Source organism: Malurus melanocephalus, unplaced genomic scaffold (assembly GCF_030028575.1).
Source record: "Malurus melanocephalus ecotype Western Australia unplaced genomic scaffold, MMel_1.1 scaffold_115, whole genome shotgun sequence".
Classification (NCBI taxonomy): domain Eukaryota; kingdom Metazoa; phylum Chordata; class Aves; order Passeriformes; family Maluridae; genus Malurus; species Malurus melanocephalus.
The window spans coordinates 1,511,368-1,583,456 of record NW_026623347.1 but is presented as its reverse complement, the minus strand read 5'-3'; the positions used below and the strand labels follow the sequence as shown (position 1 = coordinate 1,583,456).

The 72,089-nt window shown below is 43.4% G+C and overlaps 2 protein-coding genes across 2 annotated transcripts in view; both read right to left on the bottom strand.

The window, feature by feature from the left end:
• Nucleotides 1–9,242, bottom strand: part of GNA12 (G protein subunit alpha 12) — a 37,391-nt gene extending 28,149 nt beyond the window's left edge. Inside the window, exon 1 of the mRNA XM_057369833.1 lies at nucleotides 8,666–9,242. Coding sequence (XP_057225816.1) covers nucleotides 8,666–8,986 — 321 coding nt within the window. The 5' untranslated portion in view covers nucleotides 8,987–9,242. The remainder of the gene's footprint in view (nucleotides 1–8,665) is intronic.
• A 16,683-nt stretch (nucleotides 9,243–25,925) lies between these two features.
• On the bottom strand, nucleotides 25,926–71,216 carry CARD11 (caspase recruitment domain family member 11). The gene is made up of 24 exons (XM_057369832.1): nucleotides 70,989–71,216; nucleotides 50,758–50,970; nucleotides 50,009–50,146; nucleotides 49,051–49,376; nucleotides 48,174–48,353; nucleotides 46,256–46,408; nucleotides 46,037–46,162; nucleotides 45,363–45,560; nucleotides 44,688–44,867; nucleotides 43,604–43,658; nucleotides 42,356–42,465; nucleotides 41,086–41,189; nucleotides 38,430–38,482; nucleotides 37,796–37,928; nucleotides 37,145–37,346; nucleotides 36,589–36,715; nucleotides 35,290–35,530; nucleotides 34,796–34,892; nucleotides 33,666–33,761; nucleotides 32,616–32,748; nucleotides 31,902–32,081; nucleotides 30,621–30,745; nucleotides 29,674–29,789; nucleotides 25,926–29,113 (listed from the first exon to the last, which is right to left on the bottom strand). The coding sequence occupies exons 1-24, from the start codon at nucleotides 70,999–71,001 to the stop codon at nucleotides 28,909–28,911; spliced, it is 3,504 nt and encodes a 1,167-aa protein (XP_057225815.1). The 5' UTR covers nucleotides 71,002–71,216; the 3' UTR covers nucleotides 25,926–28,908.
• Between the last annotated feature and the right edge of the window lie 873 nt (nucleotides 71,217–72,089).

The following is a 72,089-nucleotide window of genomic DNA, read 5'->3' as shown; positions in this document are numbered from 1 at the left end:
GCTATTCTCGCATCTCAGACTTACTGGTAACATTGTATTTTGCAACCTCACTGACACTTAATAATCCTTGCCTCATTAATCTGCAGAGCAAGTTGCCATAGGAAAGGTTTCCTCTTACTGGAAACACAAGCAAGACACTTTTCCCACCCCTCTCCTGACAGTTTTTCTGCTACTGTAGAAAATGTCAAGTCTCTCATTCATAAGGCTGAACATCATCAATTACCATTCTGTTTTCCAACTTGGAAAATGGAAAAAAAAATGAAGCAACAATTTTAGATGTGAAATAAACTTCTGTACATTTCAACTGATTTAAAGCTTCTGTGCTGCAGTTAAAGCAGGACCCACAATAAGCATAGATGAAAACAATTAAAATTCACAGATAAGGATAGTCTCAGGCATTAAAAAATAGCAAACTAGTAGCATAATGGAAGCACCAGCTTCCAGCTGGAAAAAATAGGAAATTCTCTATTCTATTCCCTTCCTAATMATYCAAGTCACTGCATAAATCCCTGGCMTGCACAAAACCTGAATGGAATCWGGGTAGAAGAGGTRTAACAAGAGTGTGATGTGATCCACCTCATGAAGTACCATATCTTACACAGAAGAAAACACTAAATCTAGAAATCCACAGATTTGAAAAAAAGGGATAACTATGTCATAGTATACAAGGAATCTACAGAAATTACAAACCACTCACAGAAAGGGAATAGACAAARACTATTCTTCTCCTTCCCCTTGCTGGACAAATATGAGTTATCAAAAAGCAGTTTAAACTAGAAATCTACACACGCCCGGTCAGACAAACACATTTACACAGGATGTTAGCCAAAAGCATAAATGGTCTCAAAAAGCCATGAAGACAAATAGACAGAAGGAAAGTCCAAAAAGGACTATTCAATTACATTGCAGATGCAAATCCTGGCTCAAGAAGTTTCCAACACCAAATATTGCCAATAACTGGAAGAACACACTGAAGTATCCCACTCCCTTGTGCTCGTACCCAGTTTTGGTTGTGGGTTGTTTTTTCATGTCCCAGACAAAGCCTGAGCTCCTCAGCCTGACACAGCACAGCTGTTCCAAGTATGTTTGCTACTCACTAGCAGTAGGAACATTTTATGAGCATTTACACAATTGCTCATTACTAGGATTGGCTCACATAATTTTTTTCTCCTTTACTTTGAAAACATCCTAGCTTTGAAAAAGATCCAGGTTMTCTTGTATTTTTAAGTAATAATTAAATAATTTTGTGGGAATTATTAGAAAAGTTATCAAGGGCTAACATCACTTGACTCCAGTGATGTTTGCCAATACAGGAGAAGTGCTGCAGTATTTAAAGAGTAGAATGATTTAAGCAAATCTTACATCTGTAGTTACACTGCTACACAAAACACAACATTCACTCTTGAAATTATTCACATACTCCAGTACCTGAAGGATTCATTATCGATAAAACCTCACACCTTTCATCAGATGGACCAACTCAGAGGCCAAGTGAATGTCCCTCAGTTAAGCACCAAGCACACAATGGGCACAACAGGTTTGGGGGGCACTTGCTCAGACAAGGCCAGCTTCATCCACGCACAGAGGAGCAGTCAAGTGACCAAAAAATCTGATTATTCCAGTCAGTGGCTAGAGAGAACTTGCAAACCTACCCAGAGTTTGTATACAAATAGAAGAGTCTCCTACTGTGCATTTTCTCAAAATAATTTTAAGGAACTRCTACTGGGTATGAGATCACAGACACCRGAGTAACTGTTACACAGGAAATACTACGGCAGCTRTTTTTTATGTTTTTACCATTAACACACTGCTCAACCTCATTGCAACCCCAAAAATCTCCATTATCTATGTATCACTTATGTATCTTACTGTCCTGAGAGAAGTGCTGATCATTTCTGAATCCTTACTGGGGGACTCCAGGTCACAGCTAACAGGCAAYGCTGTCTTCTCCCATGGCTGCAAACCAACAGGAACACCACAGGCACAGGGAGAACCAAACGTGTTTCCTACTGTGTGTTTTTCCTCACTGTTGTTGACAAGGAACTGGCAAAAGTCTGGGGATCACATCTCACAGAGACCAATATAAATCTGARCTAATGCCAACAGGAGTGCTCCCACCTCGGCCAACAGATATTCCTTGGGAGTCAGAGGAACAGTACAAGGTGATAACAGCCACAGGTCCAGTTGTCAGTTTTTGCACAATAAAGTTGTCAGTTTTAGCAAATATAATCATATGTTCTGTTTGTAAATTGCTGTCTGGACCACTGCAGGGAAGGTGACCTACTACAAACAGAGTGATAGCTCGACAATCAGATTTTTACAGCACACTATCATAAAAGCATTAACAGAGTTTTTCTTTGATCTGTGTCCTTGGAGCATTACAGCCAAGCAGTAGCCGAAAGCTCAATGTCATTAAGGATGAAGTTTGACATTATAGAACAGTCAAATGAGGTATCATCAAAAGGGGCATCTTTCCTGGCAGTGGAGTTCTACCGTCTCCTCTTTGATAGGTTTGCCATTTGCCTGAGCCCATAATCCAGTGARCAAACACCATGAAAAACCTGGCCATTTATATAAAAAACAATTTCCACTGCCTATATKAGTTTGCTGTGAGGCGAGACAGACACAAGGGTAGGGGTGGGAGCAGCACCAGTTGGCCCAGTTAGACAACAAAAAAGCTCCCCAGTTCTGCATGTCCTTTCACCACTCACATCTTCCAGTACCACCCAGGTGAGAGMAGGGTAAACAGAAAAGATGACCTACCTTCCAGTCCAGCATACAAATAAAAAAATGGGAACAAAGGGGAAGTGTCATTTACCTAGTCCACAGGAACACAAATATTAAAAAACATTTGGATTAGCCACCGAGTCTCTGGATTGGGAGCAGCAGGGATGTCTGCTTGTCTGGAAAGTCTGAAAAGAGTCCTTGTCTTTGACTGAACCCAGCAAAATGACGATAAATGCAGCAGAAGGAAAACACTCACTGCAAACTTTACTTGTAACTCGGCACAGAGTAGAGAGAGATGATGACCTCAGAGATGACGACTGGTGCAGGACCTCACAAAAAGTCCCCAGTTAATGCTTTCAGACTTGTATTACCAGCTTTCTCCTTGCCTTGAGACCATCATGCCAATGTCAGTTCATGGCTTGTTCATGCTTTCAAGGAGAGCACAAGTAACATCTGCAGTTCCAAAGGTATCCCTGCCATCCTCATGGATTCAGTACCCAGAACGTGTGCTCAGACAGAAGGGTAGACAGGGAGRGGCCTTCAGTGTCAGGCTAAGACCAGCTCCTGACCTTCACCAGGCTGAAAAAYCCCAGGCAAGCACTGGAAACTCATTTGAAAACTCTGCAGCCTCCAATTCCTTCCAGCTTTTTCCTTGTTGRAATTTGCAYTGGAMYTGCTTTTTCAGGCRATGTATACYAGTTTGCTCAAAGTTTGCCTGTAAMCRTTGTTAATAGCAYRAKTTGCTAWTTWTTTTGCCAATACTGTTTCCAAGTTAATTATAAAAATACATGTATAGTCAACGAAGTAAATATAATGGAAGCTCCCAAATTTAGTCACTCAAGTGACTAAACTTTAGTCTGGAAGACATCAAAGTATGTGTGCACAGTCTCCAGGGACTAAGTCATGTTCTGCAATACTAATGACTACATCMCAAGAGCATTGTGAGCTCCATTTTGGAACAACTATGAATATTTATCACTTACTACTGACCATTACTCCTCTTCTGCTATCTGCCATGATGAAGAGAGATTGCTGTCTCCTAGCCCAACAAAGAGATACTCCAAACGCAAAGGGGCCACCAGAGGTGATGGAACTTACATTTAAGAGATAGAAAATACAGCAACTGGAAGTTAGTGAGAGAGCCATTGATTAAATGAGCTTGGAACAAGAAGATCAGTAAGACTCATCAGGGTTTTTTCTTTCCTGCATAATTTAGTAAATATTATTTTTCTTACCAAATAAGCTCAGAGCAAATATAATCAGAATTAAAAAGCTGTTCTAGTACAGAAATTGTACAGTAAATTTAAAGGAAAAGGTCCTAATTAACCACAGTTCCTATAGTCTCCCTATCATTCCTCTCAAGAGAATCTGTTCCAGGAGAAAGAAGACTGACACTGGCCCCAAGGCCAACTACTGAAACAGCAGGATCCCAGCTCTGAARTAGCAGATGGAGTGTCACCATCATCACCTCCTAATGGGTTTCCAAATTCATTTGCATGAAAACCCAGGGAAGTGGGGAGTCAAKACAATTTAAAGAGTAACTGGGGTTCACAAGATGCATTCCCCATTTGTTTGTAGGCTACTGGAAGAAATGCTTACATTATATACAAGTAGTAACTTGGTCACTTGCAAGTGTAGCTCCCAAACAAATAGAGGAATATTCTTTTTGCATGTCCCAGAGTTTGTATCTGTACCCAGCTGAAACTCGAAAGTTGCAAAAGAGTTTTCTTTGCTTGTGTGCTGATGACAGGAGGTACAACCACCTTACTTCAGCCACCATAAACCCAACTTCAGTATATTCAAGGTACACACAGTCCCTGCAGCAACAGTCCAGGTTTAGCATTAATTGCAGAAGTCTAAAGTTCTTAAAGCTGCTTTCAGCACAAATCACTTACTTTGCYTTAGTGCCACTCATATTCTTGCTGTCAAGGAGAAATGCTCTCAGGTATTCCCAYTTGTATTGCAGCTGCACTCAAAAGTCCCAAAGGACTGTTCCTCAAAGATTTTGCATGTTCAGAATCTTTCCTTGTTTTTTCCCCACTCAGAGCTCACAAATGAAATTACACATAATTTCCTGTGTAGTCCTTCCCTCTGCAATTCCAGGCTTTTCAGTTCCTTAGTCAATCATTACAGGTCAGGCCACAGACAACAAGAAAACACTCATGGACGTATTGAAACCTTGAACTAACATTACCAAAAGAGCTCAACAGACTATACTTCAGTCTTTTGAAAGCTGAACTTTTTCTCTCTTCAGATTGAAATCTCCTAAACAAGCTGGTGCAAGTAGATTGCTTTAATTATTTTCCTATGCAACTAAACCAGGTTTTTTTAAGCAGCATGATATTCACATACTCGAAACAAAAAAACATTTAGACAAGGAACATCAGAGCTGTGACTCGTTGAGTGGCTGAACTCTTTAACTTTTATCAAAGGAAGCAAGTAGAGTAGAAAGGCCAACCCATCTGTTTTGGATGGAAGGTATCAAAAGATTCCTGTAGCTACAGTTGAAAAGCATCAGAATACTCATGTAATATCACCAGATATTGCTTAGATTTGAAACATTAGGTACATGAAAGTTTTCCAAGTTTTTCTGCATAACCAAGASTCACCTTAAAATTCATGTCCCAGCAGCCAGACAGCCCCATCCTATGCACTTTCTTTTTCCAGGTGGGTGTGCTGAAGGCCTGAAGCCTGTGTACTCATACCAGAACATTAACACTACTGCTTTTCACTTCCATCATCAAAAAGTTCCAAAAAGTTACTTTGAAACTTAGCCTCGATTAACAAGCAAAACCYGAGTTAACCGATGACTATTTACCTTAAACCAAAGCAAAACTCCTGTATTTGAATACCATCCCACAAATGCCAGAAAAAGCTAGCAAGGCCCTGAACCATCACCTGTACTAAATGGAAAAGTAAATTCTGTATCATAGGTTTGTTTTGCTTCAGCATTTTGTTTCTAACTAGGGTTTCCCCAAAATGGGAGAGGAGAACCAGAAAGAACAGGGTAAGCAAAGAACTCAGCATTAAGAAGATATCAGTAAAGCTAGAAGGTGAAAACACAAAATAGAATGGAAGCTGACACTAATGTCAATTCACACTTAGCACTGTTATTTTCAAAGGGGTTTCATGTTGTGTTCTCTGAATCAGTTTCTTCATTCTCCATAAGCTGCACAGTTGCCTAAACACTACTTCAATAAGCATTTTAGAAATATCCAGCACAGTTAAGAGAGTAGGAATGTTCCTCCTTCAGAGAGAAGTTTAGTCATGGCTGGAAAATGAAAATTGACCATTTAATCCCAGAGATTTACACTGCATTTCTAACTCAGATCTCAGTGCTGCAGAAGCTTAGCAGGACCATTGTTTGACCATGCTGAGAACTGTGTGGAAAAAGGGGCTAAGGTTGCTGCAGCTGTACTTCACAATGTCACACAGATTTATATGCTATTTGATAGCATCATTTCCACTTCACATTGTCCACATACAGTACTATAAAAATTCATCTGAGATCTTTTATTGTCAGTTAATGAAGCCAAGATCGCCATATGTTTAAGTCTTAGTGGGTAATCACTGAATTTCCTGAAAAAGTGAAAAGAACCTGTAGTCTAAACACTCCATTATAGAAAGAGCAAGAATCATGTGCACATGACAATTTACATTGTCAAAGAAGCTAAATAAGTTTACTTTAAACGCTGGATGTTTATCCACGGAACAAAGTTTAAGGCAAGAGAGTATGACACAATTACCCTAAAACAAATGCACTGACAACACCACTCTGTTTTGAAAGCTGTTATTCTGTCTTGGTATTTGATTTMTTCCTGATGATTATGGCAGAATATCAAGGTGTTATCAGGTTTCTCTCTGATGAGCAAAAATGCAAACAAAACATCTACTGCCTTCCCATCAGAAAACTCTTCTAGTTCCCTTTGTTTGCTCTTCCTCCTTCTGCCTACTTTTTCCATAATGACCTTTCCCAGGCCATTCTCCAAAAAGCTTAGAGGGGAGTGTAAACTGTATTCTTATATGCAAGAGCCACCTGTGCCATCTCAAGAAGTAAGGGAAGGAAGAATCTGACACATACCTAAAGGAGAACTCCAACCTAACCTTAACACTCCCACATCACCACCTGCAAGGCCAAAAGAGCGATCGATCTGCTGAACCATATTAACTCCCTTTAAAGCTACTTCCAAATTTTGTTTCGAGGATTAGAATACTTAAAGAGTTCAACAGACATAGTCCAAGAAGTGCTATTAACTGTCAAAACACCTGACTGCTTCCTCAGGGACCTGGATTGTACTCTGMATTCTGCAAATCTGCCCAGAGCCATCCAGCAAACAAGTGTTTCAAGTGTGKAACTCTGCCTCTCCTACTACAAGAAGGAGACACTTACTTTCATTTCCAAAGCAACTAAGTTCTACTGCTGAAAGCTCTACACCTTCTGCATACATAAAATATTACATCATTTTACCATAACTGCTTAGACTACCCAAAGAAGAAGATTCTCAGATTTTTCCATTTTCACAAACTGCTTCCCTAAAAGCCTCTGCTACTACTTGAAATTAGTTGCAGTAAAAAATAAATCACTGGCAGGATCACAATAAGCATTAAGACCTAAAATAAGACTTCTTATTTCTAGATTAAAAGAAATCATAACACTCTCTTTGCTCACATAACTACAATCTGAGAGAAGCTTCTGAATTTCAGCTTTCTTGCAGTTAAAAGGGCTCCAGCCTGAAAATGGACAACAAAAAGGAAAAGAAAATTAGACAACAATTTTCCTGTTCATTAACAGAAGTGAAAGCCCTTTATGGAATAGCAGCATTCTTAAAAACAAGAGTCATTGTATGCGTGCACTTATTAAGTGCACATAAAGCTTCTATTTAAACACAAATCTGGAAACTCAAAAAGTAACTCGTTATCTTTAACTTGCACAGTTCCCTTTCCTTTAACTTCCAAAAAAATCTCACAGAGCCTCACAAATCCATGCCCACAAAAGAACTGAGATGGTCCTACAGAAAAATATAGTCAGGAAAGCAGTATTTCTTTTCGGGAAAGATAATGAAGATGAACAGGGGTATAATCCTGAGCAAGCTTCTTATGCATCTTCAGATATTTTCTGAAATGTGATCACTTCCACCTGCACGGAGCATCAAAGCTTGTATCCCTGAAAGAAACAGTATTTGTAAAGGCTGATTTTCCCTCATTAGGGAAATATTGGTTTATAGACCAAAGGCTCTACCAGCAGCCTTTATATCCTCCAGTCAATAGAGRAACACACTGCCAGCACTATACAGCCTGCACACACACTAAACAAAAACTTTTCTGCAAAGGCACCAACCCAAWGTTGCTTCCATTTCAGCTCTAAGTTTGGTAACACCCCACACTGCCCAACTCTGCGGGCCTCTACTCTCCCATTTCTAAAGTTGYACCAAGTAACAACCACTTGCAGCCACAACATTTGTACGAGGACCCTTTCCTTCTCCTATCTCGACACACAGACTCGGGACACTCTGCAAAGACAGAGAAATTCTTCCTCATTTCTTCAAATTTTGAAGTTTCTCCAATTCCGACTTCGAGGATGCTCTCATAATGTTTTTTCCAGAAGGCAGGCCACACCTATATCCTCTTTCCTCTGAGTTTCCACAAAGCTTTTCTCAATCCCCTTTGCAGGGAAATTCCCTTTGAGCGTTTTTCACGGAACCCTTCAGCCGAGTCACGCTGGAACCCACATCTCCCGGCCTCCCGCACACAAAGGTCCCGGCCATCCCAAACACCTGCCCCGAAACCCCCTCCCGAAGGGAATGAGCACCGAGAGCCGCGGCGGGGCAAGCGGGGGCCGCAGCCGCCACCCCGGCCGAGCTCTCACATCCTTTTCCGACRGCGACTCCGGGCACAGCCCAAGCTCCCGGCGCTCCATCCCCCCTCTGCCGCCCCTCACCTTGAGGATGTTCTCGTAGATGGTGGCCCGGAACTCYAGCAGCGCCTTCTGGTCGAACTCGCGGCCGTGGATGATCCGCATCTGTTTGAGGAAGGTGGACTTGCCGCTCTCGCCGGCGCCCAGCAGCAGGATCTTGACGAGGCGGCGCACGGCGCGCCGCTCCCGGGCCAGCATCGCGTCGATCTCCCGGCTGCGCCGCCGCGCCTCCCGCTCCGCATCGCGGCTCCGCTCCTTGCCGTCCCTCCGCGGCTGCTCCCCGGCGCGGCCCGCGGCCTCGGCCGGCAGCAGGCAGCGGCTCAGGGTGCGCACCACGCCGGACATGGCGGCGGCGGCCCGGCCGGAGCGCTCACAACGCCGCCGCCGAGACCCCGAGCTCCGCCAGCATCGGGCGGAGGCCGCCGAGACGCTGCGACCGGGAGGAGGAGCAGCCGCAGCCGGGGGCTACGGGCCGGGACCGCCCATTCCCCGCTCCGGCTCGGCGGAGGGAGGGAGCGGCCGGCCGGGGGAGGGGTGGAGGCGGCGGGGCGCGGCCCGCAGGCCCTGCCCGGGGAGGAGACGCGGCCGCCCCGCACCGCTCCGAGGGCGCTGCGCGGGGTCGGGGGCGGCGGGAGGCACCCGGAGCTCTCGGCGCGGGGTCGCGGCGGTGCCGCGGCGGGCGGGGGGCGCGCGGCCCCGACCCCTCACACAGCGAGCGCCGCCGCCCGCGCGGGGAGGAGCCTGCGCCGCTYTTATTGGCCGGCGGCGCTGTCGCTCAACGCTTCCGTCCTCCAATTGGAGAAACCTGTGCGAGGGGCGGGGCCAAGCGGGAGACGCGGCTCTGGGCAAGGCGGGGCGGGCACTGCCGGGAGGGGGCGGGTACAGGGTCGCGAGCACCAATCAGCGGCGAGAGGGCGTGGCCTCGCCGTGGGGGCGGGGCCTAAGGGGCTGAGAGTGACGGCGGGAGCACCGCCCAGGGCGTGACGTCACTCCGTAACACGGGCACGGTGTGACGTCACAGCGCGTCACGGGTGCGTGAGGGGGAGCTGCGATGGCGGGGTTCGTGAGGGGGAGCTGCGATGGCGGGGTTCGTGAGGGGGACCTGCGATGGCGGGGTCCGGGCGGGCCCTTCGGGGTGCCGGGGGCGGTGCTGGTAACGTGTGGGGCAAAACCCAGCGCGGTTCGTCCTCAGCAGAGCAATCCAGCAGCCACGTCATTACCGTGACGTTAATAAACGTGTCATCGTGACGTCATTAGCCAACACATCATCAGGTCCATGCAACCACGGTAGATCCTTACTCAGCCAGATTAAACTGCGCAGGGGTTTGTCTCCGTAGGCCTGGCTGCCCTCAGGAGCCTCTCCTGTGACCCAGGGTGCGCCCGCTCCTGTGGGACACTTCATTCCTGACTAACACCGGTGTAATTCCTTGCAAAAATTCCTCCTGCAGCARTCCAGTGCCGGGCTGATGGCGAGGCACGGATTAAAGTATCAAAGTACACGTTGGAAAGAAAATCCCCCCCGGTCTTGTGATTAGGTACTGGAGGGAAAAAAACATTTTGGAAAGCAGCTGGTGTGTGATCACCGAGCAGTGGCTGGGATCCCAGACCTTCTGGCTGCAGAATGAAATCGTAAAAGACAGGCACATGTCCTCAGTTCGCTGAGATTATTTGTCCTTTCTGCATTATTTCTGTCTGTACTTCCGATTATTTATGTCACAAACATCTACTCCAGTTTAAGTCTGAGATAATTTATCCTCCCCAGGCCTGTTCCAAACACCAGGGCAAGTGACACAAGTATGGAGAACTGAGGAAAACTACTAAAATGACTGGGATTTCATARARTTTAAGRATCCCAGAATGGTTTGAGTTGGAAAGGACCTTAAAGCTCATCTCATTCCACCCCTGCCATGGGCAGRGACAKCTTTCWCTATCCCAGATTGCTCCARTCCTYGTCTAATCTGACSTTKGACACTTCCAGGGWTGGGGCAGCCACAGCTTCTCTGGGCAACCTGTGCCAGAGGCTCACCAYCCTCACARGAAGAATTTCTTCTTAATATCTAATTTMAATCTACCTCTCTTCCATTTAGGGCCATTCCCCTTTGTCCTGTTACCACAAGCCCTTGCCAAAAGTTCCTCTCCAGCCTTCTCGTAGGCATTGACACATCTCAAAAGGTCAGGAAGTCAAAGATTTAAAACAAAAACAATGAAAGAAAACCTTTTGTGGAAGTGAGAATCCTGTGTGACTATTAATCCCACTGAAATGCTGTTGTCAACACTTCCCCAAAGAGCAATTGTTTTTCTCCCGGGCAAGAAGAGACATTTCCAAACTTTTAGGTATTGGAGATTACAGGATGACAGCACTCTTAGTCCTGACCTATTCACTACAGAACCTTTCTTGAACAGTTTCCCTTCTACACTTTTATCCTGCAGCTGCAGTTTGAGCTCAGGAGCGGCTCGTTGCACCTCTCAAATGTTGCTGTAGTTCAGGAGTTTCCCGCTGGATGTCACGATTGCCCTGCCAGAACCCGGTCACACCGGTGGRATGGAGACAAACAACTCGAGCCCGAACCCCCGTTCTCTGATTTTCACAACAGCTGAGCACTCAGGGCTCCCGCTGGAATCCACAGATGTTAAACTGCCTGGAAACAGTGCCCTATGGAACTGCGGAGTGTCCAGACTGGGGTTTTGGCAGAGAGTTCAATAACGATGAAGTCCAGCCTCAGTGATGGTCCTGCAGAGGGTTTGTGACGAGTRTAAGCAGCCCCTAAWGAGAGACAGGTTTGWGCTCWGTCTCAGAGCCTTCCCTKGCYCCTTTTCCTCATTACCTGCCCAGCWCCATGCTTTGAGATTTYYGGTTCATCTCYYTTCTTTAGGCTTAGGCTGAAATGAAAACAAATTGTATTGGTACAGAATAAAATAAAGCAATATCAATTGCTTCTTTTTTTCCCTTATTTTTTTTACTTTCTTAGTTTTCCTCTTTTCCATGGGTTTTTCCCCTATTTCTACTGTTTTCCYCTTCCCTATCTCTGTTTCTTGCTGTAACTCCCGTTCTGATTGTACAGCAGCTTCTCTTTCTCCTTCCTTCATCTCCCATAGAGAGAGGGAAAAAACTAAAAGATGGAAGAGAAAGAGCTGGAGGATACAAAGAAAGAGCCAATGAGGTCAATTATTTCCATTTCCCATGTTGGCTACAAAGCAGCTGAATTGTGAGCAGAAAGATGGGGAGCTCTCAGGGGAAAGGCTGGGGAATAAAACTCTGGGGCTCTGGCCCTGAGAACATTTGCAGATTCATGCTGGCAAGGTGTATGGCAGCTGGAGAAGGTGGTGGGCTGCTTGTGAAGATCTGATTRCCCATGGCAGTGACAGGAGGAGGCCCAGGGGGAAGGAGATGCTGCCCCCTGAGCTGAGGGTGCAGCTGATGGACCCTGTAAGTGTTAAAAAGCTGTGTGCCCATTCTTGGGACATGGCTGCTGTTTTCCTGAGCACCACCAGACACTGYCACTGCCAGGAAGAGTGTTTTGCTCAGTGAAATTGGGAAGCAAATAAACCACAAGGAGGATTTGCCCCMACTGCAGTAGTAGCACTTTGCAGCAATACCAGGGCTGCTGCAAATAAAATCAAAACCTCAGAGTTTACGCAGAAAACTGAAGACCTTAACAGAACAACAAGGAAAGGTGTGCAGAGATGGAATCACCCAAGGTTATAAATCACCCACCTCGTGCTGGGTGAGCAAACTGAGGCAGAATATTGAACTGTTGTTACCACAGGGCAGGTGCACTCCTGGCTTAGCCTGGGTGATTTGAAGATGTCTGGGCCCTTGAATTGCTCATTGTGCATTCAGGCAGCAAAGCTTGTAGATCTGAAGAGCATTTATGATCTCAACTCCTTTTGCTGCCTCTCTGTTGAGACTGTGACTCTCTTTGCCTGAGGAGGTGCTGGAGTTTATGTGCACTTCAAGCCTTACCTAAGCTGGTAGTTTTGTCGTGTTAAAAGTGCCATGTTCTGCTTATTGCATTCTCGAGGTTTTATATGGCTTTTTCAATGGCCTTCTCTCTGCACACTCCCCATGGCAGAATGAAAAAGTGGAGAGAGGCAAAGGGAATAACATTCTCCTGCAGAGGAATGAACAACAGCAGTTCAAACAGTTCAACCATTTTCTAGTAACATCATTAGGTATATGGGAGCCTTCTGGTACTAAAGTATTCGTATTTTGCTGGAGGTATTGAACCCTTGGCTGGTTGTTATCTTCAAGACTTTATGATCCCTATTCTATTCTCTTTCTGAGAGATCCCAATTTTTTGAAGTGCTCGCAGTTTTAACACTTGTGAAGCCTAAGAAAACTGAAGTACTTKGGCACTTCTCAAGAAAAAATCCACTTGTTAGTGAATTTGTATCTCAGTATTGCCTTGTCTGTTTTAATGCCTCTGGAAGGGCTGAGAGAACTGGGTTTGTTCAGCCTTGAGGAAAGGTTGAGRGRAGACMTTRTCWCCASARTWCCAGTATTTATAGGGTGGCTACAAACAAGRTGGAGRCTCCCTTTTTACWAGGAGTCATATRTAATAAAGACAAGGGGAACASGAAAAASTTATTCCTGTCCTGACTGGACACAAGAGGAAAATTTTTCACTATRAGAACAACCTGTCACTGGAATTATCTCCTCAGAGAAGTGGTGGATTYCCCAACACTTTTAAGGTTCAGCTGGGCAGGGTACTGGGACATCTTGTCTAGACCAGTCTTTTGCCAAGAAAAAGACAAGAAAATCCTTRAGGTCCTTTCCAACCTGGGAAGGGATTCTATAATTTCAGTGTATTCTGACTTTTAATTATAGTTTCTTTCCCCTTTGATAGCTCTGTGAATACAGAGGTTGTAGAACCCTTTGGTTCAAACTGTGGGTTCTCTTGCAGTGGCCCAGCCCTGATGCCACCAAACATTAAAAATGCCAAATTATGTTAAAGCAATTACTCCTGCTTCTCTTACTAAATTGGCAGCCACTATTTTTTCTTTTCCATGTGGTATTTTCAACTTCTGTCCCACAGAAGACACATTACTCATGTACATAAAATATGTGAGTTGTGACACTTCATGGAGTTAATTTTCACTATTTTCAGACTGCTTGACAGCAGCCYGTTCTCCTTCATTACACACCAGCCAGCGAGTGGATTAGTTTACTTTCAAAACACAAAACCTCATATTAATTCACAAACAATTAATTATTGAGAGAAGACAAGCATATTTTGAACCCAKCCTGTGACTTTTCTACTTATTTCATGCAATGAGGCATGATCTGTGTAATTCCAGGCATGTCCTGTCAAGCATCCTGCAGCTCTTAACGAAGACTGTATTTCAGGAAAAATCCTTTCCTRTGAGGTTCTGGCACAGGTTGCCCAGAAAAGCTGTGGATTCCCCAAATGTGGAAGTGTTCAAGGCCAGGTTGGACAAGGCTTGGAGCAACCTGGGATAGTGGAAGGTGTCCCCTGTCCATGGCAGGGAGTTGGAACCTGATGGTCTCTCCCTTCCAACCCAAACTGTGATTTTGTGGGGTTCTGTGAAGTTACTGTGATTACACCCCAGGATGATGTACTGTGATTCTGAGAGTGAAGAAAGATCAAAAATYGATGTTCTGCTCCAAGGTGTTCCTTCAGGGGACACAGAACTTGGGGGCTGTGGCACCTGAGCAGAGCTGTGTCAACAGCCCTYGTTTCTGAATCCTAAATCTGGGGACACATTCCTGCAGCAAAAGGGACAGCACAGGCTCATGCTGGCCTGAATGTTCTTGGTGTAAAGAAAAGCCTGGCATTGCAGAAACGACCTAAAAGCAGACCTAAGACCTGAAAGCATTTGGATCTCTGATTTTGAGTATAAAATGTTCCCACAACCAGTAGCTTTGTCAATTTAGGTACATTTTGTTTAGTCATCTATGTCAYAAAAAGTCATTGGAAAACAAAATGAGTGACATTAAGAGGGGAAAAAAAGGGCACRAATCTATAAATTGCACAAACAAAGCCAAAGCCCTGGAGGGAGAACCTCACACATTTGCTGCCAAGCTGTGTCCATTTTTTCTGCATTGTTTTTAAAATGACTTTTCATCTGGTGATGCAGAGCCAAATATCTCCACGGGTACCACGTATCTCTCAAACTCGTCAGAAATTAGCAAGCCTTAATAAAATTTATGCATGGCTTGCTATTGCAGTTCCACATCTAAAGGGAAAACAGATGTTCTCTTTAGTTATTCTCTTCATGTCCGAAGGAAAGCTGTTGGTTACAGTTTGTTTTTAAAAAAGCTGGTGCTGAAAAGATTACAAATGATGCCATTTTTGCAACCTTACTCCAAGGCTCTCTGTGAACCTGAATTGCTGAGGTGACACTTGCAGATGCCTGTCACCCACTTACCAGCCTCATATTTCTTCACACCTCCACTTTAGGATGAAYAAATGGAACAGAGTTCCCAGTATTTGCTGAGATCACTAACGTTGCTGGGCCAGGCTCTGAGTGCCTTGGCTGAATCCACCGTGAAGTTCCTCTGCCTGGGTTGGTTTCAAAGGTGAGGCAGAATGGATGGATGGTGCATCTGAAAAATGTCATTAGAGCTGTCACTGAATGGGTCTCTCAAGACTTCAGCACCAAGAAGGGAAGCCTTGATTCTTCACCTCCCTCACCTCCCTTTGCTGAGCACATGCATTCTGCCCACAGCATTCCTCATGTTGCAGATGGGCATTCTTTTTCCTTCCATTTTTACACAAATATTGTCAAGATGTGCAAAAAATGTTGGCACTCACAGTGAGTGTTTGCCATGTGAAAGAGTTTGCCCCTGCAAACATGGATGCATGCACTCAGTTGTATCTGAAATTTGTGTTTTACTTTGCAGATGTGTGTCAAACACGGAGCCTTTCAAAATGCTAATATTTGTTTGTTTACACAATGTATTTATTCATTGCTCCCAGAACAGAGGATCCCATGCCTTCTTTATTCCTCTGCATCTACCAAGTGGACATTGATATAAAAAGCTGCTCCCTATCCACAAAAAAATATCCCGAAAGAACAGTAAATGGAGTAAATTATAGACATTGGTTTAATACCYTTTCTAAGTGTTTCTTCAAACAATCCTTTTTAGCCTGTGAATATTCATGGTCTTACAGATAATATGAAAGATAAACACTCACACCCACCTMAATGTGACTGCCAGCTAATTTAGGAATTATTATGCTCCCAAAAATGGAGAAGGAATAGGCTCTGTCACTTAAAGAAACGATAGCAAATGATGCAAAACCCAGGTGGCAGAAATGCAGAGAAGAGCTGGCAGGAGCTAACCAGATGAGTGATCAGCATTTTATTCAGAGAGTGTTTCAGCGTCCACCCAGAGGAGATTAAGTATCCTGTCCTCTCAGTGCAGAGAAGGAGAAATAAATCAGGTTTTACCACAAGTAGGGTGGCAGGGAGTTAATTAGGAATGGAAAAAATATATTTCAGTTTGAAAAGGAATAAAAAATGGACAAACGAAAGAACTAAAATACATTGAAAACATGTTGGAACCCACCTGGGAAGCTGCCTGAGAATCCTGCCCGGGATCTGCAGCCACAGGGGACTGACACAACAGGTGATGCTGACAGCTCTCTGAGAGCTGCAGTCCAGCAGCCAAATGCTGCTGCTCTCAGTTGTTATATGAAAGCAGACATTTCCCATAGCCTGTCTCATGTCAGAATCTTTCCAACCACGAAGCATAGAAAAAAGGCAAGGTTGCATAAAGAAATAAAGGTTTTCCTCTTAATGTAGTTTTTAAAAAACACAACCCTTGTTAAAGTCAACAGGAATTTGCTCCGCACTTTTCTAATTTGCCTCCCAGGATTTGTGCAAAACTAGAAGATGACAGATTTTGCTATTAAAACAAGCAGAACAACACCAGAAAATTAGCAGAAGCCACAAGCAGCACAACAGTGGTGAAACCACCTTATTGCCCCGCGTTCAGTGATTTCCATTAATGATTTAACAGCAAAGGTCAATTAAATGAGCAGTAGACACTGCTATCCGCTGGCTGTGGCTCTGCTCTGTTGTTGGAGCACACGGAGAGGGATATCCTAAAGCAGGAGAAGCTTCCAAAGGCAATGCACCATTTCCTCATGGTCTGATCTGAGGTTCCATGTGCCTGGGGCGTGTTCCTCTGCTCCTGACAAGGATCAGTTCCAAAGCAAGAGCTGCCAGCCCCTTTCTGTCAGCTGAAGGACAGTGCTTCTAGGAGGGGTAAAGGGTCCTGTATCCCTCTGGGAGTAAATCCTGGGTACCTGGGGGTTTGGGGGTGTGTTTCCTTGCAGGAGGCAAAGTCCTGGCAGGCAGCTGATGGGTGACACACACTTCTGTGCCCCGTGCCATTCCAGAGCCCTTCTTGCCAAAAATGCCGTGGGCTGCAGATCACTGCTCAAGAGGAAAGGCTGCGATGTGAATGAATGCATGAACRTGGCTTCTGGCTGAAATATTTAATCAATGTGGAAGTGACTTTGTGCCACCAGTGAATATCAACATTCCTCATTTTGGGTAAAAGCTGGGAGCCACATTCCAACAATATATTCAGCAAGCATCAATATATTCAGATTGCAGCTGCTGATGCAGGAGCACAGGCTGTGGTCAATCACCATCCCAGTAATTTAGGAGAGTGCAGAAGAAGGAGTGCTGGCTTTTGAGTGTCTCCATGTTTGTTATTTATACACCATGTCATCTGGAGCTGGTTGTTCTCTTGTAGCTTTGGGCTGACAGTTCCCTGATTCCAAAGGCAATTCAGCCCCTGACATAAAGCAGAGGAACAATGCAGAGTTCCTGTAAAACAACAGTGCTTCCCCCGCTGCTGTCAGAATGCAGGGATTAGATGCAGAATAATGCAGTCCCTGATCAAACCTGCAGCTGTAATTCAACCTCTGGACAGTGCTGATGCCATAAATTTGGGAAGAAAGTGCAGCTCAAGCGATTTGTGAACAAGAGCTGGTGAGTCCAATTGAATTACAGTTGTGGGAGCAGCYGGGATCCCCCTGCACCGAATCACTACTAATGAGAGCCAGAGAGTGATTACTTATAACTTTAATGAAATTGAATTTTAATTTATAACCTTGGCTAGAAGAAGGAAGAAACATACATGGAATATTTGGGGGTGACTGGGCAAAAGTAGAAAGAGAAACCCAAAATATATGGATGGACAATGCATTCTTCTGGAAGAGAGAAGATAAAATTTTATCTTCAAAAATAAATTAATGTTTAAGGAAACAGTTGTGATACAGTGGGGACTGAAGAAAGCTATTCTATATCACAGTTCTGATGATGAAAGACCTCAGAAAGAAAATGCTCAAGTGTGTTTTCTTGAAACYATTTATCTCAGAAGAAGGGGAACTGTTTAGCTCATTCTCGAGCCATCATTGCCCATTGTTTTGGCATGAAATCAGCAGAATGGCAACCACAAGCACCACTGGCATATTATAATCAAATAATCCCATAGAACCCTTTCTGAACAAGTCTTCCAGTTTCAGCATTGAGTGGTTATTCGCTACTGGAAGGAAAAGCATAATTAACATTAAATACTGCTTTCAATAGAATTCTTTTTCTTGCTGTTTCTCATGTTGGAGGTATCACTCTGCTATTTTCATGCCCTTTTTAATATTGCACCCTTTCTGCTGGTGCTGCAGTAAGGCCTAGGAAGGTTAAAAAAAGTGGTTTATGAAGTTTGTCTCAGATATGGAAATGTGAGGAGAGAGAGAGGAAAAACAGAGARYTRGARTGRGGAACACAAAATGAAACACAAAGGGAGCACGTGTGGCTCGCAACACAGACCACAMAAGTTTTGCAACTCAAAATATGAATCTGCAATTCGAGGGCGATTAGGAAGGTGTGGGATGTGTTGGGGAAGGTCTGAGGCATGGGGCTCACAGCCAGGGTCACACCAATCATGCAGAGTATGGAGAGGTGCTGAAAAATGCTCAGACTTTTGACTTTACATTTATTTTACAGAAGGTAAATCAATATCTCTTCACCCCAGTGCACTTGTGTCATATGGCTTTCTGTTACAAGATGACCAGGGCTCAGACATGTCTCTTCTGAACTGAAAACAGCTTAATCCAARGGGATATTTTTTCTGCAAAAATATCTAAAGCGCTGTATTACCTCATGGGGTGATGGGATCTAACACAGTATTTTATGGCAGCTTGACCATCAGCAATAGAAATTATTAATACTCTAATAGTAAAACATGCAAATTGAGTGGTATTTGTATACGAAACTATTTTGTTAAAAGGGGCAGTATTAAAAGGAGATTTGCTGGGCAAGAGGAGATTTTCAAAGAGATGGGGGCAGTTCTGCTGGGAAAAATGTTCTAAGAAGAGTGGCTAATWCTGAAGGGTCATTTCCTTCTTCAAAAAATTATTTCCCACCAAAGTGCATTGTGGTGCTCACTCATTTACCCAGACTCACATGCCACAACTGATTTTGGGAGCCAAAGCTGTTTCCTGCCACCACTGGAGGGAGACCTCATTCCTTCAAAGAGCTGTAAAACTTCTGCTGCCAGATTGCACTTCACTCAGGCAGAGTGAAAAATAATCTGGAGAAATACAGCTGCTGAATTTGATCCAGGCTGGACACGGTAAATCACAGGTTCTAATAACAATAATAATGCAGCACAAATGAAACAGTGCCAGATTAACAGAGATACTTAATGTTTCCACTCTGATCCAGTGAGTCTGCTCCAGGTGTCTGAACCCAGTCCTGGTTAAATCCAACACCAGTGTCTGCACTATCCCCTCCCTCCTTCCTCGCCCCTTCCCCTCACTCAGGCTATGCTTGCAGAAGCCATTTGTGATGTTAAATTCTGATATTTCCTTTATCTCACTGTGACTTTAAGTGTGACCAAAAAATGTTTCTGTCAATGGCATTATTTTCATTTTCACTTAACCCCACTGGCCTAGTAGCCTATTTTACAATCATTCAATTACCCCCACTGCTGCTGAAAACATAAAAACAGGGAGAATAATAATTATTTGATGCAGCTCAAGGTCATCAACAGCAGGAGGATAGAGARCCATCAGGCAAAGTCCAAGTCACTCAGGCAGTGTTGGCCCAGTGACAAATGTATGGATGTACTTSAGAGAGGGGCCAGGACATCTCAGCTCTRAAAYCTCAAMRCTKCTGCTGGTGGAACAAAAGAARCWGTTCTGCTAGAAAAAAAAAARWRARARARARWWAAAAARAAGGAGCAATTRTCCCCAAARTCATGGGACATGTTCCCAAAAAGGATGACATTGCACATACCTGTATAGACTCACTGTGACACAGATGTGTGTTTGCACATGTACACATTCACCAGTCTGCTTGAGCTACAAAACAGCACCTCAGCARGATAAAACATGTGATAAGAAAGAAATTCCTGTCTGAAGGACTCTCACATTTCCAGTAACAGTGAAGAGCCCACGGAAACTTTCRGCTCAGCTGACTGTGGTTTGTGTTTTGAACTTTATTAATGACACGTGCTACCACCTGAGAGCTGCCTCCTCACTCCTCAACCAGGCTAATTCTAAAATTAGTGTTGAAAACAAAGCTTTTGTTATATATTCTCATCACCTCCCCACGCAACTGCATCTCACACCTACAGTTGCAGCCAACCATGAGTTTCCTGTCGTACTACTCACTGAATGGGGCAATTTCAGAGTAAATATAGTTCAAACACTTATAAATCTCTAGAGTGAAATCCCTGCCGTGCTGAAAATAAGAGCTTCACCACAGATTTTGRTAGTTTTTCAGTCAGTTTTTAAGTTGCTTTCGGTTCTCAGTGAGCCCTGTTAATGGTGAGGGGACGATTAATGTGATCTTACAGCGTGTGCCACCCTGTGTCTTTCTGCTGACCCACACGTCAGCTTCCATAAAGCACCACGTCCCTCCTGACAGAAATCATCTGCTCTGCCCTCATGGCTTAGATGTGCTGGCTGGAGACTGCAAGATCAAGCTTGTGAACAGTGACCTAAGACATCAGAGAATAGATAGGAAGGAGCAGGAGAAAAAACCCATCATCACCATCAGCTCTGTTAATTTTACAGCAAGACAAAACCTCCCCCTGGCACAACCTGCTCGTCCTTGCCTAAGCACAGGTGCCTGTACCTTCCAGCTGCTTCAGCTCCAGCAGTGGATCTGAGCATTTATAAGRTGTCATCTTGGAAAGCTGATCCGTGCTCAGTATCCACGATTCTCATGGATTTCCYTAGGACTCCACCTGCAGGACTTCACACAGTGGTGGAGTCTCATTATCACAAAATCTCCATATGCTGTTTTACAGCAGAGAAGGTCATGGCTTAGTTGCTGGAAGAACCCACTGTTCTGACTATCACCACAGAAATAGAAAGAGCTAAAGAGAAGAGAAATTCAAATCCCTACCCCTACTGCACAGCGCAGTTCAATCTTCCCGAGGCATACAAAGTAAATAGTAGTAATAAAATGTGATAGGAAAATCAATTGGAACAAATGAAGCACTGTCTGTGCTGTATTCCAGCTCCTCCGTCCCATTGTTACCGCTTTGATTAATAAACAGCAATCTGATAATGAGCAAATCACCTCAGCACCAGGAGATGGGGAAGCAAATGCTGCAGACAGGCTGCCATGACAAAGCTGAATGTTCCCAGTGGAAGGGAATGTTTGGAAGGTGCTGGGCTGGTTCAGGATGCTGGCTCAGACACACCACGGCCAGCACAGGGCAGGGGAGAGGAGAGGAGAGGAGAGGAGCTGCTGGAAGCCACAGGATTTGATGTTATATTTATAAATGTGCACTTAGGCATCAATTTTTCACTTTCATTTAATAGAAGTTTACCSCACCTCCTTACYCTAGGGTGCAAAAACGAARGCAACAGCCCAAAATTGGCTYTTAAAACAGTGTTTTAACAATACRGTAATGTTGGTATAAAGAACTCCAACTAGGTCAGAGTCGATACCCAGCTTAGTTTCTTTCTGGTGCATATTTAGATGGAACTGAAAGCTAATGSAATTGTGTCCCTTTCTGCCAGGAGTAAATCAGTTTAATTATRAGTTATTCTTTATTTCTTACTGTGTTCATTTCTTTCCTGCTCTTTCCAAATGTTCCCATGACCGTGGTTAGAGACTGCCTGGTGCAGCCCTTCCTGAGCAGTGTCCTGATGTGCCCTGGTCCCTTCCTAAGCTCTCTGTTTGGAGTTACTCTGACTGCTGCAGTTTGAGCAGGGGGTTGGACCTCAGCAAGTGTCAGGGCCTGTTTCTGTTTCCTTGCTGTTTTGCTAATGCCTCGGTAGATGTAATCACTGCAGGCTGTGCCAGAGATCCTTGTTAGTTCCCCACCTCTGTGAGCAGAAATTATCAGATTCACTGACATTTCAGACACAGAGACGAGGAGCAGTGTACATAATTGATGTGAGACCACTGGTTGCAGGGAATTTAAATCAGAAGAAGGGAGTTGTTGTCCAAAGGACTGGATATACCCAGCGCTTGTCATCAAGAAATGGTTCTAAGAGCCAACTGCTGACCACAAGGAGGCTTTTCTACCAATGTGGGGAAAAGAAATTAATGGGACAGAGGATAAAGGAGAAATCTTGGTTCTAAAGAGGAATTTTTCCRGATTGCCAAGGTGTTAAAATGGCTGTTTTGGCAGTGCCCTGGAAAGTCAGGATGGCTGCTGAATCTGAGGGAGGGACAGGTGRAGTGGTAGCTATTGCTGCTCAGATTGCTTTGCAGCAATTAATTCACATATCCTCTGAAAACAGCCAGGAAAACAAGCTACATCCCCATTCCATCGCAGCTCCACTATTTTGCACGATTTCCCCTGGTGAGAGCAGCCTGGTTCCAGTCCCAGTTCCTCATCCCTGGGATGGTGACCCTCCATTCTGCACTGGCTCCTGACAAAGCTGCAGTGAATCTCTCCCGTTTCCCTCCAGAGCCTCTCCCCCACTGGGGGCTGCAGGTCCTTCCCTGTCTTGTCTTTGCCCAGGCCTAATGGGGATCCTCTGAAAGAGCCAYCTCTCCATCTTTGTCTTTCTGCATCTGCACTTTGGAAGAAAATCAATATTGCTGTTTGTTGCTAAATTGTCAGACAGCTTTTGATGCTAATATCTGATGAAGCAGACACGCTGTTGTAGATAGTTACTCTMAAACAGGTTCTCTATCATCTACCATCTGCTTTTAAAAGGTCTTTTTTCCCCTTTTTTTTTCCAGTGACTAATGTTGCATTTAACCCCGGAGAGCCTCTGATCTGAACATCAGACAGTTTCTGCAGCARAGGAACAGAAAAGAGGAGGTGGGGGAGGGAGGGTGGATGAGCTTCCTGTTGTTCTAACTTGGCTTACTGGTAGGGTTCTCAAATCAAACTAAAAATCTCACCACTTAAGGCAAGCCCCACTGAACCCCGTGATGCAGCTGCCAGATGGCATCATCCCCTCATTCAGAGCCTTGGGAGCAGAGCAGGGCAGCCCAGGGGGAACCAGACTGTGCCACTGACCCACTGGACAAGTGCCCTCAGCTCTTCATCACCTCTCCAGCCCTGCAAAGCAACAGCACCTTCTAAAAAGTGCATTAATTCTACAGGTGGAATCTGCAGGGATGCCAGGCTTTCTGTTTGCTTCTGTAGCCTCAAAGAGATCCAAATCTACAAGGAATTGATGAAAAGTCTGTGAGAATTCTTAGATTCTTCAGTGTTTGGGTTCAGGAACATCCCTGAGGGTCAGACAGAGTTTTATACAGAGATGTCAAATGTGATTTCTGAGAGCATGGCAGAATTCTGCAGTTCCTGAAAGATAGTGAGGAAATCTCACGCTGCAGTCTTTCAGCACTGAAATTGAGTTTTCTTCCCARGAAAGGGTTGGACAGAATGGTCACCCCAGTTGCTGCAGGTGCTGTGTGGGCAGGAGTGGCACAGCAGGGTCACTGTGATTCCTGCTRTGCCAGGAGGGTGTCCCAGGCAATGACTGCAGTGCCACCCAAGCTGCTCACTGTGCCTGAACCAAAATTCACACTGGATTTGGTCTCCAAAACCAAAAGGCACATTGCCTTGATCCATGGGAGAGCCTCCTTCTTCTTCTATAGAGGAGGTTGGAAAAGCACAAGGTTTTCCTGGAATTACAGTTTTAGTTTGCACCCATTTCTTGTGGTGCCGTAATCCCCTGCACAGAGCAGAGCTCTGGAGAGGAACCTCAGGGCTGCACATCCCCAATGAGCCCCTGGATTACAGAGCACCTCTGGAAACTGAGCCAGCAGGAAAAGGGGGAGACAAAGCAACCTGCAAGCAGTGAATCACAATCTCCTGTTTGAACCGTGTCTCTTTGTGAGGTGCTGTTGAATCCTCAGAGCTGAACGAGAGCGAGGGAGATGGAAACTGCACCAAAGGGGAACACATTTTCACGGTCTAAGCTGATTAAAGCTGAATGACTTGGAACACACAATACAAATAACTGCAAAATCCGAGGATGCTTCTCTCCCACAAGCCCTACACTCCTGTGTCTGGCTTTCCCAGTCTCCAGGGAACACTGAACAAGTGCTGAAGGAGTCACAGGCAGCTCTGGGGCTCAGAGTGCCCCACCACAGCCTCGTACTGAGCTCTCGAACCCTGGGCCATGAAAATAGCTTGGCACARACAGTACAGAAACCTCTAACAGGTTTACAGGCATTTTTCCAGCTTTGGCATCTATCTCCACTCCAAGTTTGTCGGCACAAGTCTGCTTTGTGTGTGTTCCTACCCCGCTGCAAATTGTGCTGCCAGAGCTGTCTGTGCTGCAGCCGGACCGATTGACAGCTTTGCCTCCAGCCAGAATCCTGATTCAAAGGAATATCCAATTCTGTGTAATAAAGTTTGCATGAAATTTTTACCTGCAACAATTCCCCAGTGTGCTGAACTGCATGATACTGACTTACACAATACATCATTTCAGCAGCAGAGTTAAACAAAACGCAAAGCCAGACTCRGTTTGATTTTTCTCTCGTGATCACAGACATTATACCACATGTGAGAGCCGTAAGCCATTACTTCCATTATGTATCAAATACAACAAGTGTTTCAATCRAATCAAATGTTTGAATGTAGACTTTTAAAAATATTTCAACTATAAAAATTAAAAAAAAATGTTTTCAGATAAAAGATTGAAAGTATGGGAAATACTGAAAATAACTGCTTCAGTATTATTGGAATACTTTAAATTTTTTAAAAATGAAATGTTAGAAKGGAAGAATTTCCATAGGCATTTTATTTAGATGAAAACATATTTTCTAACAGAACAATATTCCATTGAAAAAATTTCCAATTGCATTTTCTAGTGGGCAATTTTTCAATGACATTTTCAGAAGAACAATCTGCATGTGAAAAATTTTCCAACAAGCTCTTGTGAGCTCTTAAAGGCAAGAAGAAGTAGTTTTCAAATAATCCATTTTGAAAGGCAGTTATTATTCTATGTTTTACGCCTTTTACAGCAGAAGCAGCAGACCAAACACAGGGCAATTTCCAGGCTTTCTCTTACCTCCTTTCTAACTTAAAATACAAACTGCCRAGAAATGTTCCCAGACTTCAATTAAAAACCATGGGTGATTTTAAAATGGGTTGTGCTGTAAATATTGCTTACCTTGGTGGGGATACCACCTGGGATCCACAAACAGCAGCTGGGCCTGAGCTCTGGTGTCCAAGCACAGCCTCCAGTTCCAACTCAGGTCTGCAGCCCGAATTTTCCTCTATTAGACTGATTTAGAGATTGTATCTGAATTTTGGTGGTACCTGCAAATCCAGTTATTGAGCCCAAATTTCATTATCAAGCGCTGTTTAAAATACAGAAACAACCAAAGAACAGTTCAACATCAAATTTGTCCCATCTTGACCCTTTGATGAGATCAGGAGGAGAATCTCCTTAAGATTCCATTGTGACACTATTTACAGGGAACATTTTCAATTTCCATTTTGTTTTCTTAATTATTCCCAGTTTTTCAACCACACAACCCCCACTGAAGCTGGCTGTGCCTGATGCCCAGGTTTGTGTAAATGGGATGAGCATGAGAGGAAGGATGCGGCCTAAGGTGATACCTCATAAGGGAGATTCAGAATGGAAAATACCACAATGATCTACAGCCCCAATTCCAAGCCTGAACTTCAAATCTGACAGTTCAAGACTTGGAATCCACCCTGATTCCAGCACTCTGACATTCAGGGAAAATCATGGCCTCTTTTCAAGGTCTGAATGTGTTTCAGAGGGTGCAGGGGTTGATTTCCTCCAGTTGAGAGGGACAGCTCCTGGCTCCAGAGCAGAAGCACCTCCCTGCCCATGCAAACCACAGCAGCCCCTTTCACTCTGKGGCTGCTCTGCAGATCTGCTCTTGGGGTTCACACCCAGAAATCAAGAGGGAACAGAGCTTTAAGTTCTTCTCCATTCAGTCACAGAGGGATGAGGCTTGTGCAGGCTGCAGCACCCAGCTGTGCCATGAGCTGCACTGGACACGGTCTGGTTCCTTGGATCACTTGAGCAGACAGGCACAATGCCCTACAGTGTCTGCAGAGCTGGGAATTTACAGATGCACTCGGATGTGAGAAGAAAAGTCTGTTGCATGGATCCATTCCTCTRTTGTTTCACTGAAATAATTAGATCTCTTGTTCTCTGCCTCAATCTCAACTTCCACTTTTCCCATAAGGTGGTTTAGCTGTCCTAAATTACAGATCAAAAAGCTAAATGCTAAAGGCCAGGCTAATTCTCTCGTTTCTCGCTGTAGTCTGTGAAAACCCCAGACAGCTGAGAGGGCAGATAGCCATCTCCAGCAAGTCAGACAAACAGCTCTTAGGGGCTGTATCTCTGCTCACTGCAAAAGGAGCCTCCTCCAGAGTTTGGCACATGCCTTTCCTGTGCCCAGAGTGAAGGGGGACAGAGCACATCTGCAGCTTTGTCCGTGCAAAGAGACACAAAGCTGTGGGGAGAGGAGATGGCTGCAGAAAGAAGGCCGGCATGGGGAGGTGCTCCATCCCCTCCGCCCCAGCAGCCATCTGTTGCAGCCGTTCCAGCAGATGGTGGCGATCCCTGTGGCACAGCCGGTGGCACACGGACATCCTCCGCGCTCCGGCCGGTGAGCACTCAGCTGCTGGCTCCTGGAGGCATCTGCGCTGACCTGGCTGAACTTTTTGCTGAAGCAGCTGAGAAATGTTCCTGCAGTCCCTCCCGTTGCTCATCCATGCACTCCAAAGCTTTCACAAGAGGGGCAGCACAAACCACAGGCAGCTGTTCCACAAGGTTGCATTATCAGGACATTAGGAATGAATGCAAAACGCTCCTGGAAGGCTCAGTTCTTCCAACTGATGCTTTCTTATTTCTGCTTGAGCTAYAGAGGATCTCTGAAGAATCATCCAATTTGTTCTATATATACCCCAGCTGGCTGTTATTCTCTGCCCTGGAGGGAGTTGCAAATTGTGTGTGCAGCCCGTTCTTTTTGTAAAGAGGTTGCACATGAAGTATCCCCCTACTTGCACAGTCCTAGCAGATGGCACTGGACAGGTGAAGAGCTGCTCTGAGAAGTGCTAGCTACGAACATTCCTTCAAACATTAATAACKTGAGAAACACAGCACCAGCAATTAGATGTAAAGTGACATAAATTACTTCTTRAAGATTCCATTAGTTAAAAAATGATGTGCATAAAAGGGAAGAACATAAAAGAAAAAAAGAGCATAAAAGAAAAGTGCAGTCCCACAAGCCAACACGAACTGACCCAGTCTACCTGAGAGACACCAACTGCAGAAGTTTGTTGCAAAGACAAGGGAACAGCTAAACTAGTGAAGGCAGCCAGGCCAGATGTTTTGTTTAGATTCTGATTTTTGTTTTATTACCTGCTCCTGTACATCAGCCCRCAGCACCAAGATGGGGGACATGGGATGAACACAGAAGCAAAAGTTAAATTTGTTACCAAATGCATCTTAAAAGGGATGATATGGCAAGGAATGAAGGATGTGAGGACAATGGGATGTACCACTCTTCATCTRTAGGTCAATTTTTATTGCATTTCAGATCAGCAATTGCAGGAGTCATTATTACGGGGTCAGTTTTATTGGATCMATTTGGCAATCTCAATACAGCGTCTAATGTCGAGAGGAAAGATTTCAGACGACCGAAGAGATTTAGGAGTCCAAGTCACACTCGTGAGCAGTGGAACTTAAACTCTGCACGGATTTAAGTGCCTTTGAAAGAGGGACATGGTCTCCTGAGCCCTACACACAATTCTGGGAGCATTATCCCACTTGGCCATGGCACAGCGTGGTGCTCGCTGCTCTCCTCACTGTCAGCCACAGCACACAGGTCAAGGACTGAGGGGTTCACAGCAATTACTGGCTTAAGGAATTCTCCTCCTCTTCTTCTCAGAACAATCCCTCCTGTTGAGAGCAGGCATGTTGGCAGGCAATGATGCTGTAGGGAAATATTTCAGTGAAGAAACACAGAAACCTGTTGTCTGGAGGAGGCAGCGTGGTGTTTTCCACGAGTAAAAAAAATGTTAAAAGCTGAGAGATGCACAAATGAATATGATGCAGAGGCAGGGATAAACTAAATAAAACATTGGCAGATCTGGAAAGATCTGATGTGCCACTGGGACAGTGAAGTCTGTTTTCCTGTAAGTGCCAGGACTACGAAAGGAAATCTGTAAAACTGTTATTAAAACTGGGGTTTCAAAAGGAAGGAAAGTTTTCCTTTTAGTTAATGCCAGGAAGGATAGCTATTTTCTTCTCTTTTGATTGAAATAGCTGTGGAGAAACAGAGCCACAGAGCTGCTCTGGCCATCAGCAGTTGTGCTGCTGCTGCTACCAAGCAGCCTTCAGCTTCCTTAGCTGGGTATGTTCAGATCTCACCTCAGCAGGGTGTGGGGCACATCTCAGTTCCACACCCTGTAACCAACCCCYATGCTTTATCCCTTTCACATTCCACTTATTTGGTCTCATCAGAAGTTTTCAATGAGACAAAAGAGATCCATATTTTGAACACAATAAATTACCCCAAGCTCCCTCTCAGGATCTTTGCCCTCATGTGTTAAACAGGTGCTGATCCTCATGAAACACAGCAGATCAGGAATTGTGGTGGTGGCTGTGGTCTGACCCCCAGCCTGGATCCCAGCATTGAGACACCAGCTCTCCATCMCAGCTCCAGTCCCTTCCAGACAGGCATCCTGCCAGCAGGAGGGTGAAATAGGAGTGAATCTGGGCACTGAATCAGAGAATTCCACGAGCCCCTGCTCCACCTGGCTGTGTCCTCTGCTCTTCTCAGAGCTCCATCTCACTGAWTGCTTTTTACAGCTGATCTTCATCTATCCAGACGGTTTTCCGCTGCTCTTCCCCGATCCTGTCCTTTATTGTGCGGATGAGATCCTCRATGCTGCTCCACACCTCTGCCTCCACAGAGGCATAAAGGCAAGGCAGAGCTTCCAGTTCCTTCTCCTTCAGGCGGCACGTCCGTAAAAACTCATCCTCAATCTCCGGCTTTGGCAGAAGTTTCCTGCATCAAATGAGCAGACCGAAAAGAAATGTCTTGCATTTTAAGTTAATCCTGTAGTCCCAGCTGACCCATCAAGGATTTATTTTCTACTAACTACTTACAAGCAATAAAAGCAGTGAAGGATGCATCTACTCCAGGTCTACCCTCCCCTTACCTCCGTGCTGCCCCCRAGGAGAAATATTTGCTATGGGGAAACAATTTCAGAGGATTGAATRGAGGGAGAGTGCAAGTGTTTATGAGCTCTCCTCTTCCAGCTTGCATTACCTTAAGAAATGCTGTGGGAGTGCTGAGCACGGAGAAAAGCACATATTCTTTGGTCTCACCCTCCCACAATGCTCATTGCCACCAGTGACAGTGAAAAAGTGCCAGATTTGGGAAATTCCTGCTTTCTCCGGTTGTAAGATTTCAGGGAGGAGTTAYGGGAGGAAATAGAGCACATAGAAGTACCAGATGGAGAGGGATGAGGTTCTTTATTTCTCTCAGTGAGAACATTATTGGGCTCAAGAATTATTCACTGAGTAAGACAGAATATCAAAAATGTAAAAGGTTTGATATGTTACCTGAACCTCTTGATGTTTTTCTCTGAGACTCTTATAAAGAGAACAATAGGATATATCTTGGCTTTGATTAAATCCTTTGTGCAGCTTATTCCAGCTTCCAGGAGACAATGCTTGTTCTAAAAACAAAGTCATAACAGTGTCACAAAGGAAAATTCACTGCTGTGGAGTCTSAAGATAAAGGTATCCATCCCTTATGGGGTCATTTGCAAAGCTCTCTATTTGCCAYTGTATGGATTTAAAACCTTTTAATMMAATATACATTTAAAGTCCAGCTCCTCTTACTGGTTTAAAAGTAGTCACTCAAATAACAGCTGAGCTTAACAGCTTTCTAAAAAGGTTTAAAATGGAAATGGATTGCTCTAAAGATGAAAAGYATGGTAAAACACCAGTTTTACATATAGACACAAACACACAGACTTGCTTTTTGTTCAGAMAGAACATCTACTGCAACTACTTGTGAGAGAAAAAAACATCACTTTAATTCTCCTTTTTTTCCATGCTGTGCATTAAATCTACTCTACTTGACATCAGATCTCTGTCTTGGGCATTGTTATCTTTGTTCTGTACGCCCCTGTGTCTGGGTTTCAGGCTTCCCTTTCCTTTGTCTAGGTCCTTGTATCTCTTACTCTCTGGTGTATTCATATATACTTATGATATGAAAAGGAAATGAATAAAGGATGGAGCACAGAAAACGAAAGGATATTTAGCTGCATCTATGTGGGTCATCACAGGGAATGAGGGAGAAAGTAAAAAGATATGGCTGAGGATGGGAAAGAAGAGGAAGAGCAAGAGCATAAATAAAAACCTTTTGGGGGAATAAATACAAATGCAAGATTGAAGGAGGGCGAGAGRGAACGTGCAACTAGAAATTGCTCAGTGTCTTATCTGAGACATTGCAGAGAGGGTCACAGAGAGCCCAGAGAGGGGACATGGAGGGCTCTGAGCACCTTGGCAGCCACAGCCTCGATGTTGGCAGGTACAATACATTCGTATGTGTTCGAATTCTTTTCCCTGCTGAAGATGACAGTCTCCGTCCTTTGCTTCCTTAAGAACTCTTCCTTTGTTACRATATCTAGAAAGAGATGTGGATGGGGACACAATCAATTTTACAACAGCAGAACACGTAGAAAACCATCCAGCAGAACTTCACATGGGATGTAAGGATGGTTCAGGGAAGRAAGATGAGCAATGAATTGTCTTAACAGCTGCCTCATTTCTTCCATTGAATTCAATTAAAGCCTAATCTGATCACAGCTGAGCATCTCAGCTATATCCTGCACCAATGAGTCCTTGGGCAATTACCACAACACTATGAAGGCATTAAATTAAAACAGTAAATACAATTCCAGTACTAATGTTATATAGTAACAGTTCAGGGATGGAGGATGCTGAGAAGTGCTAAAAAAAGAAGGTCKCTTCAGCACAGGATCCTAAAACAAGGATTTAGTGTTCCAACATTTGTGTTTAAAGTTTCAAAAAAAAATTTGGCTTAGGTTGCAATGTGTGGTACCAGCCCCCTTGTGAATTGCAGCTCTACATCAAAGCTTTTGTTTTATGTTGCAAGACAGGAGATATTTATTATWATACTTAACTTCTCAGTTTCTCTGTCTGGAGGACTGTAAGGCTGCATACTATGCTGTGGGTATTCAATATTAGTGTAAAAATGAAACGTCAGCTCTGTTTAATGCTGGGTTGTATACAATCCTGCCCTGCAGCCATCACGGCACTGCGTACTGCTTTAATAGTAAATACTTAGCATGGAAGAAAATCAGTCTTTCCAGTAGATCAAATGCACAATCTTCACAGCTTGGATGAGACAGAAACCTAAAGTCGCTCTAGGGAAGATATTCCTCATAATAGCAAATACTAGAAACAAATTAATCAAAATTTCACATTGCCTAGATATGCAGTATGCAAACAGTATGCAAACAGAAAGAGCACTCACAGCATTTCAGTCTCTGAGGGGCAGCCTAGCAACCACACAGCATACACATGGATAATATTTATAGACACAGAATCTCATAACCATGTGTACTGGCTGTCTCAAAAACATTCAAATATCCCAGATAGCCTCAAAAAGCAGGATTTACAGCTACACATCACTCTGATGTGACTTGAAGTACCTCGAGCAACTCTCACATGTGCATTCCCCTACGTGTGCACGCATATATATGCCTGTATTTCCCACACAGAGGGCTGACAGTCATGGCACTCATTTATCCCATTACCTGGCTTGCAGATGTTGAATTCCAGGGCYCCTCCAGAGTTGAGAAGCTTCTGCACCAGGGGCTTGGCAAGCATGGTGGGGGTGAAGAGGACGGGACGCCTGCGCTCGCAGTGGATGGGTCTCACCAAGCTATAGGGGATCAGACTGAGCTTCTTATTGATTTCACTGTCGGAATCCAAATCTGGGCAAAGAACAAGAAATTTATCCTCTGGGCTCCTCTCCATCAGTATTTGGGGRAAAAGGAGACACACATGAACCAGAAAGGGCATGCTTAGCCATACTGGTCTTCCTCCTTTTGACACGGTTGTCCTTATTACACACACAGCAGTATGATGTCCAACCTAATATTAAATAATTCAAATGCTTTTTGCTTTCAAGAGATTATTTCATAATTTCTTCAACACAATGTTTGCTTGGAGACTTTCTGCCTGTTAGCTTGGCTTACTCTGAGTTAAATGTTTTAGAGCAAAAGGCAAGAAAGTAGCTTGGAAGAACTGCCATGCAAACAGGATGTCCCAGTGAAGCTGCCTGTGAAGGCTTAGTGCCCCAATCATTTTTGGCAAAATCAGTTTTGRTCACAAATGYTGTTGMAYTTTTGCARYGTGGACCACAAATGCAAGATCTCTSATACATTTCACAGCCAGGCTGTGGTGTAAATGTTCATGTAGGCCTTTGTGCTAGTGCCATGTGTGTAAAAGCTGTTTTAGATCTGTACCTTCCAGTTTATCAGGCAAGTGCTTCATCCCTTCAGATGAGCTCCGCGCCAGGCCCGAGGGCCAGCCCGTGACGATGCGGACTCGCTCGTTGCTGTTCATCCGTTTGTATTTGTTCTCAGACCTACTGACAAACTGAAAAAAAAAAAATAGATTTGATCCTCATTTCTTGCATTATTTACCCTCCCATGTCTTCATCAGCTGACATTCTTTACCTACGAGATCTGAATTAGCTGTGTCTATCAAAGACAGGAGTCCATGGATCTGTTGACTGAATTCTAAGACTCTTTAAATATCATAGATCWGTTTCAGAGCCTGTGTTAATCCCCTTTGGGATTTCTTGTTTTGTTCTCTGCTCTTAAGAGGCRTGTTTTCCCTTCACAGAGCTCCTGCTATCTCCAGTACAAGCACTGCTGTGCACATCACACCCAGAGTATGTGCACAAACCTATCACAGGTTATACCCAAACTGCCTCTTCTTTGCTCTGCCAGAGAGACTTAAAAACTCCCAAAAGGCATCTTTTTACAGTCATTTTACACAAGAAATAGGCTTCATGCTTTCCCTCCTCATCCACCCGACTATTCCTCTATCCAAATATTAACTCCTCCTCCTGYGTATTTGCTAATTCACAACCACCTTCCTCCCCCAGGCTTTATCTGTCACMCACACAGTCTCTGTCAYGCTCAGAGTCACTGCCCACAATTAAAGGACTTTTTTCTAATGGAGCCCTATCTCAGAGATTTGGAGATTTGATGCAGCCCATTGGATTTGTCCCTCTGGTACAAGAAAAGCACATTTCAGCCTCTGAGGGGAGATGGGATTCCTCAAGGCACATCCAYAATGGAAACCATGCTTTTAAAAACAAACACCCCACATCACAATGGAAAACACAACCCATTCCTCTCCTTCATGCATTAAATCTCTTTCTGAGAGATTTAATGCACAATCTCTAGACCAGAGCTGGGATTTTGGGGGAATTAGGATAGTCTGAGAACATCTACTGTTCAGATCCACTATTGCAGACTTTGCAWTGAGGATTTGAACTTTATTACCTGTAAAATCTGGCCCAAAAGAAAGCTTGCTCGGGATAGGCGAGGGCTGGTTTTTGGGTCGTTCTGCAGGGCAGGCTCCTCTGGCTGCAAYGTATTCTAGTGAAAAATAACACAGGAGTTTCTCTCCCCCACCCTCCTTTTGTTTTTCTTCTTTYAATCATAACATTTGAGAAACAAAAGAAGCCAAAGCAGATATTTTGTATTTTCAATAAAAAGGAWAGTGATTGAGAGTTAAAACAAAGACAGTGTTCTGAGCAAACAGTGRACAGAGCATGGCCTATGCTGAAAAMCACTGCTTTTAAACTGCTCTTCACATTCCTTTTTTTCAAAGATTGCTCTCCACACCTAAGAAAGAGGTAATTTCYGCACCAAGAAAGATCATGCACAGCTTTTGCTTCACAAGCACCTCTGCCATTGATCTGTGTCCCTTTGATCAGTGGGGATGCGAGCACAGAAGGAATGTGTGACACTTAACCTTGACTGAAATCAAGCACAAGCACTGCCTGCCTGTCTCTGCAAAAGTTAGAAGCATGAATGTCTCTCAGACTCTAAAAATAACTTATGGTAATTGATACACTGGGAAGGTAGTTTTAATTATGTAAAGATGGAATTTTGGGGTCTAAAGAAAGCAAAATCAAATTACTGTTGATGATGGAAACGGAGAAATTAGAAGGGCTGTTGTGTGTGAAGACCTGATAATCCCAATTCTCTCCACTGCATCTAGGCTGGAAGRTTAGATTTTTCTAATGTGGGACAATGGGCTCTGTGGGTTAGAGGCTTGTTGACAATAGGAGAGAAATCATTCTGATTATTAACTCTAAGGACACAGCTTTTTCCCCATGTGTACATGAAGATGCAGAGAAGCATGAGAAGGGTAACCTAAAACACTGAACAGAGTTTTGACTTTCAAAGTGTACTCCCTCATAGCTGGAAGGGTTAATAGTGAGCCAGAGCTGTGTTCATTCCAAGGTAAAATATTATTTAAAGCAAACAGAAGGTACCCATTGCCTCACACAATCAAAACCTACAGAGAGTGTAAACAGGAATTTCTGTAAAATGATGATGAAAAATGAAAAACCAGTAGCAGGGGAGTTTGAGGTGTTAAAAAGACTTTGTTTGGAGATACTTACCCGCAGTGCTCGCAGTGTATTGTAGGAGTTTTCTGTCTCATCTTTGCTTCCTCTGTGCATCAACCGCTGCAGCTTCACCAAAAGGAGTTGCTGGGCTCTGAAAGAAAGGATGGAATCACATAGATCAAGATATTTTTGAAACCACTCACAAGAAAGCTGGATTGTGATGGGTCTGTGCCTACAGAAAAGATTAAATAGAAATAGCAGTGAGGACTGACTGAACCGTGCARTAAAAGCAGGAACAAAATAATAAGAACTGCAGTGCAGTTAAGGATTAAAGAATATTCATGGCATGTTTGCAAATGATACTTTTTGAGGAACCCACTTTATTTTTTTAGGGAACATCTGGAATCTCCTTTTTAAAGTTTTATAGCTTGTATTATGGTTTAACATTACCAGACCTTATCTCAAAATTTATGACACATTAGAGCAATAATTAGGTTCCCTGTTCATAGAGCCCTGCTGTCCCTCGTGGTCACTGAGCACCCCCTCACCTGCTGTAGCTGGGGATGGTGCCCATCTCCAGGTCCCTGTCCGTGAAGGGATCCACCCTGGCACACAGCCACTCACACCTGCCCTGGTACATGGTGTCGAGGATGTGGACGATCTCATCACATCTCACGGACAGGGAGCAGCAGTCCAGCTGGCTGGAGATGTTGAGGTTCAGGCGGATGTGGAACGAGTCCCCCGAGGTGATGAGCCCTTCRTCCAGCTCTGACAGCAGCTTCCTGTAGCCTGCAGCAGGGAGGGAAGGTGTGAGGCAGGATCTCACCCTCTGGTGTTGCTGCATTCTGGGGCATCCTCCGGGAGAAGGCACAGCACAAACTCCTCCAAGAGGCTCCTCCGAGAGAGGTTTGTCCTTTCCAAGCAAAACCATGGGTCTGCACCTCAGAGGCACCCATGGRACACTGCCCCAGGGCCAGCCCTGCTGCTGTCAATTCTCTGAAAATATTCTCATTATCTTGCTGCTTTTAGGGAACTCCATCCTCAGTACTCCACACATGAGCTGTGGAACAGAACTTCTCACCAAAGACACAGCTACAGCTTTGCCCTCTAAGTACAGTGTGAATTCTGCCACCAATTTTAATGACAAGCTATTCCCCTTATTATTAGCTCTAATTGGCACTCCCAGAATCTATAACATGCTTTATCTGTAGTTAAGTGATGCTTAAAAAATTGCAATAGTCTTTCCTACCATTGAAAACATCAAAGAAAATCAAAGGCATYGCTTCCTGTGTGATCTATGCAGCTGAAATTCTCTAACCAGCATAAAAACACGAACGCCCATTTATACACACCAGTAAAGAATGGATTTTGGAATGTAATTTTTGATCCATAACCTGAAATTATCATTATAGGCCCTGAACAGTAAAAATCAAATTCTGTTCGCCACACATGAACTCCAGCTGTTAAAGATAAGATAAAGCCACAAAGGTAATAAACAGGGCAACTCCATCAGGTAAATGCTAAATCGACCAGCTGGATAAAGATCATTCAGCTCACCACATTGTATTGTGGAAAACTGTACATAAAAATAAGCTTGAACGTGTTTTATGAGTCATGTTGCTATTGGGCACCATGTAAATTTTTCAGAAATCTGTTGACAAGCACATGGGCCTTTTATTTTCTCAGTCACGAGTTCCACAGAGGAGCTGTAATTAACACCAGTGTTCATTTATCCATGCTCCACGTTTATCCCAATACAAAGGATGTGCTGGTCCTGTCACTCTCTTCTGACAAGTTRCTCTAACAGACCTGGGACTGTTTGAGATGAGAAATGCTTCTGGCCTTACCTTCATGATTTGATTTATACTGGATTGTTACTGGACCACTGCACCTCTGAATTGTCCAGTGAACTTCTTCCTTTGTGCAAGTATCCAAGGGAATGCTTTGATTTTCCCCTTTAATGCAGCCCTCCAACTAAAATGAAAGAAATATTACTGTCCAGTGCGGGTTCAATCTCTGAGTCAATTATACCATTTTTTTTAAAGTGCCATAATCTTTATCTTATTAAACAAWGCAGACACTTTGCTATCAGAATGTAGATTATGTCCTAATTATATAATTAATTTTCCCTCAARTTAGGAATGCCAGCAGTCAACACAACTGCAGCACTTTGATAATCCCAGGATTCTCTGGGAGTAAGGAGTGAAGGAATACAGATTGGGGGTGTGTTTTTTTCTCTTGGAGGCATTTTAGCAGGAAGACTGTCTGGGAACATTGGCAATGGAGGGAAAACTAAATAAAGAGAAGCTTGTCAGAAGCACTGTTGAACTTGTGCTCCTGTGATTCCCAGCACAGGTGGGTGGGCAGACACCCAGCGCTGCTCAGTGACCATTTCATGCTCACCAGGAGGATCTGGTGTCCCTCCCGAAGGCCAGCTTTCTCTGCAGGGGAGCCAGTCTTGACTGAGCTGATGAAGCTGCCTCTGTCATTGCCCCCGAGCAGGGTGATCTCTGAGTTGAGGCTGTCCCCGTTGAGTGTCACCCGCTGGATGGTGTGACACGAGCTCCTGATGCGGCCCACRGACGTGACGGAGGGACGGAAGGGTCTGTGCTCAGAGAGGAAGGGAACTGGGTTAGAAATAAAGTTAGAAATAAAATTCCTGCACTATCAGCATTAACATCTAAGGGCTCTAACAGAAATCCTCCCAGTTACTGCACAAGTTCTGGAGAAAAGCGTCTGGATAGCTCCCAGTGCTCTGGTGAATGAAAACTCAGTGTATAACAGTTCTCCACTCAGCAAGCTCTGGCAGCAAGATAGCAAAACCACCAGGAGAATTTAAACCTTTAGAAACATTTTGTCTGCCTGGAAGTTTTTGAAATTTTAGAATGACCTTCAAGGCTTTATAGGACATGAAAGGGCTCCAAGATAATGTTATAGTGCTGCCACCATAATCACTCCTGCCGTTAWAACTTCAGCAACTAATAAATAGAGAGTTTCTGCCACAGCTGCCTTTTCTCTCACTCTCTAAGGCAGGTAAACTGGTGTCTCAAATACCTTTCCAGAGAGAACTTTCTGAATATGGAGTGGACATGCTCAAGCTCATAGGCGTCCAGGCCTTCTGACTGATGAGAAGAAGAGGAAGAGTGCACTGAAGGAGCTCCATGTGACTGCCTGTCGTGACTGTCATCTGCAAAGAGTAACAAGAATGATAATGAGTCCTACAGAAAGTGACAAARATGGAAAAGGGGAAAATGAATTTTAATTGATCCCAGCCAGAGCTRAAGTAGGAAATTCTTGATGCAGAGATATGATTAATATCCACAGGACATGGCACAAGGAATGCAACTCTCACAGAACAGAAGGTGCAAAGGGACCTCTGGAGTCTGTCTAGTCAAAGCTCAGTGCAGGGTCAGACCAAGGACATTGCTCAGGACTYTATCCAGATGGGTTTTGATATCTCCAAGGATGAAGAGTTKGACYAAAACTCTMTGRACAACYYTGTTCCAGTGTTTGACCACCCCCACRGTGAAAAAACCCACTTAGTTCTTCAGGAATGACTTTTCCATTCTCACCTAGCTGACCCTTTGTTTTGTCATTTACCCAAACTGTGTGTCCCATTTACTCAGAGCAGGGCTGGTTGATTACATATTAGCTCATAATTCATCATTCATGTTGTCCTCTCACTTACCATCCAGCTCCAAAGCATCACATCCAAAGCTGTCATTGTCCTCTTCAACCAGGCTGGAATTAAAAACAAAGCATGAGATAATGGAAATGAGAGAGACAGGAGGAGAAAGAGAAAGCTGAACATTTTCCAGCTTTCAGCAGATTTCATTCATTTCTGAAGGAGGAACTTCTGTGAAAAAGGAAGATGCTGGATGTGTTGCATCAGGCAATGGCACAGCTGCAAAAAAATAAGGAAGGAACATCCATGAGGATGTCAAGTGAGATACAGAAAAGGGCAGGAAGACAACACATGTCAGCCAACACGGGAAGCAGCAAGAAGGTTCAGGAGGAAGAATTGCCACCAGCAGTGAGGGAATGAAGATTTTGCTGGAGACAAAAGGACTCACAACACACTCAGCTCAGCACGGAGATCAAGGCTGCACAATTCCTGCTGGGCACACACTGCWCCATGGGGGCTTTCCACGAGACAGCAAAAAGCCACAGCTTCACTGGAGGACAGAGCAAATGCAAGGGAAGTTACTGAGGTGCAGCCACAAAGGAGCAATTTCTCTGCTTGATTTAAAGCACTTGAAGCATTTTATAGCAGTTTAAGGGTACCTCGCATGGCTACTCAGGTACAGAATGGCAAAGTGCTCCAGGATTTCRCACAGGAACTGCCACAGCTCTGCTCCCAGCCCAGCTCCCAGTGACACTGCTCTTCCTGGTAAAGGTGACCAGGCTGGTTGGCCTTAAAACCACACAAAATTCACTAAAATTTTGCAGGAGTATCAGGGCTGTCCWGCCAAGTGAGCGATCTGTCAGCTTCACTAGAAGGACTTCATTAAAGCATGTCCTTTGGTTGCAAAGCTGTTTAAATAACAGCTTGTTGTTTTTCCCATTCAGAATGATTTGTAGGTCTCCTGTGGAGCTGATATTCCTCATATTTGGCTCCAGCTGAAGGGTGAATTTTTGCAGCCAGGCTGCAGAGAATCAGCTATTTTTACAACATGCATAAGCAGGGAAATAATGTACCTTTTCCTACATTAAATGATGATCTCACCTTTTTTTCACACAAATTAAGATGAGATGAACTGTGAAACCTGCAACTTGGCTTGCAAACAGCAATTATTCTGGATTATGTTCACAAATAAGTTACAAAAATTTATCATGCTAATTATAAAGTTATAAACTACCATGAACTTTTGAGCAGGCTCTTGAGATWCTTGACTTTAGTGATTATCAGCTCAACAAAGTAAGCCCACATTCAGACCTTGTTCCAGGATACCTTTTCTTTCCACATGAAGAATGTCTAACATCAGGGAAAAATTCAGATTTCAGAACAACTCAGTCTTCCAATGCCTTAACATATGGAACAGGATACAGTCAGAGTTACAGTGAAATAAATCCATAAGATGAATAATCTCCATGTAATCTCTACTGCATTCCATAATATACTGCAAATATTGAAAAGTTCAAGCAAGCCAAAGGCTTCTCAAGCACCTGAAGCACAAACCATTCAAACAGTAATAAAAAAAACCTTTTCCCCATCTTGAATTAATATAACACACCTTAAAAAGGGACTTGGAGGACAAYGYAGGAGAAGCTAAGGGAGACTAAAAKAAACAYTGCTTAAATCCTCAGCAGCCTAGAAAATTATGTGAGAGAACCAACTGAGTTTGCCCTCAGTGGAAAGCTGTCTTGCAAAGCTGTCCAGAGAGAGAGGCAGAAGTGGCAGTCTGCCCAAGATCAGATTGYTTTGAAAAACATAAAAATCTGAATAAATTTCTAATAAAGATTGTACATTGAAARTAGAGCTGATAAAGAGCTAAACCCTCCACATGTATTGCTTTCTTTCTAAATTGGCCTGCTTTGTTCTTTTCTCCTTGTGCTCAGGRCCTTTAGGGAATGTATTTGTGCCTCCTGATATTTCGGATGCAGACACTGATGCTATCGACATCACACCCAGCATGTCTGAGCATCACATTGCAAAAAAACCCTTCAGAAAAAGGGTCAGTGCCTTTTAGGGAACTGTGGGGCAGGAGAGGAATCTCTCCTTCCTGCCACCAACTTCCACTCACCAGCTGATGTGATTTCAGTGCCAGAGGAAGTCCATGGTACCCTGACCCAACACACATGGGAGCAGAGCAGAAGGTGAAGCTGAGGGCAAAGCCTCTCTCTTCCCTCCCTGTTCCGAGATACAGACCCTGAGCCTGACAAAAACCACCTCCCTCCTCCACTTCTCCTTCCCATTCCTCACAAAGGTTTGAGCAGCTCTGCTCTGCTTTGAGAGCTTACAGAGCAGAAGGGGGAGCTTTGAGAGGAGGGGAAAGAAAAGGGACACGAGAGCAGCGTGGAGCTCAGGAATAAAAACTGAAGGGAGAGCACTTTCTTCAACAGCATCAGTGCCGAGTCATTCCAGTCCTGTTCCTGTTTCTGTCCATTGAAATCAGTGCTGCAGTGGGATCACYGTGTCATTCATCCTGGCTGAACTGTCACACACCCCTGAGAGGTTTGGCCAAAATGTGAGATGAAGAGCTACAGCCTGGAGATGTTTAAGTCAATCCTGCTGCCTTGCAGAGGCTCTTCAGGCAGAGGCAGGCACAAGGATTTGCAGAGCCCTTTTCCCCTTGTCCTTGTGCTGGTAGGGTTAGTGCAGGCTGCCCCAGAGTGTGACCCACCTGCAGTGAGGGGTGTCCTCCTTGCAGCGCCGCACGATGGAATCGTTCCCGGGAGGCTCAGGAGTGGTTGACATGATGCTGTCGTTGCGATTCCGCAGKGTTTGCTTCGAACAAGAAACCAAAAAGGTGTCAGAAAGGTTATCTGGCTGAAATGGGCTCTCACTGCTAAGTCACAGCAGCATGAGGAGTGGTACTCTGCACTGCTGGTACCCTGCACTGCAAAGCACACACAGAAAAAGAAGAGAGGTTGAYTCTGGCTGTGCAGAATCCAAGAACGCTCATATATTGCAGTGTTTTAGCACAATGCACAGCTTGTGTGCTGGCACTGCACCTTCTCCTGTGACCACATAACTGCCTGATTTACAAAGCCACTGTAATTTTACCCTTGATGTGTGGTGTATGYGCTGCACAGCTGACATAGGAGGAGGAGGATGGAAAGCACTATGTGTACTGTATATACATATATATAGTTGGAATGAGGAAGAAAAATACAGATCTTCATATATTAAATAACTAATCTTCCAGTACACTGCAAACTAAACCCTGAATTGCACTAGAGAGAAGAYAGTGTAACTCATCTAAACATCCAACAGATATTCCAAAAAATATCCCTAACCCAGCTAAGCTTATTACAAGTGGCAGCAAGTTCTCTCCTGGCTATTCTTGAGTATAATTTTAATTTCCTGGGGGCAGCATTTTTCACAGTGTTCCAGAAAGATGTTTTGTTCTTTGTTATTAACACTCTGCAAGAGCACTCTCTCTATCTGCCTGTCCCGCTGTGTCAGTGCTCACATATGTATAATGGAATATCTACCTTGGAAGATTATGGGGATACAGCAAGCAGGGAAGAAATGGTTTGACTACGGTATGCAGAAATTTCCAGCTGTGATCTGCACCCCTTTCCTCACTCGCTGTTACTTGTAGACAGAAAAAGCATTATAGAACTCAAAAAATCCTTAAAATTTTCTTAGATAAGTTACAAAGAAGCTTTTAAAGCAAATCTCTTGTTCTAACAGCAAATGTTAAATGGCATAAGGAGACAGCAAGAGGTCATAAATACCTTWGAAATATCTTTAAATAAACATAAACCAATTCTGTGATTTTGGGAAAGGCTAATAACACAGTTCTAACAAAATGCTGGTAAAAGGATTAAGGGAGCTTCTGACAAGGGCCTTGAATGTGATCACAGCTGGGATGCTGGGGAAGTGCTAATGCTGAGTTGTGAAAGCTCTGAACCACATGAGGAGAGAGAGGAAACGGGCATCCTTACAATTTTGGTGACCTCCGAGCTGCTGATGGAGTTAGTGATGGACAATGAGGAGCTCGTGTCCGTGCGGCCGGTGCTGCCCTCAGCCCCATCTTCATCCTGAGCTCGGACTGCTGCACTCACAGGAACACAGAGAGAAACCAGAGAAAAGCATGTCAGACACTTCCAGTGCACAGCCTTTCACAGATGTGCCACCACACTTCTGCTCCTTTTCCATTCTGGCTGATCTTGTACTGGACCCGTTCCTGCCCTGCAGCTCTGGCTCCCCTTCCTTCCCCGGCAGTTCCCAACAAAGCACAGAAATTCCCACCCCTCTGCACAGATTCCTGCCCACTTTGTCTCTCAACTCTGTCCTGGACATTTTTAATAGATCTATGAATTCTATTTGACAAATTAAAGAAGGATTATTTCATKAATTTATGTTTTAATTTTACCACTTGAATCTGGCTCGTTACCTTTTTTACAACAAAAATTTTACAACAGGGACCAAGAAGCCTGAGATCCCTCTGTGGCCCCAGGTAACACAGTGTGAATTGGACTCCTTCCCTTCCTCAGCASCTCTGATTTGGGCTAACATTAMATTCCCTGATAGCAAAGCTGCTGTTTCCCATGATATTTTGTACAACAGGGCACACTCACACAAAAACTGAAGGAAATGCTGCCTGTGATGGTGTTTTGTTCAGGGATAGAGTTACACAAATAAAGAGGAATTAGGAATAGCTCAAACATGAGTTTACAGCAAAAAATTTGGTAAGTTGGCAGCTGGCTGGGGCATGGGTCAATCTCCCTCTCCCTCTCTGCAATGCTTTAGATTTAAAATTAATTCCCTTTTGCTGAAGGACAAAAGAACTCATTAGACAATCACTAGATTAGGGCCTTTTCAGCTTGAATGATTTTTTCCAACAGCAAAAAGAGAATGGTATAATGATTTTTAGTACAGATGTTGCACAAATGACTTTTCAATTTTTGGAAATGAAAAGGAAAACTGAATAAACAGAAAATTTAGGTAACGTATGGGATGCACATCATGTATCTATGGAGGTATCTTTGGATGGAGAGGACAGTGAAGTAGAACTCTTGACTACTTTAAATTATTACATTGGTAACYGTGAGAGAAACTGGGGTTTTTTACTGGCTTGGACTTAGTTAAGGTTTTCCCTGGTTGGCATATTTGTTAAAACAACTTAAAGAGATTAAGTGAAAGAGACAAAGGAATAGAAAAGGAGTAAGGACATGGGTGCTCTTTCTGACCTTGAAACTCTGATGTTTTGTTCATGCTGACAGGGGATTTAGCTCTTGGACTTATCTAAAAGAAAGAGGACAAAAATGAGCACAAATGCAGAAAATTTGCCACACATTGTAAACCAGCTATTTTAACCTCCTTTCTTTGCTGTCACATTGTAATATATTTGCCCTCATTTAAACAACAGRACCCAAAATTTAGAAGATATTTTGGTATCTAAATACCACAGCAGTGATTGAGGGTTAGCAACCTGCCTACTTTTGAATGTCTGGCCCAAATGCATCACAATTTGCAGATTCTGCTGAGGAAACAAAGAGACAAAAGGTGAAGTGGGTGCCTTGGGACTGGTTTCAGGCAGCTGTTAATACAACAGGCATCCTTTTGGAGTGTGCAATGTGAAAAATGCAGCTCTATCGCCATAGGTAATAATGACAGTCAGAGCTCAGAAAGGTTATGAAGGGCAGGGAGAATTCAAATGCACATGAAAGGAAAGAGAACCTCAAAAGCCCGAATGTTAGATTTTTGTGGAGTTTAACAATTCATGAATACAGCATCAGATAATAACAGTGTGAATGCAGCTAGTCAGGGAAATCATGAACCTAACTCATGCTACCCCTTCCTGTTAGGAGTGAGGAAATTGCCATAATTTAATTCTAAATTAGATAGTTAATTTTGCTCTAGATTGTGTCCATTTCTTTCTATTTTTCCTTCCAGCTGCTGAGAGCTTTTCCACTGATGCTTCGTTTTTCACCTTCAGTGTGTGTTGGACCTCAGGCATTATGTCATTTTTTTTTTCCACTAATGTTAAGGAGGCCAAGAATCAATTTATTGACAACGCTCCAAGAATGTGAATGAACAGCAGAAGCAAGAAAACAGAAAATGGAGAGAAGGGACAGAAAACAGTCTATGAAGCTTGATTAGATCTGCTCCCCGAGATGCAAATCACCACAGGGCAAAAACTGACAGCTCACTATCACACACAAATCTATTGTTATCTTTACAGCACTTTCAGAGGCACTGCCACAACATGTGTTATGTCTGATAGTTCTAACAGTCCCTGCTCTGTGTCATCCCAGCCTCAYATTCACAAACCTGGATCCCCTTGAGGTTCACTCTTCTCTTGAGACGAACTTGATCRGGCAAGAAGAATTTGTTGTCTTCTGGAGAGTCTTCAGAAGTGGAGGAGTCATCGGCTTCCTGACCATTGGCTTTTGGGCCAGAAGACCCAAAGGCCTGGGAGATAACAGTAATGGGAAGATTCCGTGGCAAACTCTAAAGATCACAAGGGAACACTTCTGAGACCAATTTGGTACAACTCATAACCTTCCTTAAAGTAATCTGATTGAAACTGTTGTGGCTCCTGTGCTTCAGAAACTCATGTAGAATGTGGCTCCAGACCCAATCAGTAATTTGGACTGAGATTAATGGCGATTTCTGTTCACTGATTAAATTCTGTTTCACTCACATTCCTAAAAAATMTTTGTAGTTTCCACCCCCATGTAGAAAATAAGTGATTTTCTGCATTTCTTTCCCTTCCATTTAAAATCAGGCTGTGCAATGGCAACCTTTGGGAAGCCAYGTGCACGACAGACAACTTGAACCACACTACAGCAAAGAATTCACCGCACTGACATTCAATAGGAGGAGATTATTTTCCTCAGTTAATTCACAGAAAGAATTTAAAAAGTCCCCTCTCCTTTCCCCATTAAAACATTTGCAAAACCCAAGTCTTAAAAAAGAGCTCAGGTCTGTCTTGCTCAGCCCTACCTGGTCGAGGAAGTTGTTGTCCTTGGAGAGGCGCCGCAGTTTGCACTCCAGGTTGACGATGCACGCTTCCTTCCGCACCACCTCGATCTGCAGCTCGTCATTTCTCTCCTCCAGCTCCCTGATCTGCTTCCTGTATTTGTCCTTCTCGATCAGGCAGTGGGAATACTGGGTCTGAGCCTCGTCACGCGAGCGGAATGCCTGCAATGGGGAAAAAAAACCTCTGTGGCACCTTTGGCAGCAGCCCCTCCTGCTGCTGGCTCTGTTTGTGAGGTGCTGGCAGGACGGGTACCTAGTCACCCATTAACACAACAATCAGGATCAGGATGTGCCACAGTAGCACCATTAAAAATGATGATGATGATGGTGGTTTATTTCCAGCTCCCTCTGGGTTGGTGGGAAGATGTCCCCGAGTGCAAATGGGGTGATGTGACACTGACATAAAGCCTTGCAGGAGCTGTTGTTAAGATCCTGGGCCTGCCTGCCAGATGCTGCACTGTGGAAACAGCCCAATATTATCCCGTGTTTAATTGCTGYAATGCAAATCCCAACAAGTGATTCTTTTAACTGCTTGTTTTATAATGGTACTTTGGGCCCAATTACGCCCAATTCCCCAAAGTGAACAGAGGAGATAGAGGCTTTGCTGTTGATTTTCCCCCACTGTAACCGTGAAATACCTGGTCCCGCTCCTTTTCCACCTCTTCCAGCTGTATCATCACAGTGTTCATGCGGTGCTTGTACATCTCACAGTCTTTTCCTAGTGTTGAGCACTTTAACTCCAAATCTTCTTTCTCCTCAAGATACTGGAAAGGACACAATGTTAACCACCGCTGCTCTCAGAGGCAYTTTAGGCTCTAGCCTGAGATATTTCATCTCTCTACCCTTCCATCACTCACCTTGTCTCTCAAATCCTCCACGTGYCGAATTTCCTCTTGGAGATTAAAGATCTTGTTGACCAGCTCGTGGCGATCCTCCAAAGCCTCCTTACGGTCGTGCTCCAGAATATCCAAAATGGCTTTGTCTGAATCTGGCAAACCCCTCTTGTCAGCCTGAGGAAAGAACATTTTTAAGAGCCAGGCCAGGGAAACAGAAAATAGTATTGCAGGRAGAAAGGTATCAGAGACAGTAACAAGCAAGAGGAATAGCAAATGAACAAGGAAGTGCAATGGGAAAGCAGGAGAAGAGATGGACATTTGTTCATATTTTAAAGCAGTGTCAAGAAAAGATGAATAAAGTCTGTCTTGCTGTCAGAATAGTCTGATGAAGGAACTGTTTTACTGGTCTATTGTACTGGCTGTAATTTGATCCGGTTTGGATGCAATGACAATTCTTCACTCCAAGCCCTGCATTCAAAACYCTTTTCTATTAATCAGCTCTCACTGAGCACAAAAATCAGCCTTTTCCAAAGAGAAGGGCCTAAGAAAATATTCAGGGGAATTTTTAAGGCATGCACAGGCTTTGCAGGGCTGTGCTCAGAGAATATTAAACATGCCTGGAGTACCTTGCACCACTGCTTCATTTTCTACACTGTCCAGCAATATAATTCCTTTCAGATTTAAAATCAACAAGATTTCCARAGCAGGTTCCAACATATAATTGCCATCCAAAATTAAACACAAATGGAAGATTAAAAAAGCATWAAATGCCAGCAAGGAATATGCATATTTATTTTTGAAATACTGAGACTAAGTTGGACATTTCAGGGACATTTTGGTTATCCAATATTTCTAAGCATATCTAAAGCATTTCTAAAACAAACTGGTTTAGGTTTATTTATACTTTCACTTAGGAGAATTTCAATCCTATTTTTAGAAATTTCTTTGTTTCTTTAAGTGCTACAAGACCATTTCAAATGATATAAGAGATCCTATATGGATCAGAACTCCCATAACCTTCAATCCCACACCCTTTTTTCAACCTTTGAATTGGATTTGTATTGGAACTAAGAATCATTAGGCACTGCTAGAGGCTACAGCCATTTCCAAAAGGCCTTCTATTGATAATTTTAAAGTGTCACTTTAAAATGCCACAAGCCTTTTCCAACAAAGTGCTGAGTAGTCTCACAAATATCCTAATATTTGGCTAAGCTCTTCACAGAGGAGTCCTAAATGTGCTGCAATCATCTGCCTTCCCTGCCTGCTCAAACACAGCTTAGTGAAGCTCCCTGTGCAAGTTACAGCAGGTTCTACAGGGTAYCCTGGTGCTCAGTGACCACAAAAGTACACGAATCTTTATTACCCTGAGCTTCATTAAAACCTTCTGGCAAAGATATGGTGACAGCCTAACACAGGGTACACAGAGCCACTGTCAGAAATTTCTGGGCTGGCTGTTTAACACAGCTTTGTAGTGACAGGCTGCTACAATGTTCAGAAATTAAACCCTGCGCTCTGGGAAGAGCCAATTTCTCATGTACATTTGTTTTTTTAGAGGGCTATTTTTGTAGAACTCCTCCTCACACATGTGAGGAGTACAGGGAGCACTGCAGACAGCTGGGAGATGTACAAGCAGCCTTCTGTTTGCCCAAACTTTGCCCTTCTGCTGCTTGTAGCTTTGCAGGCAGAGGTTTCAGCCAACACTCCCTGCACTGTAAGTGGAGAATGTGTGRGTTTGAGGTGAGGAGCAGCAGCAGAGACCACACCACCTCCTCTTGTCCATGGGCACCAATTTCCCTGTCACACACTCAGCTGTCACCACCCTCCTCCAAACACTCAGATCCCCAAGGACAGCCTCCAATGCTGAATCCATTCTCTGGGTAAGCAGGAGGGGTAAGCTGAAGCATYAGGGATTTTAAAAGGCAGAAATCTGCTTTCATACCTGAATGATGGACTGTAACTCCTGGATTTTAGTCTTCATCATCTCATTTTCCCGCTCCAGCTCCAGAACCTGYTCCTTTTTGGGTCTGTTTTCAATATCATTTTTCAGCTTCAAAGACTGGTTCCTCTCCAGCTTGCACTCCTCTTCCACCTTGTTCAAGCGATGCTTGAGCTGGTCAATCTAGAGCAGTGAAAAGGAGAAAGAGGAGAGGAAGGGAATCCTTCCTRGCTCTGACATTYAGTGCTCTGGAAAAGCTCTCMCTTCCAGGTGAAAATGTAGGTGGTAAAAATARCTTAATCTCTGAATGCTAACAAGGAGTAGATAATTGGGTGTTGAATRTCCACAGCTGAGCTGATGAAATCCCAAGTACAAACCAGCTACAACTCATATCAGCTGGTTGTGAGCTTTTAGAGAACACCTGGACTAAAAAAAAGTGGCACATCCTCAATCCTCCAATAAACAGAGAGAAATAAAACAGAATGAACACTTCAGAGGCTGTGATTTTTGCACACGAACTATTTGGATCAGGAAAAACAGGAGAAAATTCAGGATATCTTTCTAAATAAACCCCCAGCAGATGTAGTGCATGCCTGAATAACTGTACCAAGGCATTCCTAGCCTAAAAAAGCTAAAATTATGTTTGCAGCAARAAATTATGTTTTAAATTATAGTTGTACTTGTGTTCTGTTCTGTTAATCCATTACCTGCCATTAATACACATCCCTCAGCTGGCATTTCTGCAGAGTGATGCCTCCAATCATCTGGACAAGCAAAGCAAATGAGAGCTCCACACCTTTCTGCTGTCTCCTTTTCTCAGATGCCACCAGCAGCCTCAATTGCTGCTCCTGCCCAAAGCACCCCAGAGCATTTATCTCACCTCCAACTGCAGGTCTCKGCTCCTTATCACAGCCATGCTCTTCTCGTCACTCAGCTGGGCATATCTCATGGCCAGATTGTAGTTCTCATCTTTCACCTTGACCAGCTCATCGTTGTAATTGTTCCTCTCCTCCTTCATCTTGTTGTATCTCTCCTGGAAGGTCAGCAGCTCTATCTTGTTGAGTTTTAGCTGCTTTCTCTCATCCTCCAGCTGGCGTGATTTGGCCAGGAGCTCACAGCGCTGCACGTCTTTTGTCTTCACTTGCTGCTGGAGCTTGATGATCTCGTTCATTAGGAAATGGGTAAGGCCTTCRTGTCCTTCCTCCACTGGAAATGTTTGAACAGCTTATCAATGCCTAGTAAAGTACCTTATTTAAGTTATTTTATTAATAGGTAGCATCAACACAACTCAGTAAGGAACAAATGGTCCAGAATAMGTACAGAGGTGCAGGATTTGCACAAATTCATRCAMATCTGTATGTCTAACTGGGAGCAGYACAAATATTAYACAGCACACTGATATCAGAATCACAATATACACATATACAGCTTGTCTGGATAGAATATGAAGCCTTTACATTTTTCTTGTTTATCTGAGCCTGTGGAAATAGCACAACCTTTGTAAAATGAATCTGTACAATTAATCTGAATGCTTCAAATGTGCTGCACATGTGTGGGTCATCAGTGTAATTTAGCCCACTGTTCCAAAATAGCTTCTCTGGAGATTTCTGCTAATGCCTATCATTCCATTTGAAGCTTTTCAGCTTCATTCAGACAGCTGGGATATCTTTTTGCTTTATCCATTACCTACTACATTTTCCTTTGAAGGGGACTGAGAAGCATGTCACAACAAGATTAGCTTTTATTTCCACTTCATGTCTGAAAAAAAAAAAACAACCCAAGCCAGTCTTCCAGATAGTCCTTTCTTCAACAGGCTCTTTGTGATTGATTCTACTCACCAACAATAGTGGAAAATCTCCGTGTAGGTTCTTTCCCTGTCACCAGTTTGTAGAGTTCAGGGTAGTAAAACTCCAGGCTCTCCAAGAASACCACGTAGCCCCTCTGGCCCTTGGTGTGGAGGATGTCCAGCAGCCGGCCTGGGAACAGACAGCAGAGAGGTGACACATCAGCCCCAGCAGCAGCAGGAGAGAAGAGCCCATCCCTAGAGTCAGATCTGCCTAAGGTTCATCTGTGCCACAGCAACGAGCTGTGCAAAATCCACCTGATTAGCTGAGTTCAGCTGAGCCCAGAAAGTAGTGCCACAAATTCTATATGTTTGTGCTGATTGTTATTCTGAAGGAGAGTGGGCAAAYTGGTCTCTGGAACAGAAATTTTAAAGGACAAGTTATTCAGGGCAGCCTTTACCAGGCAAGGATGGCAGATCTTTCAGTGACAAATCATGAAGAACTGCAAGAACAGCTGAAAGCTGCTCCTGGAATGGCACTGGCTGCTGCTTGTATTAACTGAAATATTCACCAAGGCTTTGATAGGAATTTGAGCCCCACGAGCTCCAGTCTGCACAGCATTGGGAAGAGTCTTTGTTATCAAAATAGCAGCAGCAGAATTCTGCCTCACTTTAAACCTCCTGTAAATAAGATATAGGGTTTCCATCTGATAATCTGTAACTTGATAACAGGCTCCCTCCAGACTTAGCAAAGCAAAGCTGCTCGGGCAGAGATGCAGATGGAGCCATAGACCAGTWAATTACCTGCTCTGTTAATTTTGGAGGGCAGCATAAGGGAGTTGAGCACCTCATCCTCATCCTGCTCGTCGATGACTTTGCACTGCCGTAGGTAGGGGGTCAGCTTGGCCGGGTTGATGTAGCGGCTCAGCATGTGCCTGTTGCACTCCACGTTCTCCCACAAAGCCTCCTCCTCATCTTTCAGGGTCTCCAGGCAGTCATCCATCTCTGGTTCTGCTCCTTAACCAGGGAAACAATCAGCAAAGGAACACCTAAGCAGGACAGCTTCARTGCTGGAACTGCTTTGAGCTTCCATGGGATGGGACGAGCTCAGAACCGCTCCTGACTAATGCAGAATTTGCCCAATATTGAAGGTATTAGAGATGCAACCTGTCCACAGCTCATCTGGGAATTCACAGAAATGCCATTTCGAGCCTGTGAACTATTGCTCATCACTCACCAGTGACCAACCTGCACTCAGCCACCTCCACTGARGTCTCTCCAAGTCACAGCATCCCTCTGCTCAACAGAGGCACAGTGCAAGGCAAGAAGRGAATGAACCTGCAGAGCTCAGAGCAAAGACAAATCCTGGCTGCAGGCAATGAAGGCTTTTATCCTCACCCCTCTGCTCCTCACAGCTGAACCTGCTCAGATGTGATGAGCCAGCACCTGTAAGTGGTTACACACATGAAAAGTTGAGTTCAGGTCTAGTTGTGGGTGGAGTGAGGGGTGTAAATGCAGGCACCTGGGAGCTCAGACCTTGCCTTTCCCCGCAGGAGAGGGCAGGTAACAGCACTGTACCACTGCAGTCTGAAAATACTCTTGACTMATGCAAATGTTGTCACATGGTTTCTGAGTGCTTGCAAAGCAATTTCCTGCCAGCTCCTAATTTGTACCCACCTCATTAGAGAAGGTTACATGGCAGGCTACAGTGAAGCAGGAAAACTTGTACTGAAGTCAAAATTAAAGAAACTAAAAAAAACACCCTTTCCTTCTCTATTTTGTAATAAATATTAACCTTTTAACTGGTACTATTTTTGCATTCTAGCTTTCACAGGGCCTTGTGATCTAGGTGGCACGTGGAACATAAGCTTCTATTTCAAGTTCAGAGACCCTGGTGGATGAAGAATATGCAGTTCTTGGCTCATATGAGACGAGAGCTGTGCTTTATGAGGCTTTGCTGGTAATCAGTAACCAAAGACCTCAAAAGCAACATGTTGTTTTCCTCAGCTTTCAGCTTTAGGAACTGCAGTTCAGCCTGTGTTACACCGAGCATCCCTGGGCAAAAGCAGCTCSTAAACTGCATAGCCAAGGGCTGTTAATTCCTCATTTTGAAAACTAAAGCCAAAAGTGCTAATCTGCTAAATAATGTGTTTGYCAGTGTTCTCACATAATGAAATACAGAATATTCCTACAAAAACAATGCATGCTCTCTGTTCGATGCTTTTAAAGCTTTCCCAGTTTGTCAAAAACCTTAGTCAGGGTTTCAATATCTCAATGAGAAAAATTTGGATGGTTCTTCATTGTATGGACAAGTTAAGGGAGCATTGCCAGGGGCTTTGTTCTTTTGCTGTACTCCAGCAGAGTTCTTTTCTTTGCAGTTTCACATCCTGGGAGCCACTTATTCCATGTTTGCTTTGATCCATGTGGATTCATCACTCCTGTGCTGTTACATATTCTGGGAGAGACCACAGTCCTCAGAGGGCCAGGAAGACAAGGCAGGCTCAGTGGAATTGAGAATGATGGGGACAAGGCTGTAGTTAGGGGAAAAATCTCCCTGAACTCCACACTGGCTGGACAAAATTCTCATTGAGTGCCAGGATTATGTGATAAAAATGATACTGCAGCAATGAGGAGAATAAAGATAAAACAATAGAGAAGAAGTTTTACAAAGCAGGTTGCAGCGGGAGGAAAGCTAAAGGTGAAAGAGCTTCATCTGAAGTCCTCACACATTCTCACGACCCTCACTCTACATCACTTATTCTGGAAGTAGCCGTATTTCACTTCAAAGGTGAATTTACCAAGTGCTACATAATTGGAGAAGCTGGACTTTGGGGAATAGGAGGCAGTGAAGCAGAAGGTCACACAGTCCCTCAGTCAGCTCACAACCACAGCCACCTCCTGCAGCTGAACAAAGGACAGTCACAGGCCCTTTAATTTCTGGGAGCGTACCAGGGAGATCAGGGATGGACCTCAGAGCGCAAAAGAAGCACTCGCCTAAATTTCATAAAATGCAAGATATCTTGTAATCTGCTGCACTGAACCAGAAATTATTGCACACTGTCAGCAGTTCCCTCAGGACATTAGTAAGGGATTTCTCCACTAAATGATTCAAAGAAGAGTTCACTCATCAGCGTAATTCCCAACATGAATATGCTTTTTTCTTTTTTTACCTGACATTAAAAAAAATCTTTATCAAATAGTCCCTTGTGTACGGGTGTAATACATCCATACTGTTATTTTGGGGACATAATGTTTAATGGGAAAGTAATAACTATATTGCATGAGTGGCTCAGAATTTTAAGAGGAGATTTCTRGTTCCAGCTAAACACAGTCTATTATCAGGAGCCAGCCCTGAGAAATTTAGGAATGTCATGAAGGAATGTCAGACTGCCCCTTTTGCTGTCTCCTTTAGAATTCCACCTTGGAAATGCCCTGTTAGAGGCAGAGCTGAGCTCTGTCCATCATCTCCCAGGGATGTGAAAAGGTACCACTGCTCCCTCCTGGAGCTGAGGTGTTGCCTTTGTTGTGGTTTTTTTTTGTGCACAACTCCCATGGAGCTCCTGTGTCCTGTGGAGCTGTTCCAGAGAAAACAGCAATGAACAGCTGACATTAGTGCASAACCCCTCCTACTAAGCAAATAATTCTTTGATTTAGTATTTAATATAATGTTAAATAGGAAAAAAAATGCTTGCCATTGGTTGAAATTTTGGTGTGCTGGTCAAAACCCCAGATGTAACAACTGAAACKCAGTGGGAAACCAATAAAGGTCTTGTATTACTGGCTTTAATTTTAGAAGATTTTTAGCAGTACATGCATTTTCTAGGCATTTAATAGCCCTTATTCCCTGCTTCTGTCCTTCCTTCCTATGATGATATTGCAGAAAAGTTGTTTTCACATATRAAATTAAAAATGACAGATTTAAAATGTTTTCAAATGTGTAATCGCTTATTTAAKCTGATCTTTATTACCATTATCTACTTTGTGATTCCAACACCTCTCGAGCTGTAAACTAACACATCCAGGAGCTGTGATATGTCATAGGAATACTATAGCATCCAATATAAATCACAGGTGTGAAGTCACAGACTTGGACTGACTTCAACAGACATTAAGCAAAAAGAAATCAGAAATCACCACCGCCGTTCAAAAATTGCTCTCCTGCTGCTCCTTTCAGTAGTTAGTATACAAAATAGCTTTTAACTGCAGGAGAGCTTAATCCAGTAATAATCTCAGCTAGCTGCATCAATTTCAAAGATCTCTGGAGTTGCAGACAAATAAAGGAGAGAATCCCTTTTCACATGAAAAGGAACACTCTGCTCCCCTCGTCGCCTTTTCTCTCTCAGGGACTATCCTTCTGCTGGCTGGTACACACAAATGAAGGGTTCTAGATGTTTGCTGGTTTTTTTTTTTTGCTGGTGTATTTTTCAGCTGAACAAATCACCTTGCAGTTAAAGCTGCTCTCTGCTCTCACTCAGACTCCACACTCTCATATGTCAGTGACACTCTCCACTGATCAAGGGAATAAAGCCTGCAGGCTTCAGACCCAGGGGTGCTATAAAGTGCTCATCACCAGGTCACATCTAAAGCTTCATTTTTGTTTTTTTCTGCTTTGTTTGATGATGGTGCAGAAATTAACCCTTCAGCTGTTTAATTTATTTTCATCCTCGTGCTCTCAATTCCTGCCAGCCTGTCAATACTCAGGAATTGCTACGTAGTCGGCTGCAAATGAAGCTTTCCGCTCATGTTTCTGATTTCCTGATATCTCCTTTGTGAAATATGAAAAAAGGATTTTGTCTTCATGCTGAGAAGCAGAAGAAAGTTGATTTTTGAAGARGCAATATATTGTCATGTTTTGGATTTCTGCATTTGTCACAGATGTTCACAGACTGGCAGTATTTAAAAAGAAACCACAGCACACAAAATGTTTTGCATATTCTAAGTTAATAAGAACAGCATTTTATGACAAATTCTAAGTATGAAAGAATCACACATAATCACCATRATTTAAACCATAAATAAAGATAAAAACAACATCCTACAATTGTGTATCTAATTATCCTCAACATTTTGAGGGTGTTGTTCTACATCCTCTTGCTCTGCACATCTCCAGATTCCGTGGGGCAATGTYTTTTCTCCCTGCAGTTTGTACAGCMCCYCACATGACAAAGTGTAACAACYGGGTGATTTTTCTCAAAAGCTGCTTCTCTGGATATGTGYAGATTTGCAATATCAGAGAACCACAAAACCACAAAGGGATTTAGAGCTATTTTTACTTTTAGAGGAAAGTCACAGTTTAAAGTGTGATAAGGAAATTATATTCCTTTGCTTAAGGACAGGAGAGCTCTGTGTGCCCTCCAGGCTTTCTGAAATGCTGAATACCAGCGGTTTCCAATTATGTTGGCTGCTCTCTGGATGTTCTGTGGTACTGAAAACCACTTTTAAAAGGCTTAAACATTGATAAAGAAGACTAAATTTGCTTACCTATCCTGGCAATTTTTTTCGATACAGATGTCTAAATCCAGACTCCCAAAGGAGATGAGACAGTGTCTTCATCTGCCTGCAAGAATTTGCACTTTATATCCATTTTTTCTACCTCAGCATCCCCACCTGAAATCAAGGCTGGCAATGGATATGTTTATGACAAGGTAGGACTTGTTAATTAGCGACTGCAAAGCACATGGAACCACTGAGATGGAAAGTCCCCAGAAAAAAAATATTTATTATTAGTGCAGTTTTATTATTTCAGACTTTTCAGGCCTCTGAAGACTTTGTGAAGGCAACAGCTCTGCTGAGTGGGCTGGGCTGTATTTCTGGTTTGGTGATGCACATGAAAAGAACCATTCTGTGTATTTCAGAACCCCTTCTTTATACAAGAGATTCAACCAGCTTACTTATTTCAACAAAATATAAAAGAAAAAAAAATAGAATAAGAGATACCAAAGAAATAGAAGAGCAAGAAGCTTTAAACACAAAATAGGATTATTTTTGCACAAAGATGTCCTATTCAATTCAATTGAGTCAATCTTCCTGTTCCACACAGCCTACAAAAGAAACCCCAASCAGCAGCAGACCTGCAAGGCTCAGGGAGGTAAAGCTACATCTTCAGTACTCCCATTTTCTGAACAGGAGAGAGGGAGAAGGAAGCAAACCAAACTCCCCAGCTGGTTCAGAGAGCTCTGGATTCATCTTCACCTGGCTTCAGGAGAAAGAAAATTCCATTTATTTTCCTAACTATAAGCTCAACAACCAAATGAGAGAAAAAAGAAAAGAAGAATTCTAAGATGTTACATTCATTCAGTACTTCTCCCCTCTGAAAAAAAACAAAACCAAACAAGCAACAGAATAAATCAGAGATTTGTGTCTAAATCACTATTCCTGTCCTAACAGAAGGGATTCAGAAGAGTTAATACTCTTGGAATTCTCTTTAATTTTTGCTTACTTTCCAAAGAGCAGATCCATATAAAACTTCATCTCAGAAAGAAGAGAAAGGGTAACTCACACATAAAGCACAGATCAATTATTGGTGTTGTCAGGACACCCATCAGTTTGCTTRGAACCACCTAAACCAGAAAACATTGTGTGCAGCAGAGACAAATTTCCAATATTGCAGGATAATATTGCCTAAGAGCTGAGTAATGAATGGACTGAATTCCACACTTACCACATTGAGCTTTTGTGTGTTTTGAAATTGCAAATGAAATTCTGTACAATTCCTACCACTTTCTGCAGGAAAGCACTATTTTCACAGTAAGAATGTTATTTTGCCCAATGCAATACTGTTGAAAAGACCCCAAATCAGCGCAGCAATGCTCCTTAGGATGCTGTAATGATGTTGATTCCATAAATGCTGAGATTTGAGCTTTCCTATTTCCACCCCACTGGAACTGTCTGMTCTACCTCTTCCTCAAGTGTGGCAGCTTCAGAGGCTCGGAGCTGCCATCCCCTGATGTCACAGGAAGGAAATGACTCATTTTGCTCAATGGCCAASTGACAGCAGGTCCTGCTGCCTCCAACAGGCAGCAGCCAATCGGCTCTGGGGGTASAACACACATTATTGATAATAAACAAAGACAATGGAAAAATCCTCCCCTGCAAATAGGTGAAACCATGTTTTGACAACTGTCATTTTTCTGTGTGTCACTGTTTCCTACAAACAATGAAACTCCTTCCAGATACGGTAGCAACACACATTTTAAGCACTGCTGAGAGAGGAGCAAATTTTGGGGCTGGATTCATGTGACCGTTTTGAATTAGGTATGAATTTAGAAATCCAGTTCCTMTCTAGTGAATGGAAAATGCTCTGTTTGAAACACTTCATTCACCATTTTATACTACCACCTTGMAACACTCTTCAAAGATTGGTTTCCAGCCACCCCGAATAATTTGGGTTCCCTCTGGAATCCATGGGAGAGAGATGTGTCCTCCTGATGTCAAGATCTACACTGGTATTATTCTGTTTTCACACACTGTTTGAGAATCTGATACCCAGGTTTCAGAAATTATCCAGTGCTAATATACGTAAAAATAAATGAGAAATGAAAGATATGAACAAGGAGAGATGCAGGAAAAAAAAAGAGGTGAAGAGAGGAGAGAGACATGAGATTTGAGGGTGAAAAATGGTGAGGTCAAGGGAAAAGGAAATACAAAAAAGGGAACAGGAAAGGAAAAAGAAAGTTAGAGAAAGAGGAACTCAACAGAATGAAAGTGAGGAACAGAAATGCGACAGAGATGAGAACAGGAATAGCTTTGCTGAAGGCAAAGGCAATGAGTGTGAGGTGTAAAGCAATTGAAGGAATAAATAGGGAAGGACCTTCCACAATCCTGGAACATTGGAAATCAGTGTTAATTCTRAGCATGCAAATCAAGATAATGGCACAGTAATTAAAATAAATAATTTACCACAGGACTTTAGTGCATCTATTTTAAAGGCTTTGCAAAGTAGCAGTGGAGAGCTGAGTGCCTGACATTTAATAAATGCTTTAATCTACACAWGCTCCCTCCTGTTCCGCATGGTGATGAGGAGGGCAGCAGAAATCGCTGCTCTAACCCAGTACAAATATGTTTATATTGCTGCCCTTCTGTTCTGGAGCATCACTACTGACACCAGCACTTCCTTTCTACTAAAGTGTGCTAAAAGCCAAGATCTAAGAAAGCAGCTGTCATCCTGGGCTGCAGAGACTCATGAGAATGCTGGGCCAACAAACGCCTCTCAAGTCATTACTGGGTCTTAGGTTAATTTTTTCTCTAGACTGACTCACTTTGTTTTTACAATTGATAATGAGATTCTCACCAGCTCAGGAGGAGGAGGAGGAGGAGGCACAGATGGGGGCAAGTCCTGTGTGTTTAGGAGGASTCCTGAATTAAAAATTCAAGCTGCCCAAGGATGCAAATGGCTTTGATGAYGGTAGGTTAGGTCCCAGTAAATGTGTGCTCAGATTACAAACCCCAGCACATTCTTTGGTACAGAGAGCCACTGTTTGTGAGGGGTTTGTGCAGACTGAGCTACACAAGAACCTGCTAAGGACAAAGGTTCATTAACTGGTACATGTGAAACCCACACAACCCTGGCACAGACAGCCTGATTCTTATCTGTGTTGTTAACATTTCACTTCCATTAATACAAGTCACATCAGGAATAGAAAAAGGATTGTAGCTCTGCCAAACAAAACTCCTACTTGGTSTGTTTCTTGAAAAAATTGTCACTTTCTACGAACTCTTACATTACAGAGGTTGAAAAAAATAACAGGGAGAAGAACATCTTCCACCCAGTCAGATAATGACCCTCTGCAGGTGATACTCTCATCTCCAGGCAGTCAAAGGATAAYGCAGAATGCATTCGAGGAGAGGACTGCACTCAGTTAAACAATCTCCAAATTCGGAAACAACTGACAGTAAATGTGTAGGCCATTCTTAAAACAGAAAAGGTCACACTCCAATCTTGCATACTGTCAGATAATCTCACTGCAATTCACCATGGCCCAGAAAAGTTTGAAAATAATATTTTATATAGCAGGTTTTATATCATAGTAGRAAAATAAGACACAAACCTGTATGAAGAATGAGAGAATATTTGGAGTTGGAAGGGACCCACAAGGACTGTCCAGTCTGACCCCTGTCCCTGCACAGACACCCCAACAATCCCACTCTGGGGATCCCAGGGAGTTGTCCAAATCCTCCTGGAGCTCTGGCAGTCTTGGGACTGTGCCCATTCCCTGGGGAGCCTGAGCAATTTAGAACCTTTCCTAATATCCAACCTAATCCTCCCGCGACACTGCCCCAGTGCTAAAGAATCCCACAGCTGATCAAAACACACCAAATACAGAGAAAGAACAAATAAGAAGTCAACTCTCATGACCCTTCTATTAAGATCAACCTTAACAAACCACTCCAAACACATGAAAAACAACCCCCCTGCAAACAGTTTAGTGCTCTACAAGAGCAGCATGCATTGACTGTGATGGCAATATGATTCAGTTAAATGTCTTAAATACTCTGCAAAGGTATAACAGCTCCCTCCCAGCTCTGTGAAGAGTTACCCATTCATGTTTAGCTTCTAATTTCCAACAATATATCCTGTTGGGTCAAACACTGTCCAGTCTTAAAAAGGTGATGACTCCCATGGTTCACATAAACATTTTACTCATATTATGTAAATGCATAATGCTTATGTTGATAGGAACAGGTATCTACACCTTATTCCATTGCTTTAAAATTCCAATTTTAAAGAACAGGCTGCTCTCCTGTAGAGTGGAGCAATGTCATACATACCTTACACAACCARCAGCTCACTGGAAGAAGTGATCTTCACTGCCAGCCACAATCTGCCATGCTCCTGGGTGCTCTGCTCGTTGCTCAGATCCTTGAACCTTGCTCAGAGCTGCAGGAACATCTCAGCCAGCAGCACACAACACACACAGAGCACAACTGGATGCCACAATAAATCACAGCAGCCTGGCCTAGGAAGGGCAAACACCCACCAGGAATCAGAAGGAGCTTGATATTTCACTCCTTTCACACGAAGTGCTTGTTTCATGAATAGATCTCTGCTTGTGCTTTCCGGTCACCTCCTCTTCTCGCTGTGCCCTCTCTTTTGTCCCCAGTGTGGTGGGAYTGTGTCACAGAGCTCCGGAAACCTACACCCACCGTCCTCTCTGTCAGACTTACACTCTATTTATAGCAGGCACAAAGGTGCTGGGGGCTGCCTTTACTTCCCTTTTCATCTGAACAGAGTTTGTGGGCAGCTTTTAAATGTGACACTGCTGCTGAGGAAAGTCTTGGAGGAAGTGCTCCCGCAGCCATGAAGACCTGGGGGCTCTGGATGGAGCAGGAAAGGCCTGAGGACCACCTCMAACAGCTCCTTTTTCAGCAAAAAACCCAGCTGGGTTGGTTTCTGTAGCCATTCCCTGTCACCAAAATGCTGCAATTAAGAGCAGGAAAGCAATCTCTGGAAAACAGAGAGACAATTCACTCTCCATCTTGCAGAAGGGCTTCTGTAAGTCACCTCTAGAGCAATCTAAAGGAAAAATGGTCTGTTTGTACATTGTCTGTCCATTATTTCTGTAGTGGTAATGTCTCCGTGACCTTGTCTTGCTGTCTTGGGGAAAAGATAGTGCRAAATACTTGGCAATTCCGTATTTTCTAAGCTCAAAGCATTGCAAGGAGGAATTAAGCATCTTCTGTTGCTCTCTCCATAACTAAGCCCATTGCTCTGATGATAGAGAATAAAATACTGTAAAGCTTTCATGTGAAAAATTYATCCCTGAAGAATTGACTAACCATGGGAAGAGACTAAACTCTGGTCTCATCAGGAAACTCTGGCTGGTTCAGTTCATGGTTAATGTGCATTTTTTTTTGAAAAGTCTGAAGAAACAAAGTACTAAAATAGCAATAAATCTGACTATTTGTCTTCACCTGGTGTGGTTCTTGACCATGAGTCAAAGTAAAAAGTATGAGAATCATATTGAATCCTCCTGCTGACTGTGGAAATAAATATTTGTGAAAATAACAACTGTAAAGTGATGCCAGAATTACATTCCATCTGTGACCATCCAGCCTTTAAGGATGGGAAACTGCTGTTAAAACAACATCTACAAAAAATACCACAAAAGCGAGATTTGCAGGAATTTTTGCACCCAAACCCTGATCTTCAGGAGATGTTTAACAGAACAAAGGGTGGAAACCAATCAAAATCAGGGGAAACTTGTTTTATTCTCCCATCTCATGCCTTGAARCACAATTGCTGACAACAAAACCATTTGCAGAATGTGCAGAAAAGCCTTTGTTTTAAATGCAGYGTTGCATTTGTGTCTGAGGTGAGGTTGCACACACGATGAGCAAACACCTCCCACGCGTGAGGATTGATTTCCCCTATTTCTCATTCCTACCCAAGGGCACAGCTCGTAATTAGGGTCAGATTTTCTAAGAGCACAGGTGGTATTTAGGCACCAGAATAAATGGCCAGATTTTTGCAAGCCTTGCCTCGGAGTGAGGGATAAGGTGCTGTTATGAATCACGGGGTTGCTGAGCGTTAAGCGCTTTTTAAAATCAGGGATTCTGTACGCACTTAAATTGAAGCTGAGCGCTTTCAAAAAYCTTCTCACAACTGGAACATTCTTCAAATTCTAAGTATTGGAAAAATGGGCCTTTAAAGTTTTGTGAGGTGCTAATTTTTACCTGAATAAGGAACTGCTCTCTATAGCACCCATAAATCTGGCTGGCAGCAGTATTTAAGTAGTTCTGGTTTTCTCGTGYTGTAGAAACTCTCCAGCAGTGCACATTCCATGGGGAAGAGGGCAGGTGCTGTGTGTCAGTGCTTACCTGTTAATTCTAACCCTTCTGAAGCTGGGAAATAAATATTTTCCCAGCTAACAGGTGATGACAGACTCTGCTGATGCATCAATCTCTTTCCAGCATATTATGTCCTGCCACAACTGAGATTTTAAGAATTAAATGAAATTTTAAGCTTTGAACCCTCTGAGACATAATAAAAGAAGGGCTCTTTCTACATGACTAACAGTATTTCTTTCTACRAGGAGCCAAAACAAATTTATTTTTCTTATGCTCAAAAGCTAATACAGTGTAGAAACTGTATGAGGTTTTAGATTAGACTCTCCTTTCATCATTAGTTGCTCTATTTATCTTTTTTTTTCAAAGCCGGTGAGTTCAGCCTTGCAGACTCCATGCTGCTGACTCAGCTAACTGAGCCAAAACTCATAAAAATCTATTTAAAAAAGGTCCAATGATTTTATTTTCTAATCGTAAATATGAAATTTAATTAGCATCTCATTGCTAACGAAGTCACCATGGAAGACRAGACTGAGGAATTAAGCACAGGGATGGAACAAAGCAACTGTTATGCAGGAGCCAGTTTAACTCCTGCTTTTCTGCACTCAAATTTCAGATTTTTTAGGAATGATGAGCTGTGTTCACAGGTTTCCTTCTCTGAGGGCAAGTCCCTTCTATCCTCTGAGCCAGTAATTACTCCAGCATGATACCCCATCATGYGAAATACAAAATAACAACAGATAAGGTTCACTCTGGATTAGAAAATGAAGCAARGCAGAGCAAGTTGGATCTGAATTCAAAATCCTGTTTTGTCATAAGCTACTCAGGTCAGCAAGTGTTTCAAATCCTGTAAAAGCAATAGACTCATCAAATGGGAAAAGAACTCTCATTATTCTCCAGGGTACTGCAAACATCAGAAAGATTAAAGCAATTTTTTTAAACGAAGCATATGGAGAATTTAAAAAGCCTCTTCAAATAGGAATGTGTCCAGCCTTTTCGTTATAAGCATTTTTAGAAGCTGTGTGCTAGGCTGACATCAACACTGAGCTGGTCTTACTGGGTGAATTCTGTTTACTGGGAGCCACCTCTGCCACTTCTCCCTGAGTTCTTGAGGGGTTGGGATCTCTTGCTGGTGTAACCCAMCCAAATCTGCAGGAGGGGATTTCACCAGTGCCTTTCCCTGCACAGCAGCGCAGTCACCTGAGCTGAAAGCAGGGACAGCTCTCCTGGTGCCCCATGAGGTGCCTTGGTGAGAGAATAGAGAACATCACAGGAGAGGGGTCTGGGGAGAGAATACAGAACACAGAGTATCACAAGAGAAGGGACTTGGTGTCGAGTCGAGTGTGTTGGGCAAATGCTGTGGGAGAGCTCTGCAAGGGCTGGGGAACTGCAGAAACCACAAAGCTGAGCTTTCTCCCCACACTCACACTGAAATTGTTCACAGCAATCAGTGTGGGAGGAAGTGTTTACAGGACCTTTCCTGAGAGCTGCTAATTATTAATAATTCCTGGGTTGCTAGAAGARCTTTAGGAGTAACTCTGCGAGTGGGCAAGCCCCTTGGGTGCTTTCAATGACAGCATTTTCTGGGGCAAAAAGCAGTTTATTAGGGCTGGTCCTGGTTATTTATATACATCAGGACAATTTTATATCACTGTCACACGATCTGAGACATGCAATAGCCACACCCAGACATGTTCTCACCAAGGCTGATTGGGGTAACACTGAGCATTTTATCAGCAATGCTGGGGCTGMGAATGGTGAAGCTCAMGTGAGCTGAGAAAGGATCAACAGCTTTCTTCAAACCCCTCATGTACAGTCCCTGGTATCTTCAGAGGAGTGGTGATGGCACTCTCTGTAAATCAGATTTATCCCAGTTCAAATTCCTGATAGAACTCTTTGTTTCTTTCTCATATTTATGATGTCATTTATCCCAGCAAGTTATAAAAGGGAATTAAACTTTCTCACTCCACAGTTAGATGGCCTGAAATGGATCATTCTGGTGAAGCATATTTTTAAAGAACAAGGCAAGTTGAAAGCAATGGCCATATGCTCCTTTTGGAGTCTTCTATGCAAACTTTTAGCACTTAGCCAAAAATGTTGCTGTTCCTTTTCAGGACAGAATGGTCCAGCTGGTGGCTCAGAATCCACATTCAACCATCAGAAGGCACTCACTTCACTCACTGGTTTTTCTCTGGAGGAAATAAGGATTGCTGGCTTGGGCAGGACTCAGCTGTACAATTTCTCTTGGGCTTGTGTAAGGCCAAATTCAATGTAGAGCAAATTTCTGGTCTGAGGTTAGAGAGTTCACTGCCTCCATGGGACAGGAGGGGAGAGGTGGGCAGGAACCATTTCTAGAGACAGATGATAACGTAACACAGAATGCCAGGATGTGGCATTGCTCAGCCCACAGCACAGCAACCTGAACAACCTGGATTACTGCAGCCAACAGTGTGTGTGAAACATTCTCCACAAGAGAAAAGAACTGGAAGAGTATCCCAGATGAAAATCTGACTTTGTTTATAGAGAGTTTGGAGTTTGCTAAAGCACAATGACCCATCTCTCTTTTAAGGCAGATTTTTTTTTTTCCATTTGCTGTGCTTGGTGCATTGCTCCATTTCCTCAGGTCACAAACTGCAGGTGGGTGATGCCCTTACCTCTGAAGTCTCCTGCTCAGACAGGACCTTGCCAGGCACCTTCTCTCGTTTGATGGGACTCCCATGCACAGGCTGGGGACCAGAATGAGAAAGGAGAAGGGAAGGAGATAGTGAACAAGACAAGTGAGGTGAGTCAAACTGGTCAGGCTGAAGGCAGGGAGACCTTGGGATATTCTGTGAGGACCAAAGGAGCAGCAACAAACCACCCTYTGCCTTTTCTCATGTTCCTTCCTTGCAATATTTGAGTGTTCAAATAATTTTCACTGTTCAGTCCCTTTGTGCAGAAACCCTACTCAATCTGTGCTGATGGCATTGGCTATTTAATAGCCAAGATTTTTAAATACATTCRAGATTTCTAATACTATCCTGCTCAAACAGCTTTGGATTTCTGCACTATTATCATGTTGCAATGATGCTGTTGCACTGAGTTTACATTTTTCTGCATTGCAGCACACACTACAGTGCATCAGGAGCCTGTCACTGAATCCACAGCCTTCAAAAGGGCATTCAAATTCCAATCGTTTCTCAGACTGAGCATTTTCCAGTTGTTCTTGCAGGTGGAAAATCCTCCCTGATATTGTATTCTCACATGGCTTCTAAGGCAAATATTGAGGCAGCYCCATGTCCCAGGTGTGCAGCTTTGTCGGGCAGTGATTCAGTGGAGGTGGTGCTGTCAATAGTGTTTAATCCAGCAAAACTGCCTGGATGCTGCTCTCACCGTGGATATGGATGAGTCACAAAAACACCATTCTGTAGWGTAACGCTCCATAGGAAAATATTCAAGTATCACTTTTCCTTCAGGCCACAGACTTGCAGATGAAAAAAACCCAACAGATTCAGCGTTTCCAGCCTTATGGGAAATGTAAAACTCCTTCACTTTTTTTTGAACAACTCAAGCAAGAGGAAAACACATTATTTTCGATCTTGACAGAGAAGTTCAAACATTTTTTGTTTCGTACTACATTGATACCTTTCATGGCATAAATTGCAAAGAAGAAAGAATAAAAGACAGAAGGAAATGAAACCTTATAAAATAAAACATGTTAGTCTCGGGTCTAKCTAAAAAATATATAACTGGAAATATAGTAATATGTTACTGGAAGGATGAAGCACACACAAAAGATTCTTAAACAATTAAATTTTGAGCCTTATTCTGTCTTCCTTTGGCAGGAACTGTGAAGGAAGACTAGCAGTGTAGGAGCAGGGAAGAATCTTACCCTAAGCTTTTTTTTCCCTCAGGAAAAAATCAGCTCAGCAATAATAAAGAAGGTGAGAAAAATTTATGGAATTTTCTATTTTCAGTCACTGCAAATCATTAGTGAAAAGAGTTTGATGATCTCACTAACTACCTCATTATAAACTACAAAAACCATATGGAATGTAAACTACCTTCACATGGTGCTCAGAGACGTGATTTAATGCTGGACTTGGCAGTGCTGGGTTAACAGTTGGACTCAATGACCTTAAAGGTCTTTTCCAACCTAAATAATTCTGTGATTCACAAAAAGCCAAGCAATAGAGATGCAGGAAGCAGATGCTGGATAGACACTGTGACTTGCTCATGTAAAAGACTGGGATGCACCAGCAGAKTTTGGGGAGGATCCACACAAAACYGCAACCCAGGAGAAGAGATTTTTTMAAAACAGGCTCTGTGCAATGGAGCAGTTTGGTCAGTGAGTAGTGTGGGTCACTGGGATCTGAATTGAGCTGTTAAAAGCCAAAAGCCTTCAAGTGATCTTATGAATGTGATAATGTTTCAGTTCATGACCAAAGAGAAAAGTTTCTATCCCCATTTTCACTGTCATTTGGAAATGTATTTGGTGTAAAAAGACTTGAAATACCCTTGGGGTGTTTTCCCACTTTCCTGAGGATTCAGAATCCCCAGAGGGAAATATTTGAAAGGTGTCTTTATTAGTGTTTCAAATCTTGGAGGAACTTATTTTTGTGCTCAAATATATTAAATGTGTGTAACAACCTATTAAGTACACTCAGACTGATTTCAAGTATGGGCACAGCCAGATTGGAATGTTTATACACATATAGAGTTATAAAAATGAAGTGAAAACAATCCTTCAACTGCTAATGATAACCATATATGTACTGCTACCACACAGCTTTTCTGCATGCAGATGGAAAAAAAGATTCTTATCCCATTACAAACAGAAACCTTATGCTGCATTTGGTCTACAAATGCATCTCAATTACAACCTGAGAAAAATTTGCCAGCAAACACCCAGTGCTCAGGAGGCCAGAGGGAATCCTTCCCTTGGCTACACTGAAGCTGATTCCTCCCCTGAACTCCAAAAAAGCCAGCACTGACTTGAGCAAATAACAAGTACCTTGTGTAAGGCCAAGCTGGCCTCAGGGACCAGAACTAACACTTCCCTTAATACCACACCAAGTTACTTCACACCGACAAATTCACTGAGGCAACAATTACTGCAAATAATATCACACGCACAGCTGCATATACATTTATCCTTTTGACAAAACCGGAATGATATAGCATTTCATTTGACATTTCTGATAGATTTCCAGTGAGATTTGACAAATTTCTCTTTCCTCTTGAGCTGCTAAGCAGATTCACTGAAGTAGACAGCATTAGAAAGTAATGCCCCAGCCAGCCCTGAAGATAAAATAGGTTTTGCAGGACTAACATAACAGGAATATTTTCCTCAGCACATGCTCAGCACTGGGAGCAGGCAGTGCACAAGGTGCTGCCAATTTTGGGTGCTATTGGTGATGTACTTTTGTGAGCTGTGAAAAAACCATCCTGCACGTTTGTTTTTTGTATATGAAAGCACAGAGTTCTTACTTACTGGAAAAATGTTAAATGTAATTCATTAAGGTTGTGAATTTATGGTACTCAAGAACTATCACCCTTCCTAGAGCCCAAATATTTGGCAGAAGGTTATGAAGGGAGGTGTTAGAAATCAAAGTTCAGAGAAAACCTTTGTGCGTAATTCAAGTTGGTGTGCAAACCTCAGCCAAGGGAATCCACTGCCCAGAGCTGGGACACTCCCTGACAGGGAATCTGCCAGARCTGCTGTTTTGTCAAACTGCACTTTAAACAGCCCCTGGCACTGCATTCTCCTCTTGCCTGARAGGAGCAGGAGTGAGAGGGTGATATAGGGAGAGAATACAGACGAAAGCAGCAGAGACAACGGAGCTTTTATCACTCGCTGGATGCGTGCCACAGACACCAATTATATAGGTTTGACAGCAACCATTATAATTCCAGAGTCCTTGAACAAATCACAAGCAGAAAGGTTACCTTCCTGAAAATGTTCATTGCCATTAAATAAGTGACCCAGACTGGAGGGTGAAGGCAGCACTTAGAGAAAATTTGGGGGAAGGGTGGAGATGGAGAATCTTATTACATGTAGACTYGAGAAAACCCCATAATTTGTTCTGGAAAAGGAATTGCAGATTCACTGCAGATGCTGGATTCACACCAGTGTTCTGCAAATGCAAATCATACAGACAGCAGTAGCAAAACAGACAAGAGACAAATTTTTTTTTTTCATATCATATTGGCAAAACTTGACCAAACTCTGTGGAGTTTATGGTTTTACCCTTCAGTTTGAAAATCACAAGGCCTAGTTCCACATTTCTTTTAAAGTTTAGATTGCTGTGGAGCCTACTGCCAAAGAAAGCTGCCACAGGTCAAACTCCACCATCAGTTACACAACTTAATGACCATATCTAAGTGAAAGATTCGTATTTCATGAAAGATGTATTTCAATATCAAAGAGGGAGTTGAGACATCTGCTAACTAGTGGGTGGCTRAGGATCTCTATAAATTTCATCCTCTGTGAGCAATCATTCCATATATCTGTTGAAAACTTTCACCAAGCAACCGTATAGAAACCAAGGTTATTTGGTACATGGTATTTTGATTTCTTCAGCACATCCCAGTTAKTTGGGATGCACCCCTCTAGAGAAGGTCCAAATTATTTTTAATTGGAGCAGATACATGCAGTCAGAGGGGTCTCTCTTTTCACCCACATTGAAAGTTTATTGTTCTCTTAACTCAGAGTTAAGTCTAATTGGAAGTAACTATTTGTATGAGAACAGGGAGTCAAACATGTGATTCTGAATTTCTGTTCTGAGGCTGGCTCTCTTGATRCAGCAATTTTCTGAGCAGGGTAGAAAGTTTCCAGGCTCTTTCCTGCTGAAATTTCTCCTCTGCCAGACACATGATTCAAGAAACTGGACATACACACACAAAATCAAATTTCTGTCCCCTTGCAAATGTCACAGCACACCTYTGTCAATGTCCATTTTTACCTCACCACACAGCAAACTCTGTGATGCAAAAGAAAAAGGAGGAGGAGGAGAGAGAGAAAGAAGAGACGTTGTCTCAGCCAATTTATTGCTGGGAGACAGCAAGCCTTTACAAAATGAACCAGTAACAGGGTCAAAAAATACTAAAAAACCAAGGCACAAAATCCACGAGTTTTGTAGAATGACTCAAAGGAATACAAATGCTGTTCCCATCACAAGATGAGTTGCAACAGAGTAAGGAGGAGTCATATTAGACYTGTATGTATRAAATGAGCATCTCTTATTTTATTGTTCTAGTCTTGGGGACTTTTTGCACATTCCGAAAGACAAATATATTTTAATGTATCTGTTTGTGTATTCAGAAGAGAATTCTCACAGCTCAAAGGCCACAGTTTTCTAGCTCTGAATCAGAAAGGAKATCTTATAATTGCAAACATAAAATTTAAGCTCCTTTCACTCATAAGGAGATAGACAATTTGAAAGAGCAGGACAGATCGCTAAGAGAATTCTCCCACATAATAATTCTCTTATTAATTCAGCTGAGTTTAATAAGTGATCCTTATTCAGTTCCCAAAAGACCACATCAGAACATCCGTGGAAATAAATCTTCAGTCTCAATAGTCCTGCTTAAGAAGGTGAGGTTAAAAAGCTTCATCAAAGAAATGTACTTATTTGTCATATCTGATTCAAAGCATACAAATTTAAGCAAAGAGTAATACCAGATATTGTCCTTGGATGCAGTTTTTAGCTATGCCTGATCTTGGTGACTCACCAGTATGTCTGGTATAAAAGACATGAGCTGTTTCCAGATCTGTGGGGCAAAGTTACTCCCACTACAGCATCAGCATTGAGAACTTCTACCTCTGAGACTTGGGATCCCACAGGAATCAACAGGACAAAAGCAATGCCAGTGTCAGCTCAGAAATCCTGCTGTGTGGCAGAAGTTTACTAAGTTTAGTAAAAATATTTACRATCAACTAGAACTATTTTTTACAGTTTTCCACAAGTCATTTTGCTTTGTGCTCTCCCATTTTTTTGATGCACCTTCAGTCCCATGGCTGAGCTCTTTCTCTGCTCAGGTTGCACATTGTGCAGAGGAAAGAGGAGCTGAGAGGCTGCAATACTTCCTCTGGTTCCCCCGCAGGTTGGCAGCAGGGATAGTGAGGCAGCAGAGTAAGCCCATCTGCATCAGCAGTTCCTCCCAGTTCAATGCAATATGAAGATAAAAACAGATAGAGAAAGCTGGTGGAGAGTTGTGGTAAGGAGGTAGGAAGGAGTGGGATGGCARAAAGAGAAGGGATGGAATGCACCAGGTCAGGGCAGGCTGAATTTGTGAGAGGAGGGGAAGATAAAGGGTATTACAGGTGTTAGAAAATGCTGTTTGTGAGACAGAAAGAAACAGAGACAGGATGACAGTGGTTATTTGTTTGAATGACTGAATATGAGCCTGAGCATTGAAAGGAAGCTATGCAAGTGTAAAAGCATCCCAAAAACTGTAAATATGCAAATCCCTCAGATGTCCATGAAAAGGACAGACAGGAAGAGATGTGTGTGTGCAAGGACAGCCCAGGGGAGAGGCAACAGCACTGTGTGTGCAAAAGGAACTTGCCAGGGCAGCAAACMCTTGAGAGTGAAGCTGGAGGAGCAACGGGAAAGGGGAACACAAGAGCAAGGAGGAACTGACAGAGGGGAAGGAGGGAGAGGTGAAGAACTTCATGGAGGATGTACAGTCCATTGCACAGGCATGAAAGAAGGCAGAGGGAAAGGAAAGGAATGAACAGGGGAAACATTCGTCACACAGAAAATACTCTTGATGAAAAAAAAAGGCATGAAAAGATGGTGAAAAAGATAGTAAGAGATACAGAGGGGTGAGAATAGAATTAAGGAAGTGAGAAGAAAAAATGAAAAGGGGAAGAAAACTAAATAAGAAAGATTTTACTAGTTAACAGAAAGCATAAATCTCAGTGAAGAGATTTAAAGAAAGGACTAGAGCATAACACACCGTGGGCAGAACCAGAAATTCCCTGGAGACCAGTGCTGATGATCAGTACTTTATCTCCCATCTCTAGAACTCCACATCAACCCTCTTTCCCAGTGCATGTTTGCACATACAGCTAAAGCCAGTTTGTCTCCCTGAACTCCCAGGATCGGCGCATTCAAAACACCAGACCTGTTGATGGCAAGGAAAGCACAAACAGAACCATTTCCAAAGGAGCTCTTGAAAATCAAGATAAAAAAAGGTGAAAGTGGAACTTTGAGTGATCAGAGCCAGCAGGGAGGTGGAGCTGCTCTGCCAGCTGCTTTCCTTACCTTGGGTGCTCATGAGTGACCGGCTGGCTCTCTGCAGCTGCTGCAGGCTGCGCTCTCTACGTCTCCTCCATGCAATGGGCAGTGTCTCTCCAGGAGCCTTGCAGAGGTTATTTGTGCTCTGCAGCTGGTGAAAAGGAAAGGAAACACAAGGAGTGAAACACCCCCTGGCCCCTAAAGTACAAAAGTTTCGGGAGAATGGGGAATGAAGGMGGCTGGGGAGCTGGTGGCGGAACGGGCAAAGAGCCACACAGAAAGTAAGAAAAAGTGTGTCAGAGACTGGGAGGGGCGGAGAAGGAAAATGCAAAGATCTGACAGGAAACCAGACTATAAATCTGCTTSGGGTTTGAAAAAAACACATTTCTGCTCCCCAGCCATAGAGCCTRTTTGCAAATGACTCTGCAGGCAGGTGACAGCAGAGCCCTGTGCACCGGGCAAGCAAAGAACGGGGCAGAGATGCCCCTTGCCCAGGAAGAGCAGTGGGCAGAGGTGGCATTGGCACAAAAACCTGGCTCAGGCACCAAAAGCAGCCTGTCTGCACTGCCACTTCCAGCTCCACACACTGCCAGGGCACGTTTGCCTTAGGCTCAAGGGGATGCTGAATGCCAGCCTGGCTGCTCTGTGCCTCTCCCTGGTGGCTCAGGGCACTTGCTGGTAGAAAACAGTGGGGAGAAAAAAAAGGATGAAAGAACTGAAGAAAACAGAGTTTCAAGAACAACAGTTCCAGGCAGAAGGAGTTCTGGGTTTTCCCAAGGTTTCAAAGGTTTTTCAAGAAATAATCTATTTTATTAATAGCTTCTTTTGCTAAAAAGGCAGTCTAGAAGGTTTACTTTAGGCATTAGATTATTTACAGTTGAACGATATTTTAAACAATGTRTTTTCTGAATGCAATCTTTGCTGACACAAAAAAATGGCAGTATCTTGCATTGCTTCAATGTTGGATTCCAGATTTGAGGCCAACATGCAAACCCAGCCTCTGGTGGGTCTCACAGAGGAATTTACCTCTAGACTGCAACCAGGAGCCTCCCTGCAGCCAAACCGACCAGAGCAATCACTCAGTCACCATCCTTCTAGAAACTTCAATGCTGCTGAAGTGATCCTGGG